General features: G+C 32.5%; 1 protein-coding gene and 4 long non-coding RNA genes across 29 annotated transcripts; 4 read left to right on the top strand and 1 right to left on the bottom strand.

The window, feature by feature from the left end:
* Positions 1–18,005: 18,005 nt before the first annotated feature.
* LOC109794176 (tryptophan synthase alpha chain) lies at positions 18,006–33,680 on the top strand. 25 transcript variants are annotated; one of them, XR_014432144.1, is made up of 5 exons: positions 18,070–18,296; positions 19,815–19,907; positions 20,038–20,170; positions 20,259–20,324; positions 33,335–33,624. XR_014432144.1 is itself a non-coding variant. In XM_083070346.1 (4 exons), exons 1-4 carry the CDS (start codon positions 18,272–18,274, stop codon positions 33,452–33,454), a joined length of 333 nt encoding a protein of 110 aa, XP_082926472.1. In that variant the 5' UTR covers positions 18,006–18,271; the 3' UTR covers positions 33,455–33,680. The 25 variants fall into 25 exon arrangements, 5 of the variants coding, with proteins under 5 accessions (XP_082926472.1, XP_082926473.1, XP_082926476.1 ...); XR_014432142.1 differs by lacking the exon at positions 33,335–33,624 and adding an exon at positions 21,178–21,840 and having other exon boundaries at positions 18,071–18,296; XR_014432138.1 differs by lacking the exon at positions 33,335–33,624 and adding an exon at positions 20,399–20,927 and having other exon boundaries at positions 18,071–18,296; positions 20,038–20,184.
* Positions 33,681–56,695: 23,015 nt separating this feature from the next.
* LOC145956499 (uncharacterized) lies at positions 56,696–57,396 on the top strand. Its single transcript, XR_014432761.1, has 3 exons — positions 56,696–56,830; positions 56,911–57,164; positions 57,265–57,396. It is a non-coding gene; the product is annotated as an uncharacterized LOC145956499 (long non-coding RNA).
* Positions 57,397–57,753: 357 nt separating this feature from the next.
* Positions 57,754–58,813, top strand: LOC145955517 (uncharacterized). The gene is made up of 3 exons (XR_014432150.1): positions 57,754–57,873; positions 58,085–58,480; positions 58,612–58,813. It is a non-coding gene; the product is annotated as an uncharacterized LOC145955517 (long non-coding RNA).
* A 2,188-nt stretch (positions 58,814–61,001) lies between these two features.
* On the top strand, positions 61,002–62,657 carry LOC109793067 (uncharacterized). The gene is made up of 2 exons (XR_014432151.1): positions 61,002–62,351; positions 62,458–62,657. It is a non-coding gene; the product is annotated as an uncharacterized LOC109793067 (long non-coding RNA).
* Positions 62,658–67,036: 4,379 nt separating this feature from the next.
* LOC145956500 (uncharacterized) lies at positions 67,037–68,034 on the bottom strand. Its single transcript, XR_014432762.1, has 2 exons — positions 67,390–68,034; positions 67,037–67,303 (listed from the first exon to the last, which is right to left on the bottom strand). It is a non-coding gene; the product is annotated as an uncharacterized LOC145956500 (long non-coding RNA).
* Positions 68,035–72,089: the final 4,055 nt, after the last annotated feature.

Raw genomic sequence — 72,089 nt, forward strand, 5'->3', positions numbered from 1 at the left:
TCAATCAATCGTCATATTATCAATAAGTTCAACAATTAATTTTGCCACATCATCCATCTACCAAATAAGCACAATAGACTCATAACTCACGGCCGATTGAATCGACCTGCTCTGATACCACTAAATGTGACACCCTTACTACCCCAACACATATATCGAAATATAAAAAAATTAAGGAAAATAAACTTTTTAAGTTGGTAAAAGGGTTCACATAATACTTCATAACTGTTCTGACTGAAAAATAAAACTTGAAAGATAAAATTCAAGAGTTTACACATTTTTCAAAGAAAATAACATTTATTACAATACTAAATATTCTATCCTAGAGATCCTCTTGCCCCGATGTCACACTATCAGAGCATTTCCCAAATTAACGGATGGCATTCTATATACCACTTGCAGTTGGATCCTCTCCACCTAAAATATCAACAATTTATACGGTGAGAAAAGAAAAATTATCTATATGCAAAATACATTCAATCATATCACAGTATAATTTCATCATAACTCATTATATAGTGTATATATATATATATATCAATTACTCATCATATTCACATACAACATTCGTGCCAATCCAACAATTAACACTATGCCAAGGCCTCGCCACATCTGACACAAGTGATACAGGTTAATTGCCTCACTCAACCCACACCAGACCAGGGTCACGCCCTCCCTGTAGCATCACTTACCCAGGGGCCGTGCCGTCCCTCGCCATTTTGGTGTGAGGAAACACAATCACATTACAATCAATACAATCTCTTGCAATTAACCCTATGCCAGGGCTGCCATAAGCGACATAAGTGGTGGTGTTAACTGTCCTACTCATCCCACATCATACTAGGGTCACGCCTTCCCTATAGCACCACTTACCCAGGGGTCGTGCCATCCTAGTCATCAATGTGAGACATCACAATCATAATCATACAATATCTCAACTCATAATTCAAATTCACATCAATATCATCCATCAAATAACATAACAATAACTAATATAATAATCAATAGAATAATTAGTATAAACTATAAACAGCGTATCAGGGGTTATACTACTCCTACCATGCTCATCCTTATTTCATATGAAAGATAAGAAAATTTCCTATAACTCTCATGAAGACATCAAGTCCTAATTCCATCATCTACTTTGTGAAAAATGATAAAAACCGCAACAGCTATAGATAAAGCTGACAGCTTGACCCCTCTTCACTAAAACATCCATATCTGGAGTTCTAGACCTCCTTTTTGGGTGATTCCAACGCCATTGGAAAGCTAAAATCCAAGGCTACAACTTTCATTAAGACCTCAAAATCAAAATATTCACGCTCAGCGCCCAGACTTGCACTCAGCGCGCCCAGCGCATTCTGCAACCAGCAACCCGTACTACCCTTACAATATAGTGAAAAAAATAGGAATACATATATATATAGATAATAATAAAGAAAATATAAATTAACTCCAGTAAAGGTGGCAGTGCCTCCTAGTTAGGAATCCATTTATATTTTCCAAATCATAAAAATATAACAAAGATGTAAATTTTAGTCTTTTATCAAGAACATTTAAATTACAAAATAATAGGAGGCTCAGCCTTCCATTCAGATAAATTCCAAATTATAAATTAATAGGAGGCTCGGCCTTCCATTCAGATAAATTAAACGTGATTTTAAGAAATTATTCCTCTACCCAATTCCCTCATGTACTCTACATATAAATAATCCCCTTTTCTCCCGTACCTGGATGAATAGGAACTTGGGCAGAACCTCCTCCTCTTTTTCTTAAATCGGGACCGGAATTAGAGCAGAGCCTCCTCTCTTATTCTCTCTTTTTATTTCTCTAGAATTTCTTCTCTCTAAAATTATGAATTTTCAAAAACCTTAAGCTCCTATTTATAGAATTTTTGAAGTTACTATGCATAGGTTACTATTCATTAAAATAATATTATAAGTTACTATGCACTATTCATTAAAATATTCAAATTCATTTATAAATGGAAACTTGCTTCCCTCGTGAGCTCCCTTCAGCAGCCATTTACTATGCAATTGCATAGTAAAATACGTATATATGAATAGTAAAATACGTATATATGAATAGTAAAATACGTATATGTAAATAGTACAATACGTATACGTGAATAGTAAAATTCGTATAAAAATATGATAAACTTTCTAATAATTCCAATACATAAAAATAAATTTTTTTTTTGGAATGTTACAGTTGTCGATGAAGAAGAGTCAGACGAGGTTGAAGATGATGAGGAGGAAGACTAAGCTGTTTCACTTTGAAAAACTATTTTATTATTTTGTTATGTTATTTGCTTCTGTCTGTTTGGTTTTAATGTGTTTTGAAAATTGAAAAATAAAAAAAATCAGGTGTGCATGTATCCCTTAGTGAACAAAGGTATTTTTAGACACAAGATCGAAAATGTTTGTGGTTGCACTCTAGGGATGATTAGTGATAGTGTGACAATTACTTTTGTGGTTAATGACTGTGGCATGATACTTTTGAAAAGTTTTGAGCACCTTTATTAGCCCATGTGAGTTTTGGCCCCTCTTGCTTTAAGAGTGTTACCATTTGATTTCATGCGGTTGATTTTGCTTGAGTCTTTTTTGAGTTTGTATATCATATGTTGTTTAGAGATGATCAAGGCAATTTTTCTTGTAAATTTGAGCCACTTGACCAAAAAGCCAACCTAACAGAAAAGTGAATCCATTGCACCCTACTTTGAGCCAAATAGTGAATTCATTGAAAACCTTGAAGCCTTTAAGAAAGACAAAATTCTCCCACACCTTAGGAATAGGAGAGCAGTCAAATTGATCATAAGGGGAGAAAAGTCTTAAGTTTGGGGTATTGTGGGGTGATCATTGTTGCTGAGCATATTGATGAATGTACATGTTATGGTTGTACCACTGTGGCTATTAGTCAGCTATTATTCAGTTTTAAAAAAAAATTCAAAATTCAAAAATCAAGAATCAAAAAGAAAAAAAAATCAAAAGAAAAAGAAAAAAAAATCAAACATCAAAAAGTGATTAAATTGTGTTAATAAGTGTGTTGTATGATCTATATGCTTTGGGTGAAGGTAGTATCTTGGGACTTCTGGGAATAGAGAAAGGAAGAGGAATTATACATGGTGATCATTAAGACTTGCTCTTCTACTCCTGTGGTGTCTTTTGTTTACCCAGAAAAACCAACTTCTTTTGTTAGCCCAGCCACATTACAACCCATGAAAGACCTTGTGATCTATGCATGATTATGTGACTGTTTGAATTTGATTGAGATGAAAAGCAAAGTTGACTTGTGTGATTCATTTGTGTTGATTTGAGAGATTCCCACCTAAATACACTTGTGTGATGAGAGAAACACTGATCTTGGTTAGGAAGAGGTTGTCCACTAATTTTCATTAGTATCATTGCCATGCTTGTTAATCCCTTTGGGAACTGTTGCAATACACTTCTGATATCAAATTGTGTGGGCACCACATTAGTTGGCGGATCAAGTGTAAACATTTTTGGTGTTCAACTATTGGAAAACATGTATGGCTGTTTTGTGTGATTACCAATTTTCAAATCGTGTTCAATTAGGAGATTAGGTTGTGTGTTAACTTAGTTGCTTTATTTTTCTTTGCTTGAGGACAAGCAAGATCTTAAGTTTGGGGTATTGATAAGTGCTATGATTTCATTAAGTTTATGGCCTAGTTTGAAGCAATTATATCAATTTTCCTTGCTTTAGACTTTGTTTTTAACTCAAAACATATCTAAATTGTTAGGTGATCACATTTTGTTTTTGAATCATGTTTTTAGGTAACTTACAAGTATTTGGTTGTTGTTTTGTAGTTTAGGAGAAAGATAGGAAAGAAGGAAGGAAGTCAAGCACAAAGTGGTGAATTTGAAGTTGAAGGAATTTTTGGTTAAGTTCCCAGGCTAAGCCCCAGATCCACGCTTAGCCTCAGCATAGCAGAGAATCCCTGGAACAGAATTTTGATCCCCACGCTGAGCATGGAACTGAGGGTTAGCGTGGATTGTGCTGACATGTCATTATTCACATAAGACAAAAGCTTTTATGACCTAAAAGGGGGATTTTCGAGGAGAGAAGAAAGGAGGATCATTCTTGGACTTTGTGTGGCGGCTGGACAGCTCTGGAACCTTCAAGATCAAGCTTCTTCCTTTCTTCATCATTTGTAGAGTTCTACATGTCTATGTGTAGCTAAACTCACCCTTGTTGGGGTTTGATGTAACTAAACTCATTCTCATGTGTAAACTCTAAGCTATCAATCTAAGTTGTTATTCAGTTTTATTGCTCTTTTTCTGTGCATAATGCTTGTTATGGCTTGATCACCCTTAACTTGAACTTAAGGTTTTTAAGAGATTGAGAAATGATTTTAAACCTTTGACTTGAAATAGAGCAGCTAATGGTGCTTATTGCTAGAGATAGAGTAAATGCCATTGGTCTTTCTTAAGCTCTTGTTTTTAAAGCTGGTTTCTTGGTTAAACTATGCAAGAGATTGATAGTTTAAGTTAGCAACTTAGATGCCAACTTGTAAGAGATTAGGGTTGGTTACTTTTGAGAGTGATTGATAAATTCTGAATAATAACTATTGTGAACTTAGTGATAAGCATGAGAGGAAGGTTTAGTGAAGTCAAACCCCAACAATTTATTAATATTGCATTAGAATCAAGTTTTGCACTCTAAGTGTTTACCAAAATTCCAAAAAGAATTGTTATTGCTTGTTTACATCATTTACTACAACAAATCAAACTCTTATTGCTTTTCGGTAGCTTAGTTCGTATAACAAGTGAAATTGCAAAGTGTTGCGCAAGTCCCTTGGGAGACGATACTCATACTTTCATTGAACTACTTATACGATTTGGTACACTTGCCAAATGAGATAACAATATCCTCATATATTCTCGAACTCATGAAGAGCATGAAGAACACCTTCAAACTGTTCTCCAAATTCTGAAAGATAAACAACTGTATGCCAAACTTTCTAAGTGTGAATTTTGGTTAGAGGAAGTTAAGTTTTTAGAACATGTGATTTCCAAATCTGTGGATCCATCTAAAGTAGAAGCAGTTCTACTATGGGAACCTCCAAAGACGGTAACAGAAATTCATAGTTTTTTGGGTTTGGCAGGATATTATAGGAGATTCATTGAGGGATTTTCTAAAATAGCTATGCATTTAACTCAACTCACTAAGAAAGGACAACTCTTTGAGTGGACAGAAAAATGTGAGAATAGTTTTCAAGAGCTTAAGAAAAGATTAACCACTGCACCAGCTTAGCCTTACCCAATCCTAATGGACAATTTGTATATTTTGTGATGCCTCAAAAATGGGATTAAGGTGTGTTCTTATGCAAGATAGAAGGGTAGTAGCATATGCTTCTAGACAATTAAGAGCTCATGAAAAGAATTACCCAACCCATGACCTAGAACTGGTTGCCATTGTTTTTGAGCTCAAGCTATGGAGACATTATGTGTATGGTGGTAAGTTTGATATTTTTAGTGATCATAAGAGTTTAATATATTTATTTGATCAAAAGGAACTAAATATGAGACAAAAAAGGTGGATGGAATTTTTGAAAGATTATGATTTTGAATTACATTATTATCCAGGAAAAGCCAATGTTATGGCTGATGCACTGAGTAGAAAATCTTTACACATCTCTTCATTAATGATTCATGAGATGAATTTGATAGAAAAATTTAGAGATATGAGTTTATTAACTATAGTAAGTCAGGATACAATACAATTGCATGCAGTTCAAATTACTAGTGACTTACATGGACAAATTGGTGAGGCTCAGGTAGTTGATAAATTCATTCAAAAGAAAAAGAGATTGTTAGGACAAAAGGATGGTGAAAAGTTTAATATAGATCAAAAAGGAGTTTTAAGATTTAATGATAGGATATATGTGCCTAATGATTCCCAAATTAAGAAAATAATTTTAGATGAGGATAAATTCATCTAATAAAGTTATTTCTTCTTCTTATTTTTTTTAGAGTTTTACAACGTACTTATTCTTTATTTGCTTTGTCTACTAGACAATGGAAAATTTTGCAAGATATATAACGTGTACAAATTTTCTATAAAATCTTTATCTCAAACTCAATGGGAAAGTAGAATTAAAAGTGTTAAACAATAAAGTTTCAAGTGCCAAAGATAAGAGATTCTTTAATTCAATTATCAAAATATTAGGAAGATCCAAAAATAAAAAGTGAAGCCTTGTGTTTATCAACTTATGAAATTGGAAATTTTGAATTTTTATTAGGAACGAATATTTGGTATGACATTTGTGATACCCTTACTACCCCAACACATATATTGTAATAATAAAACTAACAAATAAATTTTCATCGTCAATAAAAGGGTTCACATAAAAACCTTCACAAATGTTCTTCAATATCCAAAATGATTGAAGATAAAACTTGGAAAGTAAAACTTAAGAGTTTACAAATTATTTTCAAAATAATAGATACAACTCCAAATCTATATAAAAAATCCATGTCCTAGAAATCCTCTGCCCCGATGTCACAATATCAGAGCATACCCATAATTCAATTGTTGGCATTCTAGATGTCACTCATAGCCGGATCTTCCTCACCTAAAATATCCACAAATTGTACGGTGAGAAAAGAAAACATCTATATGTAAAGCACATAAGAAAAACACAACATAATCCCATCTTTACTCATTAATAAAATATTCACAAGCATTTATATATATATATATATATATATATATATATACACCATATTTTATCAATCATGCATCATCTTCACGTCATAACTCGCAATCACACCAATTCATCACAAATCTTGTAATTAACATTATCATTTTCACATCCATAATTCACACAAATCTTACAATTAACACTATGTCAAGGCCACACCACAACTGACATAAGTGATACGGGTCAATTGCCTCACTCATCCCACACCATGCCAGGGTCACGCCCTCCCTGTAGCATCACTTACCTAGGGGTCGTGCCATCCCTTGTCATTGATGTGAGGAACCACAATCACATCACAATCCACACAAATCTTACAATTAACCCTATGCCAGGGCTGTCATATTTGACATAAGTGATACGTGTTAATTGTCTTACTCATCCCACACCATGCTAGGGTCACACCCTCCCTGTAGCATCACTTACCCAGGGGCCGTGCCATCCCTGATCATTGATGTGAGGAACCACAATCATAATCATATTCACATCCATACAACATCTCATCTCATAGTCAATTCCATATCACATACACAATTCCATATCACATACACAACAGATAAGTCCAACAAAATAAGGGTTTACACACCCTTTAATCAATTCACATCTAGATCACCAATTCTTATCAAATAATACAACAATAACATTCATAAATTAATATAATAATTAATGGAATTACCAATTTAATATAATCTTAACATAAACTGTAAAACTCCCAATTATTCTAAAACCTAACTCACAGGCACTTTTCTACAATTTCGTTCTCTCTCCCAAATTATCATTCTTACAAATTAAATATATATTCATAATTCTAAATACATACAGAATCATATAAGACCAATAATTCTCCAAACAGAAATAATTATAAAATTACTCATAATCCTACGAGCTTCCTCTTCTACCCAATTCCCTCATGTAATTTTGCATACAAATAATCTCCTTTTCCCCCGTACCTGGATAAACAATAGCTGAAACTAAAATAGAGATCTCCTTGGTCTCCTCCTCTGAGTGCCCCTCGATCTTCAGAAAGTGTAGAAGGAAAAGAAGAGAATGTAGAATAAAGGAGTAAGAACTGAAAGAATTCAAAACTGAAAGGTGTGATTTTTGGGAGTACCAGAGCTCTCTATTTATAGGCATCAAGCGTCGCCGAAACGGCCAGTTTTGGACTTTGACGATATGTGTAAAATTCACATCTAGAATGGCTTGTTCTCAAACCAGAATGGCCCGTTCTGGGGTTGCATTTAACCCATAACATCCATATTTGGAACGACCCATTCTCAATTAGGGTTATAGGCATTTTTGGTGATTTGGAACACCCCTTCCAATTTGGGAACGCCCCTTTCCCATCCAAAATTTGTAGATATAGTTTTTGTATTTTGGAACGGCCCGTTCCAGTTTGGTAACGGCCCGTTCTGGGATACAAAATCACTCTCATTTTAGTAGTTTGGAACGGTCCATTCTGGACTACTAAATTACCTCTATTGGGTCTTTAGGCCCTCAAACAATCTGTGATCAAAATCGGGCTGTTACAACATTTTTATGTCCTATTAATTTTGTTAGTAAAGTTCTATAGTCTAAAGATTTGCATATAGATGTTGCTACAAATCATTTAAGAGGTCTTATTTCTTATTTGAAAAATTATAGAGAATCTGGTTTTGCATTAGCTTTGGAATTCACAAAACAAATTAGCTATTGAAATAGATATAAAGTTTCATGAAAAATGTAAAATTCATAAATAAAAAAAACGTCATTTCGATGAAAATGTTAGTGATGGAATCACATATTCAACGAAAGATTCTTTTTTTATTGAATAATTTTAATATATAATAGATCAATCTATTCTTCTATTGAGACTCAATTAAACAATTTTTACAATATGAAACCATTTTTGGGTTTTTATTTGAATCCAAAAAAATTTAAAACTTTAAGTGAAGACAAGTTAAAGAAATATTGTATTAATCTTGATTTTTTTAAGATTTGGTTAACATTCTAATATTGATCGTCTTGATTTATTTTCACAATTAAAAGCATTGTGAGAAGTTTTAGAAGAAGAATTTTTTTTTTTTCATTACAAAGAATTTATGTTATAAATCTGAATAATCTAAGATTTAATAATTCCTCAAAGAATGATTAAATAAATCTAATTATGATTATTTTATATTTTTATATTGCCTTTGATAGCGTTGCCGACTCATTATAAAAAATTACTAGATTTTTTCCAAAGATTTATAATATAAGAAACAACCTAGGTCATTCTTCTCAAAGACACAAGTCAATTGAATCCAAAATTTTCACACAATTAGAAAAGGGATTTTTATGGACAACAAAGAGAGATTATAATATTGCAAACATAAATAGAAAATTTAGTTGAAAAATTCTGTTAGAAATTACATCGATTCAAGACTTCAATCACTATAGTAAAATTTTCACGGTTTAAATTATTATAATCCAAATTCAATCAACCTAAATCAATATGAACATAATCTAAATCTAAATCTAGATCTAGATCTATTGAATTTCATAAAAAATATGAAATGCAATCACAATCTTACAATTTCCTTAAAATTCAACAACGGTGAATAATTGATTTAGGTGATTTAGGTTATTTTAGGTTTAGATATAAATCTAGATCTAGACCCAAAATTAATCTTCAAATTTGATCTGAATCCATTAAAACAAAATTCATAATCATTAAGAATGAAAAATGAGTCTAGAATGGAGAAGAAGATGAAGAGAATTCGTTTGGTAAAAAGATCAAGAACTTGAATTTTACCATAACTCTTGAAACCTTGAATTGAGTGAACGGGTAAGCCACACATCTTCACCAAGATGTTGTAGTTCCTTTTTTGTAGAAAACTGTGGAGAGAAAAATTTCAAGAGAGAAAGAGAGAAGAGAATTTAGAGAAACTTATAGAGGAAACAACTCTAAAATCTAAAAAATGAATGTAAAGTGTACACAACAAGTCTAACAGCACCTATTAATAGAGAAATATAGTGGGCCCAATGTAACAGCCCATTTTTCGTGGGCCAAAGGCCCAATTCGTGGCCCAGAACGGGCCGTTTCAATTTTGAAACGGGCCGTTCTGGAATAGTGAGTATGGCCAAAATTATGGAAGCAGAACGGGCCGTTCTGATGGGAGAACGGGCCGTTCTGGTTTGGAGAACGGGTCGTTCTAGAAGCAGAACGGGTCGTTCTGTTGGGTTTGAGAACGGGCCGTTCTGGTTTGGGAACGGGCCGTTCCAGTTGAAAAATTTACGTAGGTTTGAAGGGCCCAGAACGGGACGTTCCGATTTTGGAACGGGCCGTAGTGGTAGGTGGGCGAAAAATCCTATAAATAGGCCTCAAATCCTCTCATTTCTACACACCTCTCATTCTCACTCTCTCTTCTCTTTTGTTCTCTCTTTCGTTCCTCTTCTTCTCTCTGAAGACCAAGAGGAACTCAAAGGATGAGGTTCTACTCCAGTTTTAGTTCCGATCCTTATTTAAGGAAAAAGAGGAGGAGGTTCTGCCCGAGTTCCTATTTATCCAGGTACGGGGGAAAATGAGATTATTTATATGTAGAGTTACATGAGGGAATTAGGTAGAGGAAGAGCCCTTAGGGTTATGAATAATTTTATAATTATTTCTGTTTGGAGGATTAATTATCTTATGTGATTCTATATATATTTAGAATTACGAATATATGTTTAACTTGTGAAAATGATGCCCTGGTAAAGAGAACGAAATTATAGAAAAGTGCCTGTAAGTTAGGTTGTGAAAAATTGGATGATTTCTGTTTGAGAAATTGAGGATCCCATTAGATTCTGTATGTGTTGAAGATTATAGATATGCTAATAATTTGTAAGAATGAAGATCTGAGAGGGAGAACGAAATTGTAGAAAAGTGTCTATGAGTTAGGTTTTGGAACAATTGGGGATTTTACTGTTTATGTTAAAATTATATTAAATTGATAATTCCAATGTTTATTATATTAGTTTATGAATGTTATTCTTATATTATTTTATAAGAATTGATGATCGAGATGTGAATTGCTTGAGGATGTGTAAACCCTTATTTTGTTAGACTTATCTGTTGAGTATGTGATATGGAATTGTGTATGTGATATGGAATCGTGATATGAGATGAGATGTTGTCTGGACATGATTAAAAATGTGATTGCGATGTGTTTCCTCACACTAATGACTAGGGATGGCACGGCCCCTGGGTAAGTGGTGCTACAGGGAGGACGTGACCCTAGCATGGTGTGGGACGAGTAAGACAGTTAACACACACCACTTATGTCGATTATGGCAGCCCTGGCACAGAGTTAATTGCAAGAGACTATGTGGATTGTAATGTGATTGTGCTTCCTCACACTAAAGGATCGAGGATGATACGAACCCTGGTAGTGGATGCTTCAGGGACAAGCGTACTCCTGGATGATCAGGGATGATACAAACCCTGGGCAGTTGATGATTCAGGGACGAGCGTACTCCTGGATGATCAGGGATGATACGAACCCTGGGTAGGTGATGCTTCAGGGACGAGCGTACTCCTTAATGACTAGGGATGGCACGACCCCTGGGTAAGTGATGCTACAGGGAGGGCGTGACCCTGGTTTGGTGTGGGAGGCAATTAACCCGTATCACTTGTGTCAGATGTGGCGAGGTCTTGGCATAGTGTTAATTGTGAGATTGGTGTGAATTATGGATGTGGAAATGATATTTGTTAAATGTAAAATTGGTGTGAATTATGGATGTGGAAATGATATTGTTAATTGTAAGATTGACATGAATTATGAATATGGAAATGATGTTGTAAATTGTATAATTGGTGTGGATTATGATGGATTGAGATCTGTATGTGAAATGAGATATGTTAAATGTGAATTGAGATGTGAAGATGATGAATGATTGATATATATACATATATATATATATATATATATTTTATTAAATAATGAATTATGAGATTATATTGTGATGTGTTTGTGTGTACTTTGCATATAGATATTTTCTTTTCTCACCGTATAAACTGTGGATATTTTAGGTGAAGAAGATCCGGCTACGAGTGGCATCTAGAATGCCAATAGTTAAATTATGGGAATGCTCTGATAGTGTGACATCGGGGCAGAGGATTTCTAGGACAGAATATTTATATGGATTTGGTATTGTAATAAATGATTTTAAAATTGCAAACTCTTAAATTTTACCTTTCAAGTTTTATTTTTCAGTCATTCTCTTATATTGAAGAAAGAACAGATTTGAAGTTTTATGTGAACCCTTTTACGAACCCTTTGAAAGTTTATTCTTCTTAATTAAATTATATTATATATGTGTTGGGGTAGTAAGGGTGTCACATTTAGTGGTATCAAAGCAGGTCGATCCAATCGGACGTGAGTTATGAGTCTACTATGCTTGTTTGGTAGATGAGTAATGTGATGATTTGACTGTAACTTATTGATGTGCTAATATGATGATTGATTTTGTTTATTTATTTGTGTGCATTGTGTTCTTAGGATTTATCTGGAAGACATGATATAGCTTAGTTGATGATTACTCATTCGTTTTGATACTTCTTACTTATGTAAGAAGTAGTGGTTAAATAGTATCGCTCGTGTTGCAAACATATGTGCCAGTAATAGTGAACGAAGCCTTGTGCCAGCCAACTAGAACTTTAGATGTGAGTGATACATTGATTTGTCGAGTGTACTAAGAGTTTGCGATTGGTGAAGTTTCTGACATCTATAGTTGTAGCGGTTGAATCTAAGGTGATTGTCTCCTTGGCGAGAGATTGAAATGTTGGTAATTCCCTTGAGTGTTGGTGTTGGCATGTTTACCGTTTATGGTTTAGGTAGCATGTGAGTTTTATTTTCTAAGTCTGTTGTGCTAAATATGTGAGTTGTTTTGGTTTAGGATTGTAGTGGGAAACTTGAATATGAAGTTGAGGTGTGAGTTTGGAAGGGTTGGTGTATTTTTGTGGCCTTAGATATATTGATATACTATTGCTGTTTGGTGTAGAGGATATTTTGGCTGGAGTTTTGTTGTGCCATTATGACTACCATATTGACAGATTTAGATTTTATGGTCTTCACAAAAGTTATAGCTTTGGACGTTATCTTTCCAATGAAACTGGAATTAGGTAAAACGAAGGTCTAGAACTCCAGTTATAGCTACTTTAGTGATCAAAGGTCTAGCTGTAAGCGCCGAATATATCTGCTGAGGTTTTTGAAATTTTTAGCTAAGAAGATGATCTTTTTGGAATCTTATGTCTTCATAAGAGTTGTATCTTATTTTCTTAGCTTTCTTTTGAGATAGGTTTGAGATCATTTGGATGAGTATAACTCTTTGTGTGTCATTTGCTTTGACAGTTGTTGAAGGTAGGTATATGCTATAATGATGTTTTTGAGTTGTTAGGCATAGCAAGGATAAAAAAAAAAAAAAAAAAGATTTGGATATGATGTTTTGAGGTTTTTTCATTGAGAGATTGTTTAAGATGATATGATGCTATGTGGTAAAGTTGGTTCATGTACATGCTATATGGAGTAAATGGTGATTGATTCGTACATGTTTAGGAATGGTATATATATGAAGGTTTAAAGTAGGTATTCTAATATGATTTGATGTGCATGTATGTTGATATGAGGACAGATGACCTTATGGATCAATTAACAAGTATTTATGTGTTTAGTAAGATTGACCTTAGGGTGTGATATCATCATATGGGAGATGAGGATGAAGATGTATCCAAGACAACTATACGCTAATTTACCTAAGTATGATTTTTGATTGTATGAAGTGAGTTTTCTAGGTCCTGTAATTTCTGGCGGAGGTATGCCGTAGATCTATCTGATATAGAAGTTGTGCTTAAGTGAGAGATACTTGAGTCTATTAATGAGGTTAGGAGTTTCTTGGGTTAGCTCATTACTATTAGAGATTTATTGAGTAAATTTCTAAGATAGCATTACTTTTGACTAGGTCGTCTAGGAAAAGTGTTGTCCTTGTGGGGGATAGTAAGTGCGAGAGTAGTTTTCAAACTTTTAAGGAAAGATCGACTAGTGCACTAGTGTTAGCATTGGTTGATCTTAGTAAACTTTTTGTGGTATAGGTTGATGCTTCTAAGATAGGTTTGGACAGAGTGTTGATGCAAGAAGGAACAATAGTAGCTTATGCTTCTAGGAAATTGAGAATTCATGAGAGGAATTACCTTACCCATAACCTTGAGTTAGCAATTTTGTCATTTATACTAAGATTTGGAGACACTACCTATATGATTCTAAGCTTGAGGTATTTAGTGATCATAAGAACCTTAAATATCTTTTGACCAAAAGAGTTGAATATGAGATAAAAGAGATAGTTGGGATTTCTTAAGGAATAAGATTTGATCTTATTTGTTATCCAGGCAAAGCCATTTTGGTGACCGATGCTTTGAGTATGAGACCTTTATATTTGTCTTCCCTTATGATTAGAGAGATGAATCTTTTTGGCTCAAATTAGAGATTTAAGTTTGGCTTATAAGGTTACCTTTAGTAGTGTGAGACTAAGTATAACTTGAGTAAGGAATGGATTGTTGAAGGAAATTGGAGAAGCATTATTAGTTGATTCATTTTGGTGACAAGATATGATGCTATAGGATAAGGTGATGGATAAGAGTTTAACTTGGGTGTAGATGGAGTAGTGAAATTAGAGATCTGATATGTATACCTAGTAAACTTACGCTTAGGTGTTTGATCTTTAGAGATGAACATAGAAGTAAAACCAATATTATGGCAGATGCCTTGATTATGATGACCTCTGATATATTATTTTTGAAGATTTAAGGGTTGGATTTGATTAAATAATTTAGAGACTTATGCTTGGTGTGTGAGATTATCCTTAGGATCATTGAATTGATTATGTTGAAAGTGACTAGTGAATTAATAAATGAAATTAGAGAAGCCTAGGAGTCAGATCCTTTCTTAGGGAACCAGGTGGAGAAAATTGGTAGAAGTATAGATAACCATTTCTGAGTAGAGATCGACATTGTTTTGAGGTGCAAGAACAAACTTGGGTTCTTAGTAACCTTGAATTAAGAAAAATGATCTTAGAGGAAGGACATAAGAGTATTCTTAACATTCGTTTAGGAGTTACTGAGATGTGTCGGGACCTTAGAAGGATGTATCAGAGTGGTGCAATAGAAGCATGGTGGCCTAAGATAAAGAGAGGAGTAGAGGAATTTGTATACTCGTGTTTAGTATGCTGGAAGTCTTTAGGAATTTTTGTAGCACTTAGACGCTCCATTTTGGAAGTGAGATGGTGAGTGGATAGACCTTAGCAGTAGGTTTGTCTAAGACGCTTAAGAGATTGATTTTATTTGTGTTTCAGTGGATAGACTCGCCAAGTTTATATGTCTTACCCTTAGAAATCCTTTGATAAATTTGATAGAGTTGTATATCAGTAAGGTAGTGAGGTTGCATAAGGATTAGAAAGTAAGAAGAGAGAAGTCTACCATTACAAAAATTTCGGGGACGAAATTTCTTAAAGGAGGGGAGTATTGTAACAGCCCATTTTTCGTGGGCCAAAGGCCCAATTCGTGGCCCAGAACGGGCCGTTTCAATTTTGAAACGGGCCGTTCTGGAATAGTGAGTAAGGCCAAAACTGAGGAAGCAGAACGGGCCGTTCTGATGGGAGAACGGGCCGTTCTGGTTTGGGAACGAGCCGTTCCAGTTGAAAAATTTACGTAGGTTTGAAGGGCCCAGAACGGGCCGTTCCGATTTTGGAACGGGCCGTAGTGGTAGGTGGGCGAAAAATCCTATAAATAGGCCTCAAATCCTCTCATTTCTACACACCTCTCATTCTCACTCTCTCTTCTCTTTTGTTCTCTCTTTCGTTCCTCTTCTTCTCAATGAAGACCAAGAGGAACTCAAAGGATGAGGTTCTACTCCAGTTTTAGTTCCGATCCTTATTTAAGGAAAAAGAGGAGGAAGTTCTGCCCGAGTTCCTATTTATCCAGGTACGGGGGAAAATGAGATTATTTATATGTAGAGTTACATGAGGGAATTGGGTAGAGGAAGAGCCCTTAGGGTTATGAATAATTTTATAATTATTTCTGTTTGGAGGATTAATTATCTTATGTGATTCTATATATATTTAGAATTACGAATATATGTTTAACTTGTGAAAATGATGCCCTGGGAAAGAGAACGAAATTATAGAAAAGTGCCTGTAAGTTAGGTTATGAAAAATTGGATGATTTCTGTTTGAGAAATTGAGGATCCCATTAGATTCTGTATGTGTTGAAGATTATAGATATGCTAATAATTTGTAAGAATGAAGATCTGAGAGGGAGAACGAAATTGTAGAAAAGTGTCTGTGAGTTAGGTTTTGGAACAATTGGAGATTTTACTGTTTATGTTAAAATTATATTAAATTGATAATTCCAATGTTTATTATATTAGTTTATGAATGTTATTCTTATATTATTTTATAAGAATTGATGATCGAGATGTGAATTGCTTGAGGATGTGTAAACCCTTATTTTGTTAGATTTATCTGTTGAGTATGTGATATGGAATTGTGTATGTGATATGGAATCGTGATATGAGATGAGATGTTGTATGGACATGATTAAAAATGTGATTGCGATGTGTTTCCTCACACTAATGACTAGGGATGGCACGGCCCCTGGGTAAGTGGTGCTACAGGGAGGACGTGACCCTAGCATGGTGTGGGACGAGTAAGATAGTTAACACACACCACTTATGTCGATTATGGCAGCCCTGGCACAGAGTTAATTGCAAGAGACTATGTGGATTGTAATGTGATTGTGGTTCCTCACACTAAAGGATCGAGGATGATACGAACCCTGGTAGTGGATGCTTCAGGGACAAGCGTACTCCTGGATGATCAGGGATGATACGAACCCTGGGCAGTTGATGATTCAGGGACGAGCGTACTCCTGGATGATCAGGGATGATACGAACCCTGGGTAGGTGATGCTTCAGGGACGAGCGTACTCCTTAATGACTAGGGATGGCACGACCCCTGGGTAAGTGATGCTACAGGGAGGGCGTGACCCTGGTTTGGTGTGGGAGGCAATTAACCCGTATCACTTGTGTCAGATGTGGCGAGGTCTTGGCATAGTGTTAATTGTGAGATTGGTGTGAATTATGGATGTGGAAATGATATTTGTTAAATGTAAAATTGGTGTGAATTATGGATGTGGAAATGATATTGTTAATTGTAAGATTGACATGAATTATGAATATGGAAATGATGTTGTAAATTGTATAATTGGTGTGGATTATGATGGATTGAGATCTGTATGTGAAATGAGATATGTTAAATGTGAATTGAGATGTGAAGATGATGAATGATTGATATATATACATATATATATATATATATATATATATATATATATATATTTTTTATTAAATAATGAATTATGAGATTATATTGTGATGTGTTTGTGTGTACTTTGCATATAGATATTTTCTTTTCTCACCGTATAAACTGTGGATATTTTAGGTGAAGAAGATCCGGCTACAAGTGGCATCTAGAATGCCAACAGTTAAATTATGGGAATGCTCTGATAGTGTGACATCGGGGCAGAGGATTTCTAGGACAGAATATTTATATGGATTTGGTATTGTAATAAATGATTTTAAAATTGTAAACTCTTAAATTTTACCTTTCAAGTTTTATTTTTCAGTCATTCTCTTATATTGAAGAAAGAACAGATTTGAAGGTTTATGTGAACCCTTTTACGAACCCTTTGAAAGTTTATTCTTCTTAATTAAATTATATTATATATGTGTTGGGGTAGTAAGGGTGTCACACCCAATCTGATTAATTAAAGGCTCAACCTACTAAATCAACTATTTACATCACCAAACAAATCCTAACATTACAATCTAAAAACAAACAGAAAATACTACAAAGGGTTGCAACCTTGCAACGCATTTTTGGGTCCCTTAAAATTTGAACTGGCATTTACTCCCAACAAAGAATTTCTATAACTCTTCTTTATCTTTCCATAGATATCAAGAATGTCCAAAACTACTATCAATAGCTTCAAATATGGCTTGTACAAGAACAAAATGTAAAAGTGGGTAAAAATCTAAAAATTGAGTAAAAATTACAACAATCATCAAATAATACAAAGGTGAAAAAAAACAAATAAATGCATACAAATCCAAAATTACTACAAAAAAAATGTTAAATAATAGAGGTTATTTTGTGGAGGTTTTAAAAACCTCCTGTAATTATTAAATTAGGTGAAAAAACTACAATTTTTTTATTTAATTTACGGAAGTTTAAAACCTCTTCTAATTAAATAATATTTTCCCGCTTAAATCCCGTTTTTCTCTAAAATAAAATATTTCCCCCCTTAAACTACCCGCGCCTCCCTCTTAAAGAAAATCAGAATTTGTATAATCATGTTGGGCATCAGTGCGAAGAAATAGAAATAGAAAACCCTAAACTGAATCCGCGCCTCCCTCTTACCCGCGCCTCCTGTAGTTCGACGTTTGAGTGGCATCCGTGTGAAGAACATTTGTTTCTTTCTTAGATGATCCTTCCGTAGATATAATCATGCTACACTGCTGCCTTTCAAAAGGTAAATGAAAACTCCTTTCTCAGTTAAACGTGATTTCTTTTTCCGTTTGGATTTGAACCTGTGATGGATTTGTCTTTTCGGTTCCCTATGTGACATGCTTCTAATTGATACTTTGATAATTCCCTGGCTTGCATTTATCTCTCACTCTCTGTGGACCCAGTTTGTGGCTGCCTAATTTCTTGATCTTATAAGAGAGGCCCACATGAGTGATTTTTGATGATGGCCTGTTTCTGGTTTAGATTTTGCATTTTGAAGAAGTGGACCTTTTCCTCCTCGGTAGATTGATACCTTTGTCACTACTCTATTCATAATTAATTCACTCAGACCATTTATTAGTTGAAATTCATGAGCTCCAGTAGAAGAAATAAGTCTCATTCCCTTTTTAGCATACCTTATTCCCTATTTAATTAATTCTATGCAAATTTCAACTATTAATAAAAAAATGCATTAAAAAGGTGTCAAATAGTATATTGTTTACATTTTTCTTTCTGCATATTACCTTTTTCGTCAGCGTGATAACAACACATGTAGAATAAATTTTATTACAAGTAAAATGTTTGGGTTGTATCGCCTTTATAATACTAAAATGACATTCTAAAAAGTATCAAACTAGAGGCATATAATGGTGTATCTGTAGAAGGATTAAGGGTAGAAAAATTGCAGCCTTAGTAGAGAAAAGAACAAGGCTTGTTTGTTAAGATGAAACTTCATTGTATTTGAATACGCAGTCATACAAACGCCCCCCAAGAAATTGAGCCACCTCAGGATGTTTCACCTAAGAAACAAATAAGGGATCATCAGAGGTCAAATTTTCATTATTGGGCAGTTAAAATAGTGAATGGTAACGTGTATTACCATTCCAATGTTGAGGGAATCACATTTAAATTGAGCATAGAGATTTGTTTCTATTCCACGGCCCTGTCAAAAGAATTAGATTAGTATTTCATATTTGACGATGGTCTTAGACCATTTTTTTTGGGAGGTAATTGTTAGACTATCATTTGTCCATGACCTCAGGGCTTTTTCAGACCGTCATGTATAATTTTTTTTTTATTATTATAAGAAATAATGTTATAAAACTTTGATGTACAAGATGCTGCCATAGTTACTCTGAAGATTATAATACAAAGTCACTTTTTAAGTTAACTGTTCTGTAGAATTAGAAACAAAATCTTTGTAGTGTGCTTGGATATTAGCGAATATTGATTTTACCTCAAAATCATGGTGATATTGCGAAAAAGTAGAAATAATTATTTATTGTTTTAGCTTTAACTTGGAGAGTTAATTTATTTTTTTCTTACCGAAGTTGTTTAAAACACACTAGTAAATCTGCAATAGATACTTTGTTATAGAGGTTCATGGAAAAGGGGGAAATTAAGTTTCAAGAAAGTGATTATACCAATATACTAAGCAACCAAAACGAATACAAGTAATTTATACATTAAGTACTGCTAGACAGAACTACACTAGATATTTGACCCTGGATTTTCATATTTGACATTGGATTTTTACATGCAGATTCGGCAAATATTTGACTCTGTTTCATTCCAGAAGCTATATACAAAATGTCTTTTAAATCAATGACCTTCTCTGCCTGATTATAGTGGATTGGTAATTATCTTTGTATACGGGTTGGTTGGTTTTTTTTGTACCATATCAACTTTATTGCTAAGAGATGCGAGTCAGAGTAGTATTCTTGACTTCCAAATGATTAGTTTCTAAGAAGTATATTTGTGTTAAGGTGGCTTTCATCCCATATATCACAGCTGGTGATCCTGACCTTTCAACCACAGCAGAAGCGCTGAAAGTGCTTGATTCATGTGGGTCTGACATAATTGAGCTAGGTGTTCCATACTCTGATCCTTTGGTAGATGGTCCTGTTATCCGGGTTTGGTGCTTTCTTCTTTTTCTTGTGATATCTAGTACTGCCTGATTCTCAAATTGATGCATTTTTCTTCCCAGGCTGCTGCTACAAGGTCATTAGCAAAGGGGACCAATCTTAATGCAATTTTTTCTGTGTTGAAAGAGGTGAATTTGCGCAACTCCTTGTCATTTATTAATTATAACTGTTAAAAGCTAATAAGTAATGAGCTCTACTGCAGTGATTAATTTTCATTTCTTCAGTTGACCAGTTAGCTGTGCAAATATCCAAAGTTGCTATTTGTTATGAAATTTGAATGAGTGATGCCTTTCCATCCTCTACCCCTGCTTTTACTTGAATAACCTGTACTGATTCAATTGACTTAAGCAATGCTCTATGGTACATCAATATATAGAAGGAGGATGCCTTTCCATCCTCCTTCTATGGCACAACCCAATGCATTGCGTCCGTCTCCCTTTTTTCATGGGATCTTCCCCGCTTTAGCCTGAAGCAAATAGTAGATGCAATCAATGTTTTTTGGCTTAAAGATGGACATGAAGCCACTTCCACGTTATCTGTTAGATTCTTTTATTATGGTGCCTACTTTCTAGTTTAGTTTACAACATTTAAAATTAAAGTTTCTTAAGTACATGAGAAAAATGACATTATGATCTTTTCTTATTTCATTTGGTTATGTTGGTATTAGTGATTTGTATGTGGTTATCTAGAAACAAACCTCCTAGTTGAATAAGATCAGTATTGACAGTAAAGGTTTTGTTAGAATATTTAATACAATTATATATCAAAGATTTAAACTCAAAATTTACAGTTAAAATAATTTCACATGTGTTGATTCAAGCCTTGAATGCTGCATCATAGTAAAAGCATTAACATCAGCATATGCTGTGTTTTCTTCTATCATAGTACCCCACTTTCATATGAGCTTTAAATAGTTTAGACATGTATTTCTACAATTGGATGAAGGAAAAAAATGAATACCTTACTGCTGGTTCATGTTAGATTGGTGATGCAAGTATAGGTAGGAATGATCATTGTCCACGATGGGATCCTTATCAAGATAGGAGATAGGAGATAGTAAGGAGAGAAAGGAAAAAATAAGCCACAATCTGCCAAACTTGAAAAAGACCAAGAAACCAGATTCTGATCCGCTTCCTTCCACCACTCAAAATATTAAGATTTTTAACTCTTTACGAAGGAACAGATGTGACCACTCACATGCAAGAAGAAACAATATGCTATTGGAGAAGGGGTTGAGTGAGTCCTTTCACTTGAGTGTGGCGGAGGAATAAAGAAAGAATAGAGAGAGTATCTCTTCTCCAACACTTATTTCTCCTTTTAAACCGTTTCGCTTTCCTGAAATTGATGAGAGGGACATGATGGACCATGGTAAAATTCTCATGTCAATCATTGGGAATTTTTCTCTCTTAATTTGTTTCCCTCTTTTGGTCACTTGCTTTCATTATTCTCTGTGCACCATGCCTTGCCACAGTAACCATGTTTGTTGCATTTCTGGTACACTGCTGGTTCCATTGGTTCCTAGAGGTAATTTTTTGTTGGTGTGCATATGAGAGGGAAATTATCTATATGGTTTTGGTTTTGGTATACATTCTCCAATGTTGCATTGCTACTTTTAGGATGATATAAATTAATCTTTGTTTTCCATTGCTTGTAGCAGTTTCAGGCTACTATACCATTTTCTACCTTTACTGATTTTCCTATAAATAAATATAAAAGAAAACTAAGAAAGAAAATAAGGGTATAATTAGTGACCTTGGTTATTTGTTTTGAGCCACGAAGTAATGATATGGCGGGAACATGCATGGCTATTTGGCTGTAAAAGCTGTCGCAGGACAAATTTGTTTAGCACAATTTGAAAATCCAAGAGCAAATTATGATAATTAGTAGCTATTATGATAATTAGTAGCTTCTGCAACTGGTTTATCCAAAGAATTTTGCTTGTTTTAGACAATAATAATAAGCGCTTAACCCCCCTTTGAATGAAGTTAAGATCATATATATGACAACCCTAGCATCACCTTCGATTTTTTATTTTTTTTGTAATGGATTTTCGTGACTTGTCACTACAAGAAATGTGATTTTTTGTGACTAACAATGATGAAAGTAAAACTTGTCACTAATAATATAATATTAGTGACTAAATTTTATTTTGTCACTAGTGTTATTTACAAGTGACAAAAAAAATAAGTTGTCAATATAATATTATTAATAGTGACTAAAATATTTTTGTCACAAAAATTTGACACTAATATCTATAAATTTTGTTTTCTTAACTTAAAATCTGTCACTAATACAAATTTTATTATATATAAAAATGTTTTTGTCACAAATATTTTAATTCATGAGTGATTATTATAAAAATTATGACTTATTTTTAATTACAAGTGACAATTCATCATAAAAAATATGAAGTGTTTCTATGAATATTTATTGTTATTGTATTAGCAAGTTATAAAAATCAAATTAAAGTAGTTAGTTGTATAATATAATCATTTAGTGGCCAATTAACCTTCTAGCCCTCAAAAATTAACTCAGCTAATATAAAAATAGATAAACACAAATTGAATTGACCAAATAGATAAATATTAAAAAAATATATCAATGTCTAAATCATGGTTTGAACATGATCTTTTTCACTTATTATCATCATTGATTTATCTTTTGAATATTTATTTGTCTATATACTTACTTTTATAATTAATAATCTATTGATTTCTATTAAAAATTAATATTATGACATAATTTAAATTATTTTTAATAAATTTAAAACTTTAAATAATAATTTATATATTTTAAAATATTTATTTTATAATTTTTAAGGATAATATAATTTATAAAATTATAAATGCTTGTTTATTACATATTAAATCTTATTTATATATAAATACTTATAATCGATAATACACAAAATAAAATATTAGTCATATTTATTTATAAATTAAAATTTTAATATTTTAAATAAATTATTAATAATTAGCTTAATATATTTATTTATCTTAATTTAAAATATAATTGATATATTTAAAAATATTTATTTATATTAATTTTAAACATAATTTATATATTTAAATATATTATTTATTTATATAATTTATTATAAAGTTAAAAGAAGAAAATAACCACTAAACTAAAGTTAATTTTATATCTTTAAGTGAAAGTTTTAAATTATAAAAAAAAAATTAGTATAACATTTAAAATAAAATTGTATTTTCCTTATTTTATTTTCTGATTATCAAATATTCATAAAATAATAATTTAAAATCTTAACTAATTATATCATAATACTTTCATATCAAATTTAAAATCAGTTATTAACTATACAAAAATATTAAGATCATATTGTAAATTGTTGATAAGATAATAGTTAGATAATTTAAAATACTTAATTTATCAACTAAATTCTTATCAAATAATTTATTCTAGTTCTAATCAATTTTCCTCTATATTAATTATTAGTAAAAATTAAATTATATATTATTTCTTAGAATATTTATTTAAATTTTAAAACATTTTTTTTATACTTAATATATTTTTTGTTATTATATAATATCATTATACTATAAGTACTATTTTATGATTGCATACATAGTTAAAATTATAGTTATCTTGATATATTAGTATATTATTTATATATTATATTCAAGGAATTTATCTCCTAATATTTATATATCAAATTAAATATTTGATTTATTATGTCTATCAATTCATTGTTATAAATATAAATTTAGCATATTAATTATATCTAAGCTATTTATCTCTTAATATTTATATATCAAATTAAATTTTTAATTTATCATCTCTATCAATTCATTGTTATAAATATAAATTAAATAGTTTAATTTTTTAATTTTATTAAAAGTTTTTCAAAATAATTACTTCTAGAAGATTTATAATATTATATATAAAAATTTAAATCTAATCTATACCCAAAACAAAATAATTGAATTATAATGCTAGACTCGTATATATGCAAAAATTTGCAATACAATAAACATAATTTGTAATTAAAAAATACTAAACATAATAATCATCATCAGTATCATCTTCCTCAATATTAGTACTTTCTTCATCTTCTATTAAATGAATATTCTCGTCGTCACTTTCTTCATCAATATTGTCAACAACTTCTCCAGGTACTATTGGTTTTCCATTAGCTGTGGATTGAGCTAAGTCATTCTTACTCAAAGACAGCCCTTGTTCATTATCTAGAGCATTAGATGTAAAGGGGATCAAGCCCATATATTCATTTTCTTGACAAGCCTCATCTATGGCTTCCTCGAGCATGTCATACAAATCTCGAGGCTTTGTTTTCACAACAACTAGCCAATTAGAATCTTTGGTATCTTTAACATAATACACTTGTTGAACTTGACTTGCTAAGACATATGGCTCATTAGTCCTCAATTTACGCTTACTGTTAATAAGAATGAAGCCATATTTGTCTTCCTTGTATCCTTTTCCTTTGGAAGACACGTCCCACCAATCACATTTAAATAAAATAACATTATTTCCACCAGAGTAACTCAATTCAATAATATCTATCAAGACACGAAAGTAATCTAAATTACCTGCATTCTCATCACCTCTAACTAAAACTCCACTATTTTGTGATTTCAAATGCATATCACAATCTTTTACATTAAACCTCCAACCATTTATAAGATAACTTGTATATCGAAAAACACGTGTATCGGGTCGACGAGCCAAGTCAAACAATGATTCATTTATACTTTCTTCTTCACCCATTTTCAAAAGTGCAACCTGTTGAAAAAAATAAATAAATTATTGTATGCTTAAGTTATATATATATATATATATATATATATATATATATATATATATATAGAGAGAGAGAGAGAGAGAGAGAGATAGATAGATAGATAGATAGACAAATTTAAATACTTACATGAGTTTTAAACCAGTGAAAAAATTCTTTTTCATGTCTTTGTTCCACATATTGTGAATTTGCTTTCTCTAATTCTTCTTTATGTAATCTGGTCATGTAAACATATATAATAAATGTAATGAATTGTATTTATATAAAAAAATAAATAGATCCCATTCTATTGAACTTAACTCAACATACTTCTTTCCATGCAATAGCTTTCCGACTTGTGAGAAAATTTCCAATGTTGATTTTTTCGATCGATTTAGATCACCCTCATAATTTCTTCCAGATCTATTCTGACTTGTCTCCACTCCATGCAAGTACCTAGAACAAAAATGCAAACATTCTTGTGCAATATAACCTTTAGCAATAGATCCCTCTGGACGAGCTTTATTTCTCACATAGGATTTAAGTCTACGCAAATATCTTTCAATAGGGTACATCCAACGATATTGCACAGGCCCAGCAATCTTTGCCTCATTTGCCAAGTGAATGGGTAAATGGATCATTATGTCAAAAAAGGAATAAGGGGGAAATATTTTCTCCAACTTACATAAGGTTAGCACTATTGTTTTTTCTAGCAAGTCCAAGTTTTCTGAACTTAATGTCTTAGAGCATAATTCTCTAAAAAAGAAACTAATTTCAATCAATGTCTCACAAACTTCCTTATGTAGAACACCACATATCGAAAGTGGAAGATAACGATGTAAAAAAATGTGGCAATCATGACATTTCATTCTAGATATTTTTCCCTCTTTGACGTCAATGCATCGAGAAATGTTTGATGAATAACCATCAGTAACCTTTAAATCAACTAGAAATTGACAAAAGTTGCGTTTTTCCTCTAATGACATAGTGTAGCATGCATTTTGGAATGAATATTTACCATCTCCAATCATAGTTGTAACACCCCAATTTTCAAAAAGGTTATTATTATTATTATTATTAGATGGTATTTGGTCATAATTATTTTAATAATTATAGAGAAATATTATTTTGTACGTTTTAAATAATTATTATTTTGGACAATTATTTTGTACGTATTAAATAAGTATTTTTATTAGCATTTTTAAATAAATATTTATATGTTTTAAGAGAAGGTTGATTTTATATGATATTTTCTTATTGAAATTATATTATTATATTTAGGGTCAGAAATATATTATTATTATAGAGAAAAAATATTTTATAATATACATATATTTATTTTATTTAATTATTTTGAGGAAAATTAGAAGTGGGTTAGAAGACAAAGAAAATGGGTTGTGTTGACCCAGTCCAATGGATTAATTTTAAGAAAGGAGTCAGGTGGTGTTAACCCTATCTGCATCATTTGCGTTCTGAAGGGTTAGGGAAAAAAAGAGGAGAAACAAAGAGCTCTAAGGAAGAGTACTCAGGAACGATCTTAGATCACACCAAGATCATTCATCTTCTGCTCATCCAGGTACGGGGGACATGGGTTTCTTCATATGTGAATATAGGGGTGTTCGGGTAGTGAGGGCAATCCCTAAGTCCCTCAAGGAACTCTATTTAAAATTCTGAACGATTATCTGTGCAATCGATGTTCTAAATTCTTAATTCATTTGGAAGAACTTATTTCTTGAATTGTCTTTGAATTCCATTGGGGCTTTCTTGTTAATTCTTTATCCTTAAATTTGATGACTTGAATTTTATGTGTTAAGAAGAGTTTAAATTTTTTTTTTGTAAAACCAATGGAAACCAATTTTTGAGGCTTGAGATGTGTATGGATTGATTTGGAACGTATGAAGAATATAAATGGAGTTAAACTGAACCAACGGGGTGTAGAAGTAGTGAAAATTGGTAAAAACCTTGTTGAAACTCGTAAAACGCAGGTTTAATTTCACAGAGGGGAGTCTGGGCAGAGATTTGGGCGCTCAGCGCCAGTTTTGGGCGTCGGGCGTCGTGACCCCGACATACGTTTGTAACTTTGCGATATCTTTCTGTGTAGTTATCCAAATCGAGTGCCGTTTGTTTTGTTAGAAACTAGACATCTGGGGCTACCATTTAGACACAAGAATCGTGTAAAAATATTAATATTTGATCAAGTTATGTGAGTTGCAATTTGAGCCTTCCAATCTGTGTGCGAACCACAACATCAATTTTTGTGAGCCCTGAATGGTAACCTAAACGACTTTATTAGGATTTGTGTTCTTCATGAAAGTTGTAGATATTGTTGTTAGGATTCTAATGGAGTTGGGATCACTTAGAAAGGATATGTATATCTCGAGTTATGGTTAAATTATTAACTGAATGTCATAGATATTGTGATGTGTGAAGAATTATGTGAAATTTGTGGTCTATGATGTTGATAACTTAATGATAGGCACCTAGCATGTGAGGATGATATTGCATGGATTGTTATTGACATGTGATGATGTTATATAATGGAGATGCATTAATTATGAGTTACGTGGGATGCATGAGTTGCATGAGACTTATGAGTTGCGTGTGGTGCTTGAGAAGCCAGACATGGCTATATTGCATCGGAGCCTGGGCCCAGAGAGGGGTTGAGACAGGGGGGACCATGACGGGAGGCATTCCATGCGTGGGCCGTTGGGTGTTTAACTGCGCAGCTCACTGGCCACAGAGGGTTTAACGGTGGGTGGATTGCCTTTGCACGGGCCGCTGGGTGTTTAACCGTGCAACATACCGGCCCTGGGAGGGTGTGAGAACGGTATGCCCGCATTGGCAACAACTAAGGGAATTGACGAGGTACGCCCATTGTGCGGAGTGTCAAGTTGAGACTCTTAGGAGAGGAGATGTGTATGAGCATATAGTGAGCATGTGTATGAAAGCTTGTATGATTGAAAAAAAAATGATGTTTGGTAATTATATGAGATGTATTTGTTGTTTATAGTTAATGATGATATTTTGGTGCACGGTGTGGGGTGGGAATTGGGTAGCTCTATGTTCATATATGATGTTATCTATCTCTCACCGTCCTGTTTTTATGTGGTTTTCTTTTTGGTGAAGATGAAGGCACTCATAGTGTTGAGTTCTAAATGGAAAGGGTTCTGCTCTGATAGGATGTGACATTGGGGCATGAATTTAGGATGCTTTAGTTATGAATTGTTATTTGTCGTTTGAGGAGACTTATTTTTAGGAGTTTTATATTCACCTTATATTTGTAAATTCTGGATCCCTTTCATTTTTCTTTAGAGACCTTGATAATTTTCTTTTAAGAGTAAAACTTTATTATTATTATTATTATTATTTCTATTTATTTCAAGACTTGTGAACCTATGAGTTTTTATTAAAATATGTGGACCCTTCTTAATGTTATATTTATTGAATTATTCTTATTGTTGTTACTTATCTATTATGGGATAGAAAGGTGTCACATTTAGTGGTATCAGAGCAGGTCGATCCAATCGGCCGTGAGTTATGAGTCTACTATGCTTGTTTGGTAGATGAATGATGGAATATGTTTTGCTTTATGATGAGGATAATGATGATGATGATGATGTTTCCCTTGTGTTGTTAGTGTTGTGCTTACACTTATATTGTTTTCTCAGAATTTGGCTGAAAGACATGATATAGCTTAGTTGAGGCTATTCATGATTGCTTATTTGTTTTGATACTTCTTGCTTACGTAAGAAGTAGTGGTTGAGTGGTATCGCTCGTATTGCAAGCATATGTGCCAGTAGTAGTGGACGAAGCCTTGCTAATCAACTAGAAATTATTGGGACCTTAGATTTGGGTGAGACATTGATTTGTCGAGAGTTTACGGTTAATGGAGTTTCTAGAATCTATAGTTGTAGCGATTGAATCCAAGGAGGTTGTATATGAGAATTGGAGTTTTGGTATCCTTGATGAGAGATTGAAATGTTGGTAATTCCCTTGAGTGTTGGTGTTGGCATGTTTACCGTTTATGGTTTAGGTAGCATGTGAGTTTTATTTTCTAAGTCTGTTGTGCTAAATATGTGAGTTGTTTGGTTTAGGATTGTAGTGGGAAGCTTGAATATGAAGTTGAGGTGTGAGTTTGGAAGGGTTGATGTATTTTTGTGGCCTTAGATATAAGACGTTATCTTTCCAATGGAATTGGAATCAGGTAAAACGGAGGTCTATAACTCCAGTTATAGCTACTTTGGTGATCAAAGGTCTAGCTGTAAGCGCCGAATATATCTGCTGCGGTTTTTGAAATTTTTAGCTAAGAAGAGGATCTTTTAGAATTTTATGTCTTCATAAGAGTTTTAACTTATTCTCTTAGCTTTCTTTTGAGATAGGTTTGAGATCATTTGGATGAGTATAACTCTCTAGGTATCATTTTCTTTGATCATTGTTGAAGGGATATGTATGGTGTCATGATATTTTTGAATCGTTAGACAATGCAATGATAAAAATTGATTTTTGTCATGATTCTAAGATGTTAGGTGGATTGAGAGGTTGTTTAAGATTGTATGATGTTATGTGGTAAAGTTGATTCATGCTTTATGGTGTAAACGATGATTGATTCGTATATGCTTAGGGATAGTATATATGAAGATTTTAAAGTAGGTATTCTAATATGATTTGATATGCATGTATGTATATATGAGGATAGATGACTTTATGGATCAATTAGTGGATGTTTGTGTATTAATGAGATTGATCTTAGGATGTGATATCACCATATTAAGAGTTAAGTGTGAAGATATATCCAAGATAAATTTAGGATAGATTATCTAAGTATGATTTTTGACTGTATGAGATGAGTGTTCTAGGCCATGTAATTTTCTTGCGGAGGTATAACGTAGATCTATCTAAGATAGAAGTTGTGCTTAAGTGAGAGATACACGAGTCTATTAGCGAGGTTATGAGTTTCTTGGATTAGCTCATTGTTGTTGGATATTTATTGAGTAACTTTCTAAGATAGCATTACCTTTGAACATATTGAGTAAGAAGAGTGTTATTTTTGTGTGAGATAGTAAGTGTGATAGTAGTTTCCAAATTCTTAAGGAAAGATCGACTAGTGCGCTAGTGTGAGCATTGGCCGATCTTAGTAAGCCTTTTGTGATATATAGTTATGCTTCTAAAGATATGTTTGGGAGGAGTATTGTGACAAGAAGGAAAGGTAGTAGGTTATGATTTTAGGCAATTGAAAATTCATGAGAGGAATTTTCTTATCTATGACCTTGAGTTAGTAGCTTTAATATTTATACTAAGATTTGGAGACATTATGTATATGATTCTAAGCTTGAAGTATTTTTTGATCGTTAGAGCCTTAATTATCTGTTGACTGAGTAGTTAATTATGTGACTAAAGAGATAGTTTAATTTCTAGAGGACTAATATTTCAAACTTAGTTGTTAATTGAGTAAAGCTATTGTGGTGACCGATGTTTTGTGTAGGAAACCTTTATATTTATCTTCCCTTATGATTAGAGAGATGAATCCTTTTGGCTCAAATTAGAGATTTAAGTTTGGCTTATAAGGTTACTCTTAGTAGTGTGAGACTAAGTATGACTTGAGTAACGAATGGATTGTTGAAGGAAATTGGAGAAGCACAATTTTGGTGACAAGATATGAGGCTATAGGATAAGGTGATGGATAAGAGTTTGACTTGGGTGTAGATGGAGTGGTGAAATTAGAGATTTGATATGTATACCTAGTGAACTTACGCTTAGGTGCTTAATCTTTAGAGATGATCATAGAAGTAAAACCAATGTTGTAGCAGATGCCTTGATTATGATAACCTCTGGTATATCGTTTATGATGATTTAAGGGTTGGATTTGATTGAAGAATTTAGAGACTTATGCTTTGTGTGTGAGATTATCCTTAGGAGCATTGAATTGATTATGTTGAAAGTGACTAGTGAATTAATGGATGAGACTAGAGAAGCCTAGGAGTTAGAGCCTTTCTTAGAGAACCAAGTGGAAAAGATTGGTAGGAGTGTAGATAATTTTTTTTTGAGTAGAATCGATGTTATTTTGAGGTGCAAGAACAAATTTGGGTGCTTAGTAACCTTCAATTAAGAAAGATGATTTTAGAGGAAGGACATTCATTTAGGAGCTACTGAGATGTATCGGGACCTTAGGAGGATGTATTAGAGTGGTGCAGCGGAAGCATGGTGGCCTAAGGTGAAGAGAGGAGTAGAGAAATTGTATGCTCGTGTTTAGTATGCAAGAAGTCTTTTGGAATTTTGTAGCACTTAGATGTCCCATTTTGGAACTGTAATGGTGAGTGGATAGACCTTAATTGTAGGTTTGTCTGAGATACTTAAGAGATCGATTCTATTTGTGTTTTAGTGGATAGACTCGCCAAATTTACTTGTTTTACCTTTAGATATCCTTTGGTGAAATTGATAGAGTTGTACATCAATAAGGTAGTGAGGTTGCATAAGGATTAGAAAGTAAGAAAAGAGAAGTCTACCATTACAAAAATTTCGGGGACGAAATTTCTTAAAGGAGAGGAGTATTGTAACACCCCAATTTTCAAAAAGGTTATTATTATTATTATTATTAGATGGTATTTGATCATAATTATTTTAATAATTATAGAGAAATATTATTTTGTACGTTTTAAATAATTATTATTTTGGACAATTATTTTGTACGTATTAAATAAGTATTTTTATTAGCATTTTTAAATAAATATTTATATGTTTTAAGAGAAGGTTGATTTTATATGATATTTTGTTATTGAAATTATATTATTATATTTTTAGGGTCAGAAATATATTATTGTTATAGAGAAAAAATATTTTATAATATACATGTATTTATTTTATTTAATTATTTTGAGGAAAATTAGAAGTTGGTTAGAAGAGAAGGAAAATGGGTTGGGTTGACCCAGTCCAATGGATTAATTTTAAGAAAGGAGTCAGGTGGTGTTAACCCTATCTGCCTCATTTGCGTTCTGAAGGGTTAGGGAAAAAAAGAGGAGAAACAAAGAGCTCTAAGGAAGAGTACTCAGGAACGATCTTAGATCACACCAAGATCATTCATCTTCTGCTCATCCAGGTACGGGGGACATGGGTTTCTTCATATGTGAATATAGGGGTGTTCGGGTAGTGAGGGCAATCCCTAAGTCCCTCAAGGAACTCTATTTAAAATTCTGAACGATTATCTGTGCAATCGATGTTCTAAATTCTTAATTCATTTGGAAGAACTTATTTCTTGAATTGTCTTTGAATTCCATTGGGACTTTCTTGTTAATTCTTTATCCTTAAATTTGATGACTTGAATTTTATGTGTTAAGAAGAGTTTAGATTTTTTTTTTGTAAAACCAATGGAAACCAATTTTTGAGGCGTGGGATGTGTATGGATTGATTTAGAACGTATGAAGAATATAAATGGAGTTAAACTGAACCAACGGGGTGTAGAAGTAGTGAAAATTGGTAAAAACCTTGTTGAAACTCATAAAACGCAGGTTTAATTTCACAGAGGGGAGTCTGGGCAGAGATTTGGGCGCTCAGCGCCAATTTTGGGCGTCGGGCGTCGGAACCCCGACATACGTTTGTAACTTTGCGATATCTTTTTGTGTAGTTATCCAAATCGAGTGCCGTTTGTTTTGTTAGAAACTAGACATCTGGGGCTACCATTTAGACACAAGAATCGTGTAAAAATATTAATATTTGATCAAGTTATGTGAGTTGCAATTTGAGCCTTCCAATCTGTGTGCGAACCACAACATCAATTTTTGTGAGTCCTGAATGGTAACCTAAACGACTTTATTAGGATTTGTGTTCTTCATGAAAGTTGTAGATATTGATGTTAGGATTCTAATGGAGTTGGGATCACTTAGAAAGGATATGTATATATCGAGTTATGGTTAAATTATTAACTGAATGTCAGACAGGGGGGACCATGACGGGAGGCATTCCATGCGTGGGCCGTTGGGTGTTTAACTGCGCAGCTCACTGGCCACAGAGGGTTTAACGGTGGGTGGATTGCCTTTGCACGGGCCGCTGGGTGTTTAACCGTGCAACATATCGGCCCTGGGAGGGTGTGAGAACGGTATGCCCGCATTGGCAACAACTAAGGGAATTGACGAGGTACGCCCATTGTGCGGAGTGCCAAGTTGAGACTCTTAGGAGAGGAGATGTGTATGAGCATATAGTGAGCATGTGTATGAAAGCTTGTATGATTGAAAAAAAAATGATGTTTGGTAATTATATGAGATGTATTTGTTGTTTATAGTTAATGATGATATTTTGGTGCACGGTGTGGGGTGGGAATTGGGTAGCTCTATGTTCATATATGATGTTATCTATCTCTCACCGTCCTGTTTTTATGTGGTTTTCTTTTAGGTGAAGATGAAGGCACTCATAGTGTTGAGTTCTAAATGGAAAGGGTTTTGCTCTGATAGGATGCGACATTTGGGCATGAATTTAGGATGCTTTAGTTATGAATTGTTATTTGTCGTTTGAGGAGACTTATTTTTAGGAGTTTTATATTCACCTTATATTTGTAAATTCTGGATCCCTTTCATTTTTCTTTAGAGACCTTGATAATTTTCTTTTAAGAGTAAAACTTTATTATTATTATTATTATTATTTCTATTTATTTCAAGACTTGTGAACCTATGAGTTTTTATTAAAATATGTGGACCCTTCTTGATGTTATATTTATTGAATTATTCTTATTGTTGTTACTTATCTATTATGGGGTAGAAGGGTGTCACAATAGTCGCATGAAGCTCAGGTCGTATTTTTAGTAAGGCTAGATCAAAACGAGGATTTAAATTATCTTTTGTCTTTCCTTCAAGATTCAACATTGTATCAATTATATTCTCACAAACATTTTTTTCAATATGCATAATATCTAAATTATGTCGTATTTTTAAATATCTCCAATAAGGAAATTCAAAGAAAATGCTTTTTTTCTTCCCATTTCCAAGTAATATATCTCCTCGCTTTCTTTTCTTTTTAAATTTCCCAAACTTCACCTGAAAATAAAATAAAAATATAAAAATTTGATATATAAATATAATCTTTCAATTATTTTTAATTTTTAAATTATAAATTAAGTAAATTCATACATAACTAAAATTTTCCTATAGTAAAAATGTATTATTGATTAATCATGATTAAGTTTTTATTTTCCAAATAATTAAAATTAGGATACTTTTTTCTTATCTTTTATAAAAAAATAAATATTATGCAATAATACTAAGGTTAGAATAATTTTGGATTAATATAACTCAATTAGTGCATCAATAATAATTAAATTTAAATTTGTATCTAAATAAATAAATTTCAAATATTATTATTTTAAAATTTATTAGTAAATCCATGCGGCATAAAAAACTGAACCAAGTTAGATAATTGATAAGTTTTGTTTAACACATAACTAAACCTATTTAAATATACTAATAGAAAAAACCTATTTAAATATATAATAGATAAAATGTATTTACTAAATAAGTATAATATGTATTTAAATCAATTTAGATAATAAATAAAATTTATTTAATGGATGACTATACATATATAATAATTTCATATAACTAAGGGGGGTGTATTGGATTAGGATTTTAAAGGACTTTTTTAGTTAAAAAAAATCCTGCGGATTTTAAAAGACTTTGCAGGATTTTCATGACTTTTAAGATTTTGCAAGATTCTACAAGACTTAAAATCAGGATTTTAATGGATTCTGCAAGACTTTTAAATTAGGATTTTAATGGATTCTGTGGGATTTTGTGGAGTTTTGACATTTGATAAGATTTTAAAAAAATTATACATTCAAATTTAAAAAGAGTCAAAGATAAAAATAATAAATAAAAAAAATAATGTCTAGATAAATAATAATAATAATTCTCTATAATATTCTATCCTCTTTTTATAGCATCCACTATCAATTGTAACAATTCATCGGAATCATCCTTAATCCAAGCTTCATAGTTTTCTTTCTCTTTTCATTTTTCTTTATTATTTCCTTGTGAATCTCCCATTTGAATTACTAAAACAATATATGTTAAAAAATAGTTATATAAATAATTACGGATAATAGACAAAATCAATAAAATTATATTATTATTTTTAGAAGCACACCATCATACAAGATCGAATATATTTTTGCTATCCAAATGGATCAAATACCTCAGTTATTATAAAAAAAAAATGTAAAAACGAAAATATAGAAACATAAGATAATTTTTTATATAAAAAAATTAGTATATTCGATACTGAAAAAATATTTAGATATATAATTTTTTTTATATAAACAGAAGTATTTAGATATAGAGAATATATATATATATATATATATATATATATATATGATAATTTTTAACGATATTTATAAATATAAATTATTCTAACAAATATTTTAACAATATTTTCTTTTTTAAAAAATAAGTTAATGAAGGCATAAATCCTAAACCCTAAAAAATTAGATATTGCAATGTCTTATGTTAATTTTCTTTTTTTAAAATATAAAAAATCTTAATTTCATAATATAAAAATAAAAAAGAAAAATTCATAGTAAAAAAAATAAAATAATTGTTGAGTCATAAAAGGAGGAGGGATAAGAGTAACAAATTCAAGGGAAAGAGAGAATTCGTAATTTTTATGCTAAGAGGGTTCTTCCCCCTACTAAGATCCATTTTTATCTCATTCTACTCACAAAAACCCTAACAAATTCATCTTTTATATATATATATATATATATATATATATATATATTGTTGAGATTATGATATCAATTTCATCTTTCACCTTTTTCTTTTCTTAACGTGTGTCATAAAAAAAATTACCACTTAAAAGTTAAAATTTCAAGTATTTTTTTGTGTTATATAAAGGAACAAATTCAACTACATAGAATAAAATAAAGTATGTCAATTAAAGAGAACGAACAGAAAAATAAAACAAGTCAATGACACTATCATTTACATATTAGAGTTTCACAAAATAGGAGAATGGTATGAGAATAGTATTATATATGAGCAATGAACAATAGTGTAGTATTATTAGTAGAGAAAAAATGGAGAAGACAGGAGCATAGAAAAAAAAGATGAAAAACTCACTTGAAAATTCTTAAAACACTTGAAAAATCATTTCAAACAATCCTTCAAAATCCGATGGGTTTGGATGGGATTGTTTTATGAATCTGGTATTTATAGATAACACTAGAAAGTCTTTCAAAATCCCTCTCACACAACAATCCTTTAAAATCCTTAAATTTTTGAATACCAATGGATTGTTTTTAAGTTGTAAAAAATCTCAAATGAATACCAGTGGATTTTAATGAACTCTTTAAAAAATCCTAAAAATCCAAATTGAATACCACTGGATTGTTTTTAAGTGACATAAAATCCTGATTGAATACCAATGGACTTTTTTACTCAAAAAAAGTCTTTTAAAATCCTACGAAATCCTAAATCAATACACCCCCCTAAATTATTTTTGCTAATTTAAATGTATAATTTATATTTAGCTTTAAAAATTTTAATTCAATATATAAATTATAACAGTCTTTCAAAATAAAAAAATAAGTTATAAAAGATAAAATAATAAGTTAGAAAAAGTGCGGTAAACAGTTATGGGGGTTTATAGTCTAGTGTGATCCACTTTTTATGGATAACCTTTTAGTAATTGATAGTTAAATATTATTGTTATTCATGGTTTGTTATTTGTGAACCGTGAAATATTTTTAACTTAAAAAAAACAGATAAATTAATATAACATAGTCTATTTAAATGTCATGTTACATTTATCTATAATATAAGAAGGAATAAATTGTGAATAAGCAAAAATTAATAATTTAGCTTGTATAATGTATGGACTAAATATTTATTATATATAATTAAATTTATAATAATTTATATTTACAAAATAAATTTTATGTTTTAATATATAAATATTATTTAAATTTTATATAAATATATATTTTTTAAACATATAAAGATAAATAATTTATATTATACTACAATATTTTTTTTATTGATATTATGATAAATAAAAATTCACATATATAAGAAATTAAAAAGAAATCATAAAAATTCTCTCGTTGAAAAAAAATTCTAAAAACACTCTTATACAAGATAAATATTCATATTTAATATATAAGGGTTGATTAATATAACTAAAAATATTTTATTTAATAAAAAAATATTTGATAGTAAGTATTAAATTTAAACTCTAATTATTTAAATAGATAAAGTTAAAATAGTTACATGCTATTTCAAGTATTAGATTGATTTTTATTAAGCTTTAATTGATATGATAATTTAATTTAAATAAATGCACGATTTGATCGTAAATATTAAAACATACATTATAGCTCGTTGTAAATTGAATTCTAGACAAGAAATTAAAAATACTAACCTGATCAAAATGTTGATATTGTTCAACTATATCATCTCCAGACAATGATTTAGGGGCAAATTGTTTTTCATTTTTACCATCAAAGGCTTTTGCATTATTTCTGCATGAATGACTTTGTGGCAAAAATCGTCGACTTCCCATATAGGAAATTTTTTTCCCATTTAGTAAGCTTAAAGACCGTGTATCCATGTTACAACAAGGACAAGCTAATTTTCCTTTAGTACTCCATCCCGAGAGATTTCCATAGGCTGGAAAATCACTAATGGTCCATAAAATAGATGCATATAATCTAAATGTTTCTTTTGTTGAAGCATCATATGTCTCTACACCATTCTCCCATAATTCTTTTAATTCATCGATTAAAGGTTGCAAATACACATCAATATCATTTCCAGGAGCTTTAGGGCCTGGAATAAGTAGTGACATTATGAAATAAGGATCTTTCATGCACATCCAAGGCGGCAAGTTATAAGGAATCAAAACTAGTGGCCAAACACTATGTTTAGTGCTCATGTTTCCAAATGGATTAAAACCATCACTAGCTAATCCAAGCCTTACATTGCGTGGATCTATTGCGAAGGATGGATATTTAGAGTCAAAATCCTTCCATGCAATTGAATCGGCAGGATGTCTCAATTTTCCATCTTCAACTTTCCTATATTTGTGCCACCTCATTTCTGTAGCAATATGTGAGGACATGTATAATCGTTGTAACCTTGGTGCTAAAGGGAAATAACGCATAACCTTGTGGGGAATTTTTTTTATTTGGATCTTTATATCGAGGAGTAGTACAAGTTGGACAAGACATAGAATTCGAATAACCACCTCGATAAAGAATGCAATCTTTCAAGCAAGCATCTATTTTTATATAATCAAGCCCAAGTTCACGAATAATTTTTCGAGCCTCAAAATAAGATGTAGGAACTTTATTTCCTTGTGGAAATGCTTTAGCTAATAAAGAAAGTAAAGCGTCTATTGATTTTCCACTCAAGTTAAATAGACATTTGATATTCAACAATTGGACAATAAATGATAACTTAGAAAAGTTCACACACCCAGGATACAATTCTTGTTCAACATCCTCCAATAATCTAGAAAACTTTTTTGCTTTGTCATTGACTCCACCAATATTTGTGTTAGTACTATAACTTGATTCCTTATTTTCTGTGATGTTTTCAAAATTGTTAGTGTGACACCCTCTACCCCATTATTAATATACAACAAATACAACAATAAAATATTTCTTTTCTTCTTTTTGGGTAAATAAAATCTTTCATAGTTGACAAATATTTCAAATATAACAAGGTAGAAGATTCACATTCGTAACTCATAAATCATAACTCCAGTGTAGAAATTATAAAAGAAAAGAAGTTAAGATTTTCAATACAATTTAGTGTAAAACAAGAAATCATATATATATACAAATAATAATAAAGGAAATATAAATTAACTCCAGTAAAGGTGGCAGTGCCTCCTGGTTAGGAATCAATTTATATTTTCCAAATCATGTAATAAAATATAACAAAGATATTCATTCTGGTCTTTTATCAAGAACGTTCAAATTACAATTCTTAACATACATTTTCCTTGAATTATAAACTTTATCTACGTTATCTCTTCGTTAGAAATTACAAAGAAGAGAAACTAAAGTTATTAAAACAATAACATATTAAACTAAAATAGCTATGCCCCGATGTCACATCCTATCAGAGCATGCCCAATTGAAGCCTTTAAGCCTCATCACCAACATCCTCATGATGCTGATCATCTGCAACACAATTTAAAACATATACAAAAACAACAAGGGAGTGAGAAACATCTCACTCAGTTTCAGGTGCAGAAATAAAGGCTAGATAGCACCCACACACACAACAAATATAAGTCACTTATAAACAATACACATATATCATCAATATCACATATACATTCATTTATCATGCAATGATGTCATGGACTCATCTCATAAATGCATGCATGTGGCGCCATACGGAAGTTTCACATATCATCACTGGTGACCCAAAGGTACACCTGGTTACATCACTGGTGACCCAAAGGTACACCTGGTTACATCACTGGTGACCCTAGGGTACACCTGGTTACAAGTTACATCACTGGTGACCCTAAGGTACACCTTGTTAGCATGTTACATCACTGGTGACCCCAAGGTACACCTCGTTAGCAAGTTACATCACTGGTATGCGGCCTCAGCGGCACACCTGGAATAATATATGCGTATGATGCATGTCATACCATCATAATCTCATTGACTCAATTTTTAACTTGTTACATAATTTCATTTAGTACATCATGTCCTCATTTGTCATAGTCTCATAATCACATGTCTCAATAGTCCATTCATATGTCTCATGTCATTTGTCCATATTTCACAAGGTCATGTCATAAATACTCCTCTTAAGGTCCGCATAGGTATTCACAGAGATCCAGAGAGCATTCTTATTCATATTAAAACTTATTTATTATTAACATTAATTTCATATTCATTTATTACTTTCAACAAAGAACAAGGTAGAGTAAATAGAAAATCAGACAGAACAACGGCACTTTCAACAAAAACAAAGTAGAATAAATAGAAAATCGGACAGAACAACGGCACCTTCAACAAAAAATAAAGTAGAGTAAATAGAAATTTATACAGAACAACGGCACCTTCAACAAAAAGCAAAGTAGAGTAAATAGAAATTTAGACAGAACAACGGCAAGGGATTGGGGGCCAATCCGACAAACAACTATCCAACAATTATCCCCACACCCCTGAGCGAGGTTCTCACTCCCCCCCTTACCTGGATAAGCAGAGCTGAAACTTAGGCAGAGCCTCCTCCTCTGGATTCCCTCTTCCTTTCTCTCTCTCTTTCTTTCTCTTTCTTTCTCTCTCTCTCTCTCTCTCTCTCTTCTCTTTCTCTCTCTAAAATTTCACTTTCTTCCTCTGTATAAAAATTTTCACCCCCTGCCCCTATTTATAGGCAATCTGACGCACCCGGAACGGCCCGTACTGATTTCGGAACGGCCCGTTCCGGATCCTTCAAATCTGGGCAAAATTTGTAACTGGAACGGCCCGTTCCAAAATCGAAACGGCCCGTTCCCAAAAAACCAGAACGGCCCGTTCTGAAACCAGAACGGCCCGTTCTCAATCTCAGCAGAACGACCCGTTCTCCTTCCGGAACGGCCCGTTCTCCATACCGGAACGGCCCGTTCCAAGGCCGTTCTGGGACTACAAAAACCTCACATTTTCAACATTTGGAACGGCCCGTTTCACTTTTGGAACGGGCCGTTCCGGAACCCAAAATACCCCTATAACTTTATTAAAATTACGAAAATGCCATTAAAATAATAATAATAAAAATTTGGGTATTACAATTCTCCCCTCCTTTTAGAAATTTCGTCCCCGAAATTTACCTGAAAACAGAAATGGATGAGCTTCTCGCATCTTGCTTTCTAATTCCCATGTAGCACTTTCTTCAATATTTCCTCCCCAAACGACCTTAACCAAAGGGATTTCCTTTCCTCTTAGTTGTTTCACTCTCGTGTCATCAATCCTTAGAGGAACCGTTTCATAAGTAAGATTATCCTTCAACTGAATGTTGTCAGACTCAATGATATGGGAAGGATCATGGACATACTTTCTGAGTTGGGAAACATGAAAGACACTATGGAGATTTGAAAGAGATGGAGGCAAAGCAATTTGATAGGCCACTTCACCGATTCTTTTAAGAATTTGATAAGGACCAATGAAACGTGGAGTAAGCTTACGGGATTTCAGTGCTCTGCCTACTCCTGTCCAAGGAGTGACTTTAAGGAATACATGATCACCTTCTTTAAACTTAAGGTCTTTTCTTCTCTTGTCATTATAACTCTTTTGCCTACTCTGGGTTGCTCTCATCTTCTCTTGGATCATCTTAACCTGTTCAGTGGTTTGTTGAACTATCTCAGGTCCTAACATGACATTCTCTCCAGGTTCTGTCCAACATAAAGGTGTTCTACATCTCCTACCATACAGAGCCTCATATGGTGCCATCCCAATACTAGAATGGTAGCTATTATTGTAGGTAAATTCTATCAAAGGTAGGAAACTATCCCAACTACCCCCATGTTCCAAGATGCAAGTCCTCAACAAGTCTTCCAAAGATTGTATGGTTCTCTCAGTTTGGCCATCTGTTTGGGGATGGTAAGCTGAACTCAATCTAAGCTTAGTGCCTAAAGCCTTATGCAAACTCTCCCAAAATCTAGAGGTGAACCTAGGATCTCTATCAGACACAATACTAGTAGGAACTCCATGCAACCTCACGATCTCACTGATGTACAACTTGGTTAACCTCTCCAAAGAGTACCTAATATTAATGGGAATAAAATGGGCAGACTTAGTCAATCTATCCACAATGACCCATATAGCATCCAAGTTCTTCACAGTCTTAGGTAACCCAACTACAAAATCCATAGAGATGCTATCCCACTTCCACACAGGCACATCTAAAGGTTGCATCAAACCTAAAGGTTTTTGGTGTTCTACCTTAGCTTTCTGACATACTAAGCAAGCATACACAAATTCCTCCACTTCCCTCTTCATCTTAGGCCACCAAAACATCTTCTTAAGGTCTTGGTACATCTTAGTGGCTCCTGGATGGATACTAAGGATACTCTTATGACCTTCTTCCAGGATTGCTCTCTTAAGTTCTGGCACACTAGGAATGCACAACCTATCCTTAAATCTTAAAACTCCATCCACTCCAATTCTAAACTCACTTTTCACACCTTGATTCAACTTCTCTACCCGACCCAATAAGAAAGGATCCATCTTCTGACCTTCTCTAATCTCATCTATTAAGCTATTAGTCACTCTCAAAGCTCCCAACTTAATACTCTTAGAGGTCAACTCACACCCTAAGCTCATATCCCTAAACTCCTCAATCATTTGCAATTCCCTAATCATCAAGGAAGACATTCTCAAAGATTTTCTACTCAAAGCATCAGCTACAACATTAGCCTTGCCAGGGTGATAATTCAATTGAAAGTCATAATCCTTAAGAAACTCTAACCATCTCCTCTGCCTCATATTCAATTCCTTTTGGTCAAACAAGTACTTAAGGCTTTTATGGTCACTAAAAACCTCAAATCTAGACCCAAACAAGTAATGTCTCCACAACTTGAGCACAAAAACTATTGCAGCTAACTCAAGGTCATGGGTAGGATAGTTTTGCTCATGAATTTTAAGTTGTCTTGAAGCATAGGCTACTACCTTACCCTCCTGCATAAGTACTCCTCCTAAACCCAATTTAGAAGCATCACAAAATACCTCAAAAGTCTTACTAGGATCAGGTAATACTAACACAGGAGCACTAGTTAATCTCCTCTTAAGTTCTTGAAAACTTTCCTCACACTTAGAATCCCACACAAAAGGTTGGTCTTTCTTCGTCAGCTTAGTCAAAGGAAGAGCTAGCCTAGAGAAATTCTCTATAAATCTTCTGTAATAACCGGCTAGTCCTAAGAAACTCCTAATCTCAAATACTGATTTAGGTGTTCTCCACTCTAATACAGCTTCTACCTTAACAGGATCTACAGCTATCCCACCCTTGGATATCACATGTCCTAGAAAGTTCACCCTATCCAACCAAAATTCACATTTTGACAATTTAGCATACAACTGTTTCTCCTTAAGGGTTTGAAGAACGATCCTAAGGTGCTCAACATGCTCTTCCCTAGTCTTGGAATACACTAGGATATCATCTATGAAGACCACTACAAATCTATCCAAGTAAGGGTGAAAGATCCTATTCATGTAGTCCATAAAAACACCAGGTGCATTAGTCACACCAAAAGGCATAACTAAATACTCATAGTGCCCATAGCGGGTTCTAAAGGCAGTCTTAGGAACATCCTCAGTTCTCACTCTAATCTGATGGTATCCTGACCTTAAATCTATCTTACTGAACACACAAGCTCCAACTAGTTGATCCATAAGGTCATCTATCCTAGGCAAAGGATACTTATTCTTAATGGTCACTTTATTCAGTTGCCTATAGTCTACGCACAACCTCATGCTCCCATCTTTCTTCTTAACCAACAAAACAGGCGCTCCCCAAGGCGAGACACTAGGCCTAATGAATTGTTTTCCTTGTAATTCCTCTATTTGTTTCTTAAGCTCAACTAACTCTGTAGGGGACATCCTATAGGGTGCTATAGATATAGGTGGGGTACCTGGTACTAAGTCTATGCTAAACTCAATCTCTCTCTCAGGTGGTAAACTAGACACATCCTTAGGAAATACTTCTGGAAATTCTCTCACTAAGGGAATCTCATCTAGCTTACTATCAGTCTCAAGTGTTAAAGAAGCTAAGATCATCTACACTCTTTCATTGTCTTTTAAACAAGTTTTAATGTCAGCAGCACTAAGAAATTCCGTACTCTTACATTCACCAAAGGAAATAGATTTCTCAAAGCAGTTTAAAAGGACATGGTGAGAAGATAACCAATCCATACCAAGAATTACATCTAATTGACTAAGAGGCAAACAAATTAAGTCAACTAGAAACTGCTTATCAGAAACTGTCAAAGGACATTTCAAACACACTAGGGATGTAGTCACAGGACCATTAGTAGGGGTTTCAACAACTAGATCAAAATCTAACAAAGACACAGGCAAATTCAATTTTTGGACACAAGAGACAGAAATAAAGGAATGAGTTGCACCAGAATCAAATAGTACAACAAAAGGAGTCTCAACTATGAAACAAGTACCTTGTATCAAATTTTCTGACCGAGAAGCTTCAGTACCACTAAGAGCAAATACTCTCCCCACAGTCTTTGGACGCTCAGTTTGCGAACCCGATCCAATAACACGTGTTCTTCGTGGTTCAGGACATTGGGTGCTGATGTGACCTTTACCATTGCAGTTGAAGCAGGTAACTTCCCTGTCACGACACTCAGACTGATTATGACCAACAAGTCCACACTTCCAGCATCTTACTGAAGGAGTGGACACAGACCCTCCAACACTTCCAGTAGCACTAACAGTGGATCCTCTAGTAAGCAACTTGCTTTTATTAGCAGCAGCTTTACTCCCTTGAAATCTATTAGAAGCGGAGTAAGGCTTGCTCCTACCCGAAGTACTAGAACTCACAACACGGATAGGACCTCCAACTCCTTTATAAAAAGCAGCACGAGCACGGTTGTCATGATCATAAATGCTGCACTTATTGACCAGAGTGGGAAAGTGATATATCTCCTGATAGTTAATTGCAGTTTTTACTTCCGGACGCAGACCATTTACAAATTTTATGCATTTAGCTCTTTCACCACCCTCACCATGGTAGTGTGTGCAATAACGAACCAAAGCATCAAATTTGGCAGCATACACAGCCACTGTGTCGTTCCCTTGATTCAGCTCAAGGAATTCCATTTCTTTCCGACTTCTCACATCATCCGGGAAATACTTCTCAAGAAAGACCTTCTTGAAGTTGTCCCAATTCAAGTGCACCCCTCCATCAATCATCCTCCGAAGTGCTCCTTCCCACCAAAAGTGAGCATCAGCAGTCAACATGAATGTGGCCAACTTCACCTTCTGAGCGATGGGACAATCCATAACATTGAAAATTTTCTCTATTTCTGTTAGCCAATTCATAGCAGCATCTGGGTCATATCCTCCTTTAAAGGTAGGTGGGTGATTTCGTTGAAATTGCTCCAACCAGTTAGGAGTAACTTCAGTCCTATTGTTATTATTCATAACTTGTGCTAATGCTTGAAGAGCATCGGCAATCGCACGATCATTTCTACCAGCCATAGTCTAAGAAAATAATACAATCAATAAACATAATCAATCATCATACTAGCATACCAACAAGTTTTACAATCAATTCAGTCCATCATTCATGTACCAATTAAACATAGTAAACCAAATAAGCATAGTAAACTCATAACTCACGGTCGATTAGATCGACCTGCTCTGATACCACTAAATGTGACACCCTCTACCCCATTATTAATATACAACAAATACAACAATAAAATATTTCTTTTCTTCTTTTTGGGTAAATAAAATCTTTCATAGTTGACAAATATTTCAAATATAACAAGGTAGAAGATTCACATTCGTAACTCATAAATCATAACTCCAGTGTAGAAATTATAAAAGAAAAGAAGTTAAGATTTTCAATACAATTTAGTGTAAAACAAGAAATCATATATATATACAAATAATAATAAAGGAAATATAAATTAACTCCAGTAAAGGTGGCAGTGCCTCCTGGTTAGGAATCAATTTATATTTTCCAAATCATGTAATAAAATATAACAAAGATATTCATTCTGGTCTTTTATCAAGAACGTTCAAATTACAATTCTTAACATACATTTTCCTTGAATTATAAACTTTATCTACGTTATCTCTTCGTTAGAAATTACAAAGAAGAGAAACTAAAGTTATTAAAACAATAACATATTAAACTAAAATAGCTATGCCCCGATGTCACATCCTATCAGAGCATGCCCAATTGAAGCCTTTAAGCCTCATCACCAACATCCTCATGATGCTGATCATCTGCAACACAATTTAAAACATATACAAAAACAACAAGGGAGTGAGAAACATCTCACTCAGTTTCAGGTGCAGAAATAAAGGCTAGATAGCACCCACACACACAACAAATATAAGTCACTTATAAACAATACACATATATCATCAATATCACATATACATTCATTTATCATGCAATGATGTCATGGACTCATCTCATAAATGCATGCATGTGGCGCCATACGGAAGTTTCACATATCATCACTGGTGACCCAAAGGTACACCTGGTTACATCACTGGTGACCCAAAGGTACACCTGGTTACATCACTGGTGACCCTAGGGTACACCTGGTTACAAGTTACATCACTGGTGACCCTAAGGTACACCTTGTTAGCATGTTACATCACTGGTGACCCCAAGGTACACCTCGTTAGCAAGTTACATCACTGGTATGCGGCCTCAGCGGCACACCTGGAATAATATATGCGTATGATGCATGTCATACCATCATAATCTCATTGACTCAATTTTTAACTTGTTACATAATTTCATTTAGTACATCATGTCCTCATTTGTCATAGTCTCATAATCACATGTCTCAATAGTCCATTCATATGTCTCATGTCATTTGTCCATATTTCACAAGGTCATGTCATAAATACTCCTCTTAAGGTCCGCATAGGTATTCACAGAGATCCAGAGAGCATTCTTATTCATATTAAAACTTATTTATTATTAACATTAATTTCATATTCATTTATTACTTTCAACAAAGAACAAGGTAGAGTAAATAGAAAATCAGACAGAACAACGGCACTTTCAACAAAAACAAAGTAGAATAAATAGAAAATCGGACAGAACAACGGCACCTTCAACAAAAAATAAAGTAGAGTAAATAGAAATTTATACAGAACAACGGCACCTTCAACAAAAAGCAAAGTAGAGTAAATAGAAATTTAGACAGAACAACGGCAAGGGATTGGGGGCCAATCCGACAAACAACTATCCAACAATTATCCCCACACCCCTGAGCGAGGTTCTCACTCCCCCCCTTACCTGGATAAGCAGAGCTGAAACTTAGGCAGAGCCTCCTCCTCTGGATTCCCTCTTCCTTTCTCTCTCTCTTTCTTTCTCTTTCTTTCTCTCTCTCTCTCTCTCTCTCTCTCTTCTCTTTCTCTCTCTAAAATTTCACTTTCTTCCTCTGTATAAAAATTTTCACCCCCTGCCCCTATTTATAGGCAATCTGACGCACCCGGAACGGCCCGTACTGATTTCGGAACGGCCCGTTCCGGATCCTTCAAATCTGGGCAAAATTTGTAACTGGAACGGCCCGTTCCAAAATCGAAACGGCCCGTTCCCAAAAAACCAGAACGGCCCGTTCTGAAACCAGAACGGCCCGTTCTCAATCTCAGCAGAACGGCCCGTTCTCCTTCCGGAACGGCCCGTTCTCCATACCGGAACGGCCCGTTCCAAGGCCGTTCTGTGACTACAAAAACCTCACATTTTCAACATTTGGAACGGCCCGTTACACTTTTGGAACGGCCCGTTCCGGAACCCAAAATACCCCTATAACTTTACTAAAATTACGAAAATGCCATTAAAATAATAATAATAAAAATTTGGGTGTTACAGTTAGCACTTTTAAGATCATGTAACATGTCAACAAGCCCATCACTACATATGTTTTTATCATCTTCATCATCAAATTCACCCATCACTTCTCCATGATGTTCCCATGTAACATAATCTTTTTGTATTCCAATTATGATCAAATGTTCATATATAATTTTTCGAGACCAAAAAAGGTCATTCTTACATTTTTTGCATGGACAACGAAGTAACCTCCCCTCCTCAACACTACTAAATGCAAATTCGAGAAATTCACAAACTCCCTTCTCATATAGAGGATTTGTCCTATCATTAATTTGTATCCAACTTTTATCTAATTCCATCTCTATCAAAGAAAAAACATATATTATCATTATCAATATCAAAACTTAAAAATAATAAAAATTAATTATCTTAATATACTATAAAATAAATAAATTATTAAAGTATGTCAAACTATAAAACAAACTATTAAAGAGATATCATTTTAATGAACAAAAAAAATTCCATTCAATACATTTTTTTTATTTTTAATATATTATTTTATATTCTTTATCGTTTAATTCTAAAATTTAAATTCTAATTGAGAGAAAAATTATATATATATATATATATTGTTCTTACCGGAATTTGGTCGTAGAGGTGATCCGTCCAGTAAGATCGGTGAGCCTCCTTTGCTTGGTGTATTGGTGCTCCAAGATGGGGGAGGTACCTGCAAAAGAGACTCTGATGCCAAAGTTAGGGTTTGTATGAATAATAGTCTCGTATATATAGTGCACGTACCTTGGAGTTGTAACGACCCGGCTGGTCACTACACACTACACCATACACCTGAAACCGGACAGAAAAGAACAAGTGTATACATATAGTGTCTAGAATATACATATATACATGTCCAAGTCTGACTAGATTCAAAATGTACAAGAATACATCCGAAGCTACTACACCAAGTAGCTGGAACAACAAAGCATCAACAAGGATTAGCTCTGCCTGCCAGCTGCAGACTCACCACTAGCCACCAACCTATCCCTGCTCTGCTCCCATACATAGTATGATCATCGCAGTCCAAACCACATGGAAACAACAAGGGTAAGCTAGTGAAAAGAAACAACATACATATATAAATATGTGAATAGAAAATAGCTACAGTTATTAGCACATCAACCATCTTAACAACATCAACTTAAAATGCCACAACATTTGGGAATAACATCACACATCTAACATCATTAACATCAACCATACAACATAACAACAATAAAACATACAATGCGTCACGCATATAAGTTAGCATTGGTCGCTTGTAATCGGTATAGGTCGACCTGGCCCCTATACCGTGGTCGCTTTGTACACGTGTGCCTCGACCTTGCCCACACACGGGACCACTAAGACTTAGAGGAGAACAACAAGTTACCATTCCAAGGGTCAGCTTCCCAGGGAAGGTTTTCAACAAATTGGGCTCCAAGAGCACCACAGCCACTTAATCCACACAATGGGATGAGGAAGTTTCGAAAACATTTCTTCTAGCCTTAGTGATCAATAACTCAGCCTTACGGCCTACAACAACTCAGCCTTTCGGCCTACAACAACTCAGCCCTTATGGCCTACAACAACTCAGCCATTATGGCCTACAACAACTCAGCCTTTCGGCCTACAACAACTCAGCCCTTATGGCCTACAATAACTCATATCAACATTCAACACAACACAACTTTTACAACTCAACATCAACTTGCAACACAGCTAATTATAGCTCAGAATTATCAACCACATTATCTACTAATCATCACATCATATCCATCATTTTCAACTCAGCTCAACAATCTATAGTACAACAATATTTTAACTCAACATGAAAATCATCAATAACTGCTTAAACAGCATGATCAACAACTTCACAACGTACAACATGTTCAACACATAATACGACCCAACCATCTTGTTTACAACTCATCTATCTTGTCAAATTACTCACCCAAACAACACCAATCAACCCAAGCACCTAAAACAACTCTCAACTTAACCAAATCACTAAATGTGAAATGGCAACCTTCACAGAAAACAGCGCATCATGAGTTATACTACTCCTACCATACTCATCCATATCTCATATGAAAGATAAGAAGATTTCCTACAACTCTCATGAAGACACCAAGTCCAAATTCCTTCATCTACCTTGTTAAAAATGATAAAAACCGCAGCAGCTATAAACAAAGTTGACAGCTCAACCTCTCTTCACTAAAACAGCCATATCTAGAGTTCTAAAACTCCTTTTTGAGTGATTCCAGCGCCATTGGAAAGCTAACATCCAAGACTACAACTTTCCTGAAGACTACAAGGTCTAATTCTGAAAGTACAAAGGCGCTCAGCGCCTCCAAAGCGCTCAGCGCTTTGCCTCCAGAAATTCTCCTCTAGCTCTCTGCCCCCAATGCGCTCAGCGCTTTAAATCCGCTCAGCGGTTCGGTTCCAGGGAGCTCTCTGCCCCCAAAGCGCTCAGCGCCTTAAAATCGCTCAGCGGTTTGGTTCCAGAAACCCTCCCCTGTCACGAAACTCCCAAGGGGCTCAGCCGTTCAAAACGGCTCAGCCGTTAGTGACAGCAACCACAAACCCTCCACCATTTTTGAACAACAACCTGCAACAATCCAACAGCCCAAACACATGCAAACCCTCCAAAGAACTATACTTTCGTCAATCAACACAAAAACCCCTTCTTTTTCACATGCAACCACGAATCATCAAAAATCCCAAATTTTTGATCAAAACCCCGAAACCCCGAAAACCCCATGTCCTTCAATCTCAGCTCAAAATCATCAAACATCAAACAATCAAAGAGTTCCTAGAATTCATTTTCAGCCAAACAAGTCAAAGGACTAGCTTCCCTTACCTCGGTGAAGAATCCGAGCTTCGGGACTGCGGAGAACGGAGAAGAAGGGAAACTTGAATGAAGAAAGGAGGAAATCTTCAGCTAGTCCTTGACTAAGCTTGATCAGCACCTTCAGATTCCAAGTATCACCACAAGTAAGAGAAAGAAAAGGAGAAGTGAGAGCCTTGAGAGGGGAAGAGAGAATTTCTAGTGAGAGTTGTGAGGGGAAGTGTGTATATGTATCAGCCACGGGTCTCACAGGAGTGGTTTAGGTTTGCCTTGGGCTTTGGGCCTGAGATAAGATATGTTATGATATAATATGATTAAATGGGGGAGCCCGTCTGGGGCGGGATCCCAGGATTTCAGTTGTGATTTACTTAAATACCGGGCTGACGTCATCCAACTAGTTGTCTGAGGTCGCCCCACGTTGATAACCCGAGCTCGGAGCCCGGATTCGAAATACGGATAGTACATATATATATATATATATATAATTAATGATAAAAATTCAAATTCACATTCAAAATCAAATATAAAAGAAATATTTTTTTTTACCTTTATCTTTATATCAACCTTATTATATTAGACACAACCATCAATTTGTTCACTCATAACTTTGTGTACTCCACACTCTCTCATTAAATTTGGATTTTGTATAATAGTTCAAAGGTGTCGTTTATACATAAGCCTCATATAGGTTACTATATTTTTTTCTCTCAAGGCTTTACTTCCTGTTATTATCTTTCCTCAACTTTTTTGATTAATTCATTTAAACTGACCAAAATCTTCTCTAATAAAATTAATTCCTTTATCTTTTCCTACCCATCCTTCAAATTTACTGATTTAATTTTATTAATTTATCTTCTCTCTTAATATCCAATTTAGCATATTGTTCACTTTCTCTCATATTTTCTAAAATTAGAATATTAAATATCTATAACACTCTTTTCCATTCATTATGTTGTACTAGTTAACTTGATCCTAAAAAATTAAACTAACATTTTTTTAAATATTTTATTTTATTATCTCATACAACAAAATTTAAAACTATTAAGGTAAAGAGTTTGATGTGAATCAAAACATTTTCTTCTCACGAAGATTAAAAGCTTTTTTTTATCTTTTTAAATTTTTTATTTTGTAAGTTTGTTTCAAAATTCTATGAAAAAAAAGGTTTGTTAACCAATCCTTACAAAATTAATTTAAAATAAAATAAAATAATGTTATTTTACTTTTATTCTCTAAGAATAATTTATTTAAATCCAAAAGAAATATATTTAAATTATTTTTATTATTTATTATCACCTATTTTCAAAAATAAAATTCAAAATTAAATCAAGACACAAGACTTCTTTTAGAAAATTGATTTTTTATTTATTTTTAAATTACCAAATCATCTAAGACAATGAACAAAGAGAAACATGTCAATATGCATCACACCATATAGCAAAAAAACTAGATTAAACAACACATATATTATCAATTTAAAATGTCAAATTTAATAAACAAATTTACTAACCTTTGTATATTTTCTTTTTGTAGAATCCACAATTAAAACAATCTTCCTCTCATGATAGATATCTTTCTTCAAGTACTCAATCCAACTGCATATCAATGACTCAGACTTGAAATTATAGTAACGGAAAATGTTATGCATTCTCATGTACTTAACATGACTATATATAGAACATTCAAACCTGGAAAAAAAATCTGTTATTAACAAATTATCTATGACGATAACATTATCCAAATTAAGATAATAACATTATCTCTATTAATAAAAAATGTTAAAATATAACAAATATTATCTAAATGATAATTAAATTAAATAATTTAAATAACATTATTTTAGTTGTTAATTAGATAGTCTTTTTCATTTATTTACTTAATAACAGTTAAGTTTGTCCATTGCAATAATATTTATATTATGAATTAAAATATTATAATAAATAAATATTTTAAAGTTTATTACCTAACTCTAAGAAAATATCAAATAAAAATAAACTAACTTATTTTCTTTATATAACTAAAATAATTATCTTGAATGGAAGTGATGAGAATATTTTTAGAATAAATATTTTTAAAATTATTTTATATTTTTAAAATGATTTTCTTAAATTAAAATTTTATAAATTTGCATACCTTCCGTATATTTTTAGTTACCAAACAAACCTTTCATGTTTTAGTTTGTTACAACACACACTTTTCATTCTCTTTCTTTTTTGTTACAAAACATACCTTTTTTGTGTTTTATTTTCTTTTATAAATCATACCTTCCTTCCTTTAATATACAACTATAGATTTTTTTGCTAAGGTTGGAGCATCTGTTGCCCTCATGGTGATACTTTATTATTGTTGTGTATAAGGAAGGACCTCCTTGAAAGTTAAGGAGAATCTTGACCCTATCATTTTGCACCTTCTAATTTTTTTTAATATATTATATTAATCCTCATGCTATGGAAGATTTATTTTAGTAAATAAGATAAAATAATATATAATTAATTTTGTAAATAAAAATCGACAACAAAAATATATGCAAAGTATAATTATATTAAGAATAAGTAAAAAAATAATATTAAAAAATAAATATAAATGAAATTTTATAAATTATTGAACTTTTTTTTTTTTTTAAATTATAGCCTATATTTGAATGAAATGTTAGCATATGAAGGAGATAATGATAACCTAAGTATATACATATCTTGACATCAATTTGACTACTTGATATGACTTTTCTTTCTAAAACATATTTTTCCTAATAGTCATATATTAGTAATAGAAATTTTTATAATTATTCTTTTCATATTTTAAAGAAAAAGAATTGTTGCAGAAGTTGTTTCTTGCATATATTCATTATTTTTTAGCATATAATACTAATAATTATTATTATTCTTATGTAAATTTAATAATTACTTTAACTTTAAAATGACGATAATTTAAAATTAATGTAATTAATGTTTTATGATGCTTTTTGTATTATTTTATTTTATTTTTATAATTAACATTTATATATAAAAAAAAATTTAGAGTTTTTGAGGAAGTTGTTGTAGAACATCTTTCCTTTATATTGTTAAAAATTAATAGATTATATTCCTTATATTAACATAATACATAATAATTTTTATAATTATTTTTTTGATATTTTAAAGAAAAAATAGTTATTCCCGAAGTTATTCACTTTATGAATGTGTGTTATTTTATTCGTTAATATTCATTAGTTTTAGCATATAACCGTAATTGTTTTTAATAATTATTTTTTATGTAAATTTTATAATTGTTTTTACTTTAAAAACTATAATAATTTAAAATTAATGTAACTAATGATTTTTTTAGAAAAATAATTGCAAAAGAAGTTATTTCTTGTATATTTACTAATGTTATATTATATATATATATATATATATATATATATATATTTAAAAATAATTTAAAACTGAAATAATTAATAATTACTTACTTAATGTATTAAGATGTTATTATAGTTTACAATATTAATGTATTATTGGTTTTATTTTATAAGAATATTATTTTAGATGAAAATGTTTTGGTTTAGAAATTTTGAATATTTTACTTTAAAATATTTACATAAAAATATTAATACTTTTATATAAATTTATGTTTAATTACATTTCTTGTATTAACAATATAAATAATAGTTTTTATAACTAATATTTATGATATTTTAGGGAGAGAAAATTATTATAAAAGTTGTTCATTATGTTAATGTGATAAGTGAAATAAGAAGAAAAAAAATATGAAGAATTTCAAATTCTTACTTTTTTGAGAGAATTTGAAATTCTACTCTTTTACTGTGAGAGACACATCTCCATTACCGTAGACTTCTACGACTTGGAAAATGAGCTCAAGAAATGTGTTAATGATATTGATGATAAAAAACATAAACGTAACTTTTATGAGGATGATGATAGTAGCTCTGATGAGGATGACTCTTCTGAGAAAATTCCCTCTCATGAAATTGCCATGGATGATATTCTTATCATTACAGATGATAACGACAGGGACGTTGCCACTTTTACGTATAGAAGTCCTAGAAAGTTTAAGTTTTCTCTAACTGAATTGATGTTGTATCATTTATGCAATTTTAAGTTATGTGACCTATTTGTTGGACAAAACAAGATTTATGATTTTAAAATGAGGCTGGTGAATACGAAAAATGAATGGGACGTCGGGATTACTCTTTCGATGGTAGAGTGTCAATCCATTGTAAAGATGCCATCTTATGAATTTGTTAGAATCTATAGGGATCTCTTGAGCACTTATGCTTCTAAAGGTAATTAGTTTTGCTTTGGATTTGTTAGTGTTTATTTTTGTTTAAAAGGTTATGCTCATCAATGATTGTCTTGTGGTGTATCTTGAAGTTGTTGGTGACTAAAGAGAATGCTGAATTTTTTACCAATGGATTTGTTGAAACTGGAAATGGTCAAGATGAAGTTACGGACATAGAGATGAAAACTTGTGTGAAAAAGGTGAGAAACTATACCTTGTTATGTCGAGTTTTCATCACGTTTCATGATCATAATGTTTTGGTTTTAATGTTTTAGCCTGAAGGAGTTACCGTGATAGAGATGAATGAGCCTGTCCTAGTGGAGTTTTCACTGAAAGATTTGAAGAATTTCGCCTAGAGGGCAACACCGTTGTCTGATATGGTTATTATGAGTCTGTTTAATGGGGCGCGGTCCCTGCAGGTGCATAGAACTGAAGATGTCAGTTATGTTCTGGTGGAGTACAACATTGCTAAGATAGATTTTCTTCAGTTATATTTGATTGAGAGTTCCAAATTGGGAGAGGTCGACGAAGAAAACGAAGAATACACAACATCAATATCCGAAGATTAATCTGTTTTTGAACATTCTAATTTTAACCGTGGAAAAATTACAGATACAGATATATAGATACAATACGTGAGCTAACCAAAACATCCCATCTTAATTCGTAAATAAATACATTATAACATCTCCCCCATAATGTGTGTCCTCTTGATGGAATAAGTTGTACCTCCATTTTGCCAGTAGACATACATTGAATTTTGTGACATTTTTTATACCCAATTCACCATTACTCTTTGTTCCCCTAATTTTATCCCAATTCACGCATGCCATTTTTTCACTTCCTTTATTACCAGCCCACAAAAATCTTCTCTGGATTGTGACTATCTATTTGGGTTAATTTGAAGAAAGTTAGATAGAATAGAGATAATGATTCAATACATAATTTGTTAAACACACTCTTGCTGTCATAGATAATAATTAAAACCGTTATTATGTGTCAACACTCCCCTCGTTCGCCCCACCTCCAGTATCTCTCTTAACTCTTTGCCCTTGTTGGGATACAAGCAAAGTCTCACATCGTTCAAACAAGAGGATGAACATGATTTTATATATTCATAGTTGTCTCCATTGGTTGAGAGGCCTTATAGAGACATGTGTATGTGTGTAGTAACCCACGGTGCACAACAAGTTGTTGAGATGTCTTGAATTTATATTTTGTCCGTTACTATTTTTACTGTTATTTAAACCCTAAACCTTAAATAACAGTTATCTCTATTGGTTGAGAGGCCTTTTGAATGATGTCTGCCCAAAGCGGATAATATCTCACCAATTTGGAGACATGTGTATGTTTGTTTTTATTTAAACCCTAAACCCTAAATAATAGTTATTTTCCACTGGTTGAGAGGGCTTTTGAATGATGTCCAAAAGCAAAACCATGAGGGCTGGGCCCAAAATGGACAATATCTCACCAATTTAGAGACATGTGTATGTGTGTCGTAACCCCTGGTGCACAACAAGTTGTTCAATAAGTTGTTGAGATGTCTTGAATTAATATTTCAGCACTCTCAATGGAGACAAAAGGGGTGAAATTCTAATATGCATTATTTTTTTTTAATAATTTTTTATAATTTTTTTTTCATTGTAATTCTAATATGCATTATTTTGTTATCGAATTATAGTAGATATTGTATTAGAGTAATTTAGTTTGTTAATCATTTAAGTCAATAACATATGCATTTAGGAAAAACGTTTCTTATCAAATATTACTAATCCCTAAAATTTATAGTTTTACAAGTTATTGATGATAGTCTTTCAACAAAGTATGGTGTCTCATAATCTTATATGCTCATACAAAATTTTTCAAAAACCTTTGTATGGATAGTCACTTTGTAGTTCTTAGAGAACACCAATTTTAGACAAATCTTATCATTTTGGATTGATATTTGAAATGCACAGACAATTCATCAATTTGATTTTGGCATTCTTTTTTACTTATTTAATAATGTAATTTGTATTTACCTTTAATTTTTATAATTAATTATTCTAATTGGTAGGTGATAAGACCATTGAGATTGAATTCTAAAAGTCTCTAATGGTCCATTTACACAAGTTGAAAAACAAGTGAATGAGTCTCAACTCAATAGGACAGCTCATGCCTCAGAAACTATGAATGTAGAACAAGTTGAATCTAATTCAAGTACTTTTATGACACTTTTTTAGGAAAAAAATAAAATATTATTATTATAAAATATTATTAATTTATCTTATTTATTTTAGGTGATCATGCCATAAGGAAAGGACGTGGACATACAATTAATGCAAAATTTAAAAAGAAAAAAGAAAGGCTTATGGCAAAAGGAAAAAATATTGACATTCAATTTCCTCCACCATTTTATAAGATATGTGGAAAACATGCAAAATATTTTAAGTCAGAGGCACAAGTTTGTATACGCCAGAAAGCTCCTTTGCAAATTAATAGTTGAAGTGAAATAGCTAAAGATGATGTAGATGAAATGTGGAAACATATGAAGGTTAGTATGGTTATTGCTTTCATTCAACATAATTTATATTTTTAAACTTCATTTGATAATGTTTTGTTTATGTTTCTCTTATAATATTCATCTGACATAGGATGCATTAAGTTTATCTGATGAGGTTAAGGAATATGCAATGAAGCAAATTCAATCTCAATACAAAAATAAGCTTTATCATTTACATCAACTATATCTCAAAAAGAAGGGAAATTTATTGATTTAAAATTTCAGGTAAAATTACTTAAATATTTTGAGTTTAAATTTATTTATTATAATTTTATATTTATATGATTATAAATAATTTTTATTCATATGCAGGAAAGGAGCTTAAAAAATAAAGTTAATCGAAGCAAGCAAGAGATGAAATCAATTACCGGAACAAAATCAATTGTGCAAAAGGCATTTGAAATGGTAATGTTTCATGTAAAATTCTTTGTAAATTATATAAAACAGTTTCCCTTTTTATTTTCATATAGAATAAGATATCAATAAATGTAAGGTTTGCAAATTTATAAAGTTATTCAACACTAAATTAATTTTATTTTTGATAATTTAATCATTAATTTACTTGTATTATTTTATTATTTTATTTTAATAAAAACAAGAATCCAAAGTTGATGAATGACCAAACGCTATGGAAGTTTGGAAAGCAACACGTATGAGATCTAATGGGACTTGGTGCATTCCAAATGGAGAACAAATTATGGTAACTAAAAAGATATTTTATAGAATTTATGTTGTTATTAAATATAAAAACATTAATTATATATGTTGTATGTGACATATTATATATAGTTGCAATTTTCTTTATGTGTTGATAGTTAGTAATAATCTTTTATGCAATTTTTTAATATCTATTTGTGAACTAGTATAGTGAAACTTTTAATGACATCATAATTTTTTTATATTTTTTATAGGAAGATTTGAAGAATGTAAGTGATACATATCAGAAAAATATTTCAAAGGCCCCTGTACCATTGGTGGAACACTTTGCCATTGTTTTAGGAAGAAAACCAAATCACTCTATAGGTGTTGGCAGTTCAGGAATAACTAAAAAATTTTCACAAAAACAATTTCTTCAAAATTAACTTGAGAATGCTCAAAATCGAGCAAATAATTTAGATTTAGAAGTGCAAAAATTGACTGATATTACTAAAAAGCAAGAGGAGACCAATATTTAACTACAAATTGAATTGCTCAACAAGAGCAAATGAAGCAAAATGTTGAGAATGAAGTGAAGCATCAAATAGCTAACTTGTTGAGAGAAATGTGATGCTGTAGACTCTACTGACTCAAGTGCTTAAGTTAAAAATGTAAGTTTTTTTTTGAAATCTTTTATTAATTAATATTTTATAATAAATTTTATATATGATTACATTTAAAAAAAACACCAATTATTTTATTTTTCCACATATTTATTATTTTTACTTATATTTATTTGCAGGACTGGAAATTCATGAAGATGTTGCCTTTTTACTTAGAGAGTAGTCTATTTAATTTAAAATTTATGAAATGTTAGTAGTTGTAATAGTTTAATATACGGTATTTGAGATTTAAAATGTTGTTGGTATTATGTTTCAATTTTTGTTATTAAACATGTAATGGTTCATTTATATTTAGTGATTTAGTATTTTAACTTGTGTCCAATACCAACGCATTTACTCTAATAAATATTTTTGTGTTTTAGTTAATTATTGTACATGCACTGCATTATATATATATATTAATGTTATATTTGAATTATTTAATTATGTATTTATTTTAATTCATTTTCATTTTAACATTTAAAAAAGTGACGAATGCATTATTTTTAAATTAAATAAATAGTGATAATCAAACAATATAAATTATTATAAAAAAAATAGTCATAAAATTCTATCGATTAAAATTAATAATCAGTGACAAAAAATTGACATTTAATAGCAATAATAATAATAATACTTTGTTATTATTATTATTATTATTATTATTATTATTATTATTATCATTATTAATTTTTAGTAGTGACGATTAAATTATCACTATATAGTCTCGTATACTTGTGACAACATGAGTTTGTCATTATTGTGTATGAGTACTAGTGACGATATTTTTATCACAATAAATATTTTATTTGTGACATCTAAAAAATAGTCACTAATGAAATAGTGACTCGCATATTAGTGACGACTGGTGACAAATCAAAATATCGTCACAAGATATATGTAGTGACGATTTTTTTAAGGTTATAGTGACAAATATTGTCATCATAAAAATCATTTTTTCTTGTAGTGAGTGTAGGGATGGCAAAAATACCCGCACCCGCGGGTATCTGTGGATAAAACCCGCTACGGATAATAAATGGATAGGCTAATTGGGCACCCGCAAATAATGGGGATGGATAATTTTTTACCCGTTTATAAATGGGGCAGGGGCGGGTATGATGATATCCATACCCGCGGGTACCCGTTTAATATTATTTCTTAAATATCCTAATTATCCTTGTACCAGATAACCCTAAAACTACACTCTCTCATCTTATTTTCTTACAAAAGTGAGGTTGATGAAGTTACTGACATGTGTTAAGCATGTTATAGAATTATGTTAGATGTAATTTGATTAATTTTCTAGCTTTGATTGGACCAATAAGATTTATGTATTTTAAGTTATTTACTTTCATTTGCAGTTATGAGATTGAATTATTGTAGTTTTGTGATGAGACTTTATATTTGTGAGATTGATGTATTTTAAGTTATTGATTATCTTGAATTTTTATTATTATTTCAACAAAATTAACGTTAAATAAAAGTTTAAAATTAACATTGAATTTTTATTTGTAATATTTCAATGACATTAAAATATAAACTTAAAATTATTTGTAATTAATTTTTTTAATTTCTTAAAATTTTATAAATATCCATGGATATCCGTGGATATCCGTGGGTATTCAAGAAATACATGGATACCCGCTTAATGGATACCCGCGCGGATATGGGGTGGGTATGGAGCCAATTTTCATTCAGCGGGACGGGGGAGGGTTTACTATTACCCGCCCCCATGGGGCCCCATTGCCATCCCTAAGTGTGTGTGTGTTAGGAGCCAAGTATGAACAATGATTATAATGGAAGGATTCAAATTCAATGGTAAACAAGAAGTCATTCAAATGGTTAGTGATTTTATCTCCACAATTTGTTTATTAATGAATATTAGGCATTTTATTCATAGAATTCTAATTAAAACTAATTGCCTTCTGCACTGTCCAGTTTTAGCATGATTCTGCTACAATTTTTGGTATTGGTGGCTATTTTGTTGGTTCATACTCTTTAGTTGTAAGGTTTATATCATGATTCTGCTATAGTTTCTGGTTAGAATGGTTGTTTTCTTGGTTCATGGTCTCTAGCTGCATGGTTTGTTGCATGATTTCTACTGCAATTTCTGGTTTGGTTGGTTGCTTTGTTGGTTTATAATATTTGCCTGCATGGTTTGCAATATGATTTCTATTGCAGTTTTTGGTTTGGCTGGATGTTTTGTTGGTTTAGTTCTAGTTTTGGTTGTTCAGAGTTTGAATGGACTACTCTCAGTCCTTGGTTATTGGGTTGGGAACTAGTTGGCTGCTACACATCTCTGGTTTGGTGTTCCTATTATGGTTTTGGCTTCATGGAGTTGTTGGTTTGTAGTTCTAGTTTTAACTATGGGTTATGTTGTTGGTTACATTAATTAGTTGATCTGTTTTGGTCCTTGGCTAATATAGTCGTGGGTGTTTGGAATTTTCATTATCATATAATATTTTTTATATATATTTTTCCTGACTGAGTGTTTTTTCTTTTCTTATTTCAGCCAAACGATGCTCCAAGTGTTCCTAATACACCTTTGGATGCAAGAGGATCATCTGGTGCTAGCAACCCTTAGTTTGCATATAATGTCTTTTGGATTTAAAGTTTAGTATGAGGCTAATTTGACAATGTTATGAATTTTATGTTGTACTTGGATTTATAATAGAAGTTTGAATTATAAATCTTTGAACTATATGTTGTGTTTTTGGTTATTAATGGAATTTCTTCATCCATTTTATGTGTATTTTTTTTCATTAAGTTTCTTATAAATATCAAAAGTGAGAATGGGAAATTGTAATGTAGATTATACAATTAAAATGAGTATAAAAATTCTTATATAGGAAAATAGGGAGGATTAGAAACTCCACAAAAATATTTTGATTAATGATTTTAATAGTTAATTTACTTTAAAACTTCCACTAAATAATCTTTACTGTTAATCCACTTCAAGTAAAAAACTCCTGTAATTAGCATAGCTTTAAAACCTCCTTTAAAAAACCTCTATAGTTAGAATAGCTTTAAAACCTCCTTTAAAAAACCCCCACTATTAGTGTAGGTTTAAAACCTCCTTTAAAAAACATCCACTATTAGTGTAGGTTTAAAATCTCCGTTAAAAAAACCTCTGTTAAACACTCACAATACCAGAGATTTCTAAAAAAACGCCGCTAATTGCTTGCGGCGAATGTAACTGCAGAGATTTTTAGAAACCTCTGTGATTTATTTTGTGGAGGGTAAAAACCTCCACTAAACGTAAAAATAACCTCAACTGTTTAGCTCATTTATTGTAGTGAATGCACTATCAACTTTCTTCATTATTCCTATTGACTTTTGCATTAATTAGTTTGAACATTTTCTAAATTATTGAAATCTTAAATTAATGCAATTAATATAGTTGACTACTGATATAAAAAATTAATATAGTTGAGTAATTACGTTATATAATTTAATTTGTTTTATATTTTTTTGTTTGAGAATTATTTTGCTAGTATTATATTCTATCTATAAATTCATGTTTTTTTTCTTTGAAACATCATAACAAGAACTCAAAATATATACAAAATTATAAGATAAACTCTAAAGTCATAGGCAAAAGTTATGGAAAAGAATACTGGAGTTGCGATTATGATCATACTTATGTTGGGATTTGCACAAGCATACGACAATTCTTCATCTATGAAAATCGAGTCTAGAAATGCAACTGATGAACTCTCATGTGCTGCCAAATGTGGCGTAAATTGTTTAATAGCTAACCTTTTATATCCAATATGTTATGCTATTTGTCTTTCAAAATGCAATAAAGCACCTGCTGATGGTGTCTATAATTGTCTTTCTGGTTGTGGCTTGACCAAGCCTATTAAGGCCAATACTCCAGGTATTCATTCTTATTCCGCATTAGTGCTTTTTAATGTCTTATAATTAATTTTACAATTGAGTTAATTATAATTTTACATCTTTTGATAATTGACTTTCTGTGTCAGCTGATCGTGATCGTGCAACCCAACAAGTGGATTCTTGCTTACAAGAATGTCAAACGAAATAATTTGTTACAAGAGTGTTCAAGAATAAAGTTGTTAGGAGAAATAATACTCGTACATGATTGTAATAAAGAAACATGCATCAATGAGTAATATGTATTATCTATTATTCATAATTCCTTTATTTAATAATTTCCTATCAATTTTCTTATGTTTAGTTCAATCGGTAAAGAGTGCTTGCAAGCAGTATTTTAAAAACTGGATCGGACTGGCTAGTCGGATTGGTTGAACTGGGAACCGGTGGTCCAGTTGGTCCGAACTTTAAGTTAGATCGGTTATGCATTCGACCCGTTTCAAACCAGATTGAACCGGTCAATTTTTTGGTACGACCAGTGAATCGGTGGGTCAAACCAGTTCAACCACAATTTTTTTAAGGGACCACAAACCACAAAAATAACAATGAGAATTGAATCTTTTAATGAAAGAATAAAGAGTCTTATTAAACATATTATTTGTAATCTATGCAACATAAATAACTTTTATAACATATTATTAATTTTAAATTATATATTTAATAATATAATATCTATGTAGATATTACATATATTATTTTGTGATATCAATTGCAAGCATATTATATATGTATATAATATTTATATTTTTAATTTGTATTAATATACAGTTTAATATGTAATTTTTTTTTACGTATTTCTTTATACAAAATAAAAATAAAGATAATTTTCAATAAGATGGAAATTAAAATTTAAAATAGGATATGAATTTATTAAAATTTATAAGTATAAAATATATTTAACCTGAATATTTTTTTAAAAAAATTAATAAAAACCGGGTCATGCGGTTCAATTAGTGATATACCGATTCAACCTTTAACCCACTGATCCAGTACCCTAACTGGTTTAATGACCAGTCCAGTTTTTAAAACTATGCTTGCAAGTGATATAGTGCATGTGCTTTGTGCCCTTATCCAATATTTTTGGTAGAATTTGTCGTTATTTATAAATAAGGAATTCCTTCGTAGTTTCCCTTGTTTTTAGATCATGTATAGTTCTTTTGGTATTTTATTTTAATGACAATTTGAAGACTTTGTTGTTGAAGTTGTGACACCTTTCTACTTTTTATACTCCAGATAATTAAATAAATCTTTTTAATAGAACACAATTTAAAAACAAAAGGTATATGTAGATATAAATCTACATCATCATTTTATAGTAAAAGGGTTTGTAATTCTTCTATTAGATTAAAAAACGATCACGTATTCCTTGAGTTTAAATGTTAACAAACTTAAAGGTTTTTCAAAGAACTTTTTTTTCCAGATTATGCTATAAGACGAATTAGAATAGACAATTAATGACATGTAGTCTCTGAGACGAACCACTTCATTTGTAAGACGAGTGCATTTAATATATATCATTTATAATGTATGATACCCAAATCATATTTGTCTATGTTATTTCTTAATAGATCGAAAGAAATAAAGACTATAACAGCATGAGCACACCAAAATGAGAGGGATCCAAAGATTTGTATAAGTATGACATTGTATATTAAGGATGACTTAGAGCAATTAATTTGTACTATCTATACAAACAAGATATCACATTTTTGGTAGCTTATCACATAAGAACTCAACAATTAAGAGCAATTTGAAATGTGTAACATTTTGGGAAGTTTCCTAGAAAGTGTGAGTGAGGACCAAACCCACTGAAAAGTCTTGGGTTGGTTTTTGAGGTCAGTCATTAATCCTAAAGGTGGTCAGACATCTCAAAAATGGTTACTCATGGAGGGTTCTAACACTACTAGAAAGTGACTGTTCAACATCGTCAATTCTACATCGGTTTAGGTAGAACCGATGTAAAAATTGGATGCGGTGGCATATTCATAAATATGAGTTGAATGTAAAGCAAATTTACATCGGTTATATACAAAATCAATGTAATTATTGAACATTTTACATCATTTTTAATTGGACCAATGTAGATTTAAATGCGCGGTGGCAATTTTGTAAAAATTTACAAGTAGATCTACATCGGTTTTCAAAATAACCGATGTAGTATAGAACCCCGTGAAAGCAAAACCCTAGTCCCCTCCTTTTCCTTCCTCAACTTCAACTTCCTTGTTCCACGCCTTCCTCTGCAACGCCTAAGACTCCAAGGTCCACGCTGCTAACAAGCTCGCCTCGCGTCACCCTCGCCAGTCGCCACTTGCGAGGTCTACGAGCAGGCTCCGACGCACGTCACTTGCAAGGCTGACACTGCTGCGCTCTGCCTCGCCTGCGATCGCGACATCCACTCTGCCAACCCCCTCACCATCCGCCACGAACGCCTCCTGGTCACTCCATTCTTCTAGTCCGTACACTCCGTCAAGGCCTCCGCTTACATAGATCTGGATTACAACACAGTGGATTCGAAGGCGGAGCAGAAAAAGCTGTAGCTCTGCCGACGGCGTCGTTCTGGTGTAGAGCAACTTCGAGCCTTTTACCTATGGTTACAAGTTCAACTCCACTCTGTCACAATCTCAGTCACAAATGAGCCAAAATGTAAGCCTAAGAACGATCTCGAATTCTCGATCTATCCTTGCTATAACTGTGTATATTTTGTTTTTGTTTTGGAGTCAAATACGCATAACGTTGATTTGTTTGTTTGTTTGTCTTGGTGGATGTTGATTTCTTCGGGTATTCTCCCTTTCCATCACCCAGTTTTTCTTCTAAGCAATATGTAGCTTTTTTTGCTACATCGATAATGGACACCACGTGTTTGTTGAAATGCTCCATCGATGTTTGCTTACTTTTGTGACTTGGGTTTACTCTGAATTTGGAAAATGGTGTCTTTTTTTGCAGGTATACGAAGATGGGGTTTGCTGGTAATGTTGAGCCATGTTTTATTATTCCGATAGTGGTTGCATATAGATTTACATTGATTCTTATTATAATTGATGTAGATTTATGACTATTCTACATCAATTTTAAAACTGATGTAAAATTGTATACATTTACTACGTCATTCTCTTCAACATCGATTTTAGAATCGATGTAGATGATGTTAAAGAATCAATGTAGATAGCGTGTCTTGTAGTAGTGTAACAGGTGAAAAGTTTTGATCAACGAGAAGTTGTATAAAGTGTCACAATATGAAATGTCATGGAATGAAGTCATTGAGACATCAAATTTAAGGGATGTTACAAAGAGCATTTTCGGTACTTGCACTTCAAAAAGGAATAGAGACATGTTTTTTGTCCAAAAAAGGATAAGCAAACCCCTTAAAGCATGCAAAGTCTTAAAAATAATCATTCCTAACTAATACACACAATAATTCCTTTTATTTTGTATCTTAAAGATGATAAGTAGGCTCCCTAATTAGATAAGAAAAAATAATTTGGTGAAACACGTCTAATGCTCATATTTAATCCATTCACAAATTTAACACTTCTCTCTATAAGGAAGAAGGACAAAGATAAACAAAGCAAGCCTATGAGAGATGCTCATGGATTTGCAACGATCATTTTTATGAAACACATATAGAAAGAAGCTTGAAGACTTAAAAAAATGAGAAAGAGAACAATATTGTAAAACCATTACATTTTTTATGTAAAAAAAACTACTTAATATTGTTGTATCACATCTTGAAAGTAAGATGAAACAATTAGTGATTTTCCATCTTTAACTTTGTGTTATTGCCTGAAGTCTAAAGAGGTTTTCTTGTAAAGAATACTTGGTTTTTGAAGCCTGGAGAGACTTCATTGTTCAAAGAATACTTGGATAACTATTTGAAGAAGCAAGTTAAAGCACACTTAGATTGAGCAAAAAATGGCTTGTGAAAGATTATTTTTATCTCTATGAAAGATAAAAGAACTTCATTAGATTGATCAAGAATTGGACGTAGTCTTGGTGGTTGAGACAAACCAATATAAAAAATATTGTGTTCTTTGCTTTTGACTTTTTGTCTACACTCTTAAGGTTTTTAATAACTCTTCACTATTTCAAAAAAAAGTGTTAAGTTTTTTATTAATACTATTCAACTTCTTCTAGTATCTTTTTTTTTTCCATAATTTTGTAAATATTGGATTCAAAAATTGTAAATTTATTTATTATAAAATAATTAATTCACCTTTATTTATATGCTTTAACATTGTGATTATTTCTATTTATTTAGTTATCAATTTTTTAATTGTGAATCTCCATTGATTATAATTAACTAACACGCACTAGTACACAAAGGGTCTTTTACGTCGCTTATTTTGAGCTATTTACGTCGAAAAATGTTCCAATACCGGAGACGTAAATTTACGTCGCCTATAAAAGACGATGTAAATTTACGTCGGAGATTATCCCAGCTCGACGTAAAAAGGGACAAAAAACATGCCACAAATTTACGTCGGACAAGGCATGTCCGACGTAAATTTACGTCGGGCCTTGCTATGGCCGACGTAAATTTACGTCGGACAAGGCCATGTCCGACGTAAATTGTGGCAGTTTTTTTTTTAAAACGTTTAGAAATTTTGGTATACCCAACACCTGCATATAAATATAGTCCAAAATACCAAATTTAAACCAGGTAGTCCAGAATAGAAATTCAAATTATATTTCAAAATTGAATGACAAAAAGAAAATAATATATAAATCTTAAAAAACATAAATTATGACAATGTAAATCCTATTATCCTAAAAAAGCTATAAAACATATGTTTGTCAATGCTATCTAACTAACTAAACTAACTAACTATCAAACTATAAACATAATATCTAACTAACTAAACTTAGAAAAAAAGTTGCCCATTGTTCTCTTATCTTGAGCAACTCATCTTCGGGCAATGGAGATGGATCTTGAAAGACCTGAAACATTAATTTAAGTGTCATTAATATGCAATGTTAATTATCCTAAAGGTAAATATAGTTAAATAAATTTTGATATGAATTACCTGCGCCCAAGAATCAATAATACCCGCAGAAACAATGGCTCTCATCCAATACATGATGTAATAGCCACATTCAAACGAGTCTTGTTGCTTATTACACTAAAATGAGAAACAAATAACTATTATTTCCAAAGTTAATAAATTTAAATATTATTGACTGTATGAATTAATTTGCTAACCTTAGGGTATATGAAATGCAATGACTTTGATGATCTGGCTCTTCCACTTAAAATATTAGCTCCTGACACGATTCTAATTAATTGAAATAAAAACAAATGTTAGTCAATATATATAATTACAGTTTTAAAACATAATGAAAAAATTTAGTTACCCTTGTAATTGGCATTTAATTTCGTGGCTTGGTTTTCGATGTAGTGAACAAAACCACACCATGGTGTATTCCTTAGGAATGATTACCATTAACTGCCAATGGGACCTACATTGTATGACAAACAAATTAGTTATAAAATTACCATGATTAAAAAACCAATTAAAAAACTAACCCGTCAATGTATGGAGCCATGTATATATCTCTTCTTGAATCACTAATCCATGTTTGCATATATTGCTGGATGTGGACCTGAGTGTTTCCTGATTTTTGGATTGATTGAGGCTCAATAAATCCATATACTTCTGCTTGTGCTTACTCCACACTCAATTTGTCCATGTACCTAACACAAATAATTATTATAAGTTAAATGTAATTATTGTAAATTTAGACTCATAAAAGAAAATATGACTTACATGGCCCACAGTTGTATGATAGATATATTTAACATGGAGTTTCCCCCCAACAATCTCTAATGCATCAGGCAGAGATATGTATAGTGGAACATCAGAGCTATCAACTCCAAAAACTCTAATGTCCCACTGCAATTGAATTGACTTCTTCTTTAATTGTGGTAATATGATTAGAAGCTTAGATATGGGATCACCCTCAGCTTCTGCAATATGAGCATCATCAACATGAGGTTCTCTGATGACCTCCTTACCACGATTGATAAAATCCTAAAGAAATAATGAAAATTAGTTAAACAATAATAGAATTATAAGAATATAAAAGAGCAATAATATAATTACCTTTGCCCGTGCTGAAAGCGGCATGACCAAACGTTTTGGCCAAGCTAAGAATGTGCCGGTTGCCTGCCCCACTAGTTGAACCTCTGTATTGGGCAAAGGCACTGGAGCAGCAGCATCTTGAACTTGGCCGTTGTGAGGATATCATTCCGATCATCGGAAACAAATGAGCCCTGGGTGCTCTGCTCAACTAAACCCTCCTACAACATATTAACAATAAGTATACCCTAAACTACACTTATGAATTAAATGAGTTTAAATGAAGAGTGTTAGTTTGTTTAGGGTTTATGACAAAAACTTTTTTTTTCTTTCTTTGATAGAGTATGACAAGCTGGAGGCAAGTAAGTGCGTCTTCCAATAGACAGAGGATGTAACTCAGAACGTATACCCATGTCCACCAAATCTTGTCGTGCTTTCACTCCATCTTTAGTCTTTCCTTTGATGTTTAACAATGTCCCAATTACACTATCACAAACATTTTTCTCCACATGCATCACATCTATGCAGTGTCTAACATCTAGCTTGCACCAGTAAGGAAGATTAAAGAATATTGATCGTTTCTTCCAGATATTTCTCTCAGTTGACTTCTTTTGCGTCTTTCCGAACACAATGTTAATGTTCTTCACCCGTTGATATACTTCTTCACCATTGCGTGGTGTCGAGGCAATTTCATCCTCCTGACATCCATTGAATGCTTTCTTCAATCTACGGTATGGATGACTACGAACAAGAAACTTACAATGCCTAGTGTACGCAGTCTTTTGCCCATGTTTCAATTGGGTATAACTTGTGTTTTCTTCACATATAGGACATGCATAATGACCCTTCACACTATACCCACTCAAGTTACCATATGCTAGAAAATCATTTATTGTGCAAAATAACATTGCACGCATGGTAAATTTTTCTTCACGATATGCATCAAAGACCTCCACTCCTGTGTCCCACAACATTTTCAAGTCATCAATCAATGGACTAAGATACACATCAATGTCATTTCCTGGTTGTCGGGGACCTGATATCATCATAGACAACATAATATATTTTTTTTTCATGCATAGCCAAGGAGGCAAATTATAAATGACCAACAAAACTGGCCATGAATTGTGTTTACTACTTAAGTTCCCATAAGGATTCATGCCATCTGTAGCTAAACCAATTCTCAAGTTTCTTGACTCTGCACCAAATTCTGGAAATGTTTCATCAATCCTCTTCCATTGCGGAGAATCAGCTGGATGTCGAAGAAAGTTGTCACATTTTCTACCATTTTCATGCCATGTGAGGTTTTTTGCATCCTCTTTAATGGCAAACAATCTTTTAAACCTAGGTATTATTAGCAAATACCATAAGACCTTAGCAGGGGGACCCTCTATTTCTTCCTCACCACTACTTCCATCAGTTTTCTTTTTGAACCGCGACAATCCACATGTGGGACACACTTTCAGTGTAGCAAAATCATTTGTATACAATATGCAATCATTAGGGCACACGTGTATCTTCTTATACTCCAAACCCATTGGACATAGTATCTTTTTGGCCTCATAGTTGCGATTAGGTAGCGTGTTATCTTCTGGAAGCATCTCCTTCAATAACTCCAACAATTCTGTGAAACTTTTATCAGTCCAGCCATTTCTTGCTTTTAAACTAAACAATCTTAAAGTTGCTGATAATCTTGTAAACATACTGCATCCTGGGTACAATGGTTGCTCAAAATCAGACTTTAAGGTATCATACACATGTGCTCTTTCAAAATTTTCTTCACCAACATCACGTATCATCTCTTCTAAGTTATCGTCCATTCCTTCAAAATTTTCAGTTGTTGACACTGTTGGAATGTCTAATATTTCTCCGTGCCATGTCTATACTGTATAACTCTTCACAATACCATATATAAACAGATGATCACGTATTTCTCCAACTTCTTGACGTATCTGATTCAAACATCGAACACATGGACAATAATATGCCCCTTTGATGGGTTTCCCATTTTCTCTTGCAAATTGTAAGAACTCTTCAACTCCATTTCTGTACTCTTGACTAATGCGACTTGCATTCATCCAACTTCGATTCATTATCTATACACTACTAGAAAAATTAAAATTAGAGAGGGAACAAATCCGTCACTAATTTTGATAAAATCCGTCACTAATTGATTAGTGACGGAATTTGTGACGGAAATGATTCCGTCACAAAATTTGGCGTCACAAAATATTTAGTGACGGATTATTTTTTCCGTCACAATTAGTGACGGAATTAAGGCATCACTTAGTATAATTTCCGTCACTAATTTCTAATAATAAATGTTTAGAAATTAATAAAAATCCGTCGCAATTTGTGAGGGATTAAATCCGTCGCAATTTGTGAGGGATTAAATCCGTCACAAACTGTGAAGACTTTAATTAAGTAGAATCCGTCACAATTTGCGAGGGATTTAGTCCCTCGCAGTTTGTGACGGATTAAATCCCTCACAAATTGTGAGGGATTAAATCCCTCACAAATTGTGAGGGATTAAATCCGTCATAATTTGCGACGGATTTTATCCGTCACTAACTGGGATGAATCCCTCACTAACTGTTGATGACTAAATTTGATGGAACCATTTGTTTTTAAGAGTCTGGTAATCGATTACCTATACATGTAATCGATTACCAGACAATGAGAATCACATGTTCACAATTTACTTATTAAAAGGTTCTCTGGTAATCGATTACCAATTTCTTGTAATCGATTACCAATGTCACAAAACCCATATATCCACTAACCTATACATGTAATCGATTACCTATACATGTAATCAATTACCAGACAATGAGAATCACATGTTCGCAATTCACTTATTAAAAGGTTCTCTGGTAATCGATTACCTATTTCTTGTAATCGATTACCAGAGTCACAAAACCCATATATTGATTAACTATTATAATTAAAACACATTTTATAGCAGCCAAATATCACAGAAGCAGAAGAAAGACCAACAAAAATGTTTGTGTTTAGTTCTCTTACCTCATTGACTCTAAGAAAATTGCCAAAGCTAAAAAAGATGTTTGTGTTTAGTTCTCTTACCTCATTGACTCTAAGACAATTACCTAGCAGAGAATGGCATGATTGGAAATTTTTGGCTTATTTCACTTAAGATGAACCTAGATGCTTTCATCTTCAAGTGATAGCTCTTGTCAACAACCCTCTTATAAATAGTAGTCTGCTTCTCATCCAACAACTTAGGCTGCAACAGAGTGAAAATATACTTATTATCATTCATAAATTGTATTATACTGGTAAATATGTTGATATAATTAACCTACCTTGCCATCTCCAGTGCTGGTTACTATATCAATCGCATAAACTTCATTCTCTTCAAATTCTGCTTCGTCAACTCTGGTGTCTGGATTAGACAAACTAAGGACAACTTTATTCCCATCAATAACAAAGTGCTTCATTTGGTGGCTAAGAACACCCTCAACAATTTTACAGTCATAGGCAGCAGCAACCTTTTGAATTGCCTCAGTTACATCCTTGTTCTGTGGAAAAAAGATAAGTGATTAGAAAATGAGTAATTGTTAAAAATAAGGTCATCTATGTATATGATTATTTCCAGCTTATTTTAAATTAGGCAACAGGAAAAGGAA

Source organism: Cajanus cajan, chromosome 3 (assembly GCF_000230855.2).
Source record: "Cajanus cajan strain Asha chromosome 3, NIPB_CcT2T_4, whole genome shotgun sequence".
In the NCBI taxonomy this organism is placed as follows: domain Eukaryota; kingdom Viridiplantae; phylum Streptophyta; class Magnoliopsida; order Fabales; family Fabaceae; genus Cajanus; species Cajanus cajan.

What these genes read in the sequence shown, in the direction of transcription:
- LOC109794176 (XM_083070346.1), top strand. Translation starts at nt 18,272, where the DNA reads ATGCTACACTGCTGCCTTTCAAAAG. An exon ending in ACACTGCTGCCTTTCAAAAG is followed by an intron (nt 18,297 to 20,062) that starts GTAAATGAAAAC and finishes CATATATCACAG; the next exon opens with CTGGTGATCCTGACCTTTCA. An exon ending in TTTTTTCTGTGTTGAAAGAG is followed by an intron (nt 20,325 to 33,334) that starts GTGAATTTGCGC and finishes GTTTTCTTTTAG; the next exon opens with GTGAAGATGAAGGCACTCAT.